This window comes from Nuphar pumila, chromosome 15 (assembly GCF_984573655.1).
Source record: "Nuphar pumila chromosome 15, dmNupPumi1.hap1.1, whole genome shotgun sequence".
Classification (NCBI taxonomy): domain Eukaryota; kingdom Viridiplantae; phylum Streptophyta; class Magnoliopsida; order Nymphaeales; family Nymphaeaceae; genus Nuphar; species Nuphar pumila.
In genome coordinates, this window is record NC_143263.1 from 26836789 (window position 1) to 26908877 (window position 72089).

General features: G+C 37.3%; 3 protein-coding genes across 6 annotated transcripts in view; 2 read left to right on the forward strand and 1 right to left on the reverse strand.

Annotated features, from left to right (window-relative positions):
• Window positions 1-23511: 23511 nt before the first annotated feature.
• Window positions 23512-29970, forward strand: LOC149814903 (uncharacterized). The gene is made up of 4 exons (XM_089989713.1): window positions 23512-23703; window positions 23874-23981; window positions 25419-25586; window positions 29742-29970. The coding sequence occupies exons 1-4, from the start codon at window positions 23602-23604 to the stop codon at window positions 29862-29864; spliced, it is 501 nt and encodes a 166-aa protein (XP_089845839.1). The 5' UTR covers window positions 23512-23601; the 3' UTR covers window positions 29865-29970.
• Window positions 29971-31537: 1567 nt separating this feature from the next.
• LOC149814904 (RNA methyltransferase family protein) lies at window positions 31538-57183 on the reverse strand. 3 transcript variants are annotated; one of them, XM_089988275.1, is made up of 11 exons: window positions 56846-57183; window positions 56501-56731; window positions 56194-56337; window positions 55740-55849; window positions 55450-55558; window positions 55017-55172; window positions 54443-54558; window positions 54175-54341; window positions 32894-33024; window positions 32575-32802; window positions 31538-31866 (listed from the first exon to the last, which is right to left on the reverse strand). In XM_089988275.1, the coding sequence occupies exons 1-10, from the start codon at window positions 57161-57163 to the stop codon at window positions 32695-32697; spliced, it is 1590 nt and encodes a 529-aa protein (XP_089844401.1). In that variant the 5' UTR covers window positions 57164-57183; the 3' UTR covers window positions 31538-31866; window positions 32575-32694. The 3 variants fall into 3 exon arrangements, with proteins under 3 accessions (XP_089844401.1, XP_089844402.1, XP_089844403.1); XM_089988276.1 differs by having other exon boundaries at window positions 31538-31871; XM_089988277.1 differs by lacking the exons at window positions 31538-31866; window positions 32575-32802; window positions 32894-33024 and adding an exon at window positions 50070-50472 and having other exon boundaries at window positions 56846-57182.
• A 12385-nt stretch (window positions 57184-69568) lies between these two features.
• LOC149814905 (uncharacterized) overlaps window positions 69569-72089 on the forward strand; it is a 7701-nt gene continuing 5180 nt past the window's right edge. For both annotated transcript variants that reach the window (XR_016428010.1, XM_089989714.1), the window contains exons 1-2: window positions 69569-70445; window positions 71735-71843. The gene's annotated coding sequence lies outside the window, so the exon portion shown is untranslated. The remainder of the gene's footprint in view (window positions 70446-71734; window positions 71844-72089) is intronic.

A 72089-nucleotide genomic window follows, 5' to 3' on the forward strand; every position in this document is an offset into this window, starting at 1 on the left:
CAGTTTCTAAAATCTTTAAATGCGTTTAGAATAGGAAAGGTCTCCTCCAACGTGTAAATTAAACACATATTTTGAAATTTTAAATGATTTTATTTGGAAGTTTCAATTTTGGACAAGACCTTAAACCCATATCATTTTCTAAAAAATTTATTTTGCCCCATATTTATTAAATATTAATTTATTTATTTTTAGCCGTTGTTTTCTGAAAAAAAGTGAGGTAAATAAAAAAATTCAAAATCTCACGAGAAAAATCTTGGCGATAACTTGCCGTTTTAAACTCTTGTCACTTGCCTCTCATGGCTTTACCTACATGTTTTTTTTTGGTGGACTAGGCATGCTTTCTGGGCTGTCTGCCCCTACCCACCAGGTTCAAGTGCCATTGGTTGGGTCAGGGCACCATATCTCTGCCTCGTTGTTGGCCAACACATCCAAAATATACAGACAACTTCATTTTGTGAATCTGCGATCTCCTCCTAAACAACCTTTCAGTACATTCACACTATCAAGAGAGCGATGAAGTGAAGTTTTCTTTTACAGGCAAGTTGGGGTTGGGCACACACCCACCAGTTATACATGGCACCATTGGGTTTTGAACTTGCAACATCTCAACACAAGTTGGCATGCACTAACAGATCCTACCAAACAAGCGGAGCCCCGTTGCTGAAGTGAAGGCTCAGCGGGACTGGCTTGTTCGTTAAACACATGGGTTGCTCTAAAGATCAATCAAACTATAGCTTTTTCATAAATGACATTTTACGTGTCAGAAATTACTCAATCTTGAGTAATTTATAAGTGCACCCACCACAATGATGTCTATTTTATATTCTATCTCGGTAAGTGTTTTGTGAAGGACTGCAAGACAGCAGCTCAATTTCTGTAGGGCCAAAGTAAGATTGAATTGTATTAACTCAATTCCTAGAGTCATGGTCAGACAGAGACTCGTGTTAGGAAGCGTACTACTATAAAAAAAAGTGGTATCAATGTTCGGGGCATCCTTCTTATATTGTTTGGTGGAGAAAACCCTAAATCGTTGTGGTCTTCTTTTTATAATAAAAATGGTAAATCCATAATTTACCTTTAAAATGCCAATATTAGTGTAAATCGACCTTTGAATTTGACCTTTGTGAATGTTTGGGACCTTGATCATATTTTATCTATTGTGTCCTGATACTATATGTTCATTTTGTCGATGCCTTGACTCCCTTCAGGTGGGTCAATATTATCTCCCACAGATATGATATGATATTAGTTTTTCAAGTTTTCGAAATGTAGGTTAAAAATTTATTTGGTAGAAAAACCAAATCTTTGCAAATAAACTAGGGAGAAGAGTATAAGAATGTAGGTTAAAATTGAGATTTATTGGCCCTTTGGAACTTTATTAAGAATGTAAATCAAATCTACAAATAAAGTGCATTTTAAAAGTTTGATTAAATAAGAAATATCAGCATTTGAAAAATGCTTTAATCAGAAAAGGAACATGTATGGAGCAAAGTCGGAGAGAGAGACAGGACGGAAAGAGATATTGATTGCGGGAGTGAGAGACCCAAGAAGTCAAACGTGGGCAAAGAAAAACAGTAACTTTAGTGAAGAGAAGAAAAGAGAAACTGCCCTAAAAAGAAAACCTTTAACAAGGAACTACTTTGCCAACCAGCCATTTAGTTGCTCCTCGACTGGGCGTACAAAGCATGTTCTCTTGCCAATTTTTTCTCTATATCAAAGCTGCCCTCTTCATCATGTTCCATTCTTTAGCCAAGAAAATGAGGATAGGCGGAAGGCATAGTTGAGATTAGTGGCTATGGACTAGAAGCCAACAACTAATGAATTGGGGAACTCTTTTCTTGAGAAATTTCAAGCTTAATTATCAAACTAATAGCACTCTCAAAGTTTTGTATCAGGGCTTTGCTCATTGGGTTATTGTTGTCTTAATTGCCTTGATGGAAGAGATAATACACTAATTTATCTCATTCATACTCTTCTATGGTAGTTCATGACATCTACAGGAAAGTCCTCTACAGACAAAAAAATATGGTGGATTTGCCAAAGCAGAAAGAATGTTTCTGCCCAAGTTACTGAGAAGTCAATAGACTTCACAGTGATGGTGATGGCACATGTTGTCATAACAGATGTCGATTCAAATATGGGCAATTTCTTGATGGAGCGAACAAGCACAATGTGGAGGCAAGAGCATAACTAAAAAACCAGAGTTAGAAGGCCTCGGACTTGCTATTAGTAGAAAGGGAATAGATCATATTCCTTTTGTCTGATCCTTTATTTAAAGTCTGCCCAAGTGTATCATTGGGGGATAACAATCCTTTATTTAAAGTCTGAAGGGGCTAGAACGATAGAAAAGTTTTATGAATTTACAATGTGATTTACAAGGTGTTTTAAAATATATTTGATTGGTTTTATATGTATCATACTTCAAAAAGTTAGTTTTCTTATTTAAAAGAAGTTTGAAAAAGTGATTTAAGATGTTCTATGTTGTCTTTTCAAAAGTGTCATGTTCAATTGTGTCTTTTTAAAAACCTCTTACACCTAATTATTAAAGTGGTAATTAGTTGCTTACTAGATATATGGTTCATTAAAATGTAATTATTGCTTCATAGTGAATTTTGATAGATACTCACATGATACTTCAATGAGGATATTGTTGAAGCACAATGGCTAAAATCTGGATTTTATAAGATCGAAATCTCAAACCTAGAGGCATGTTCTTAAGATAGTTATCTTTAAAACTTCAATCATCTAGTTTCAAGATTTTTGAGGATACGAGTATGGATTTGTGCATATGAGCCCTCAAAATACAACTTGGCTTGGACATCAAGAGAGTCACTACTTCGCAAGACTAGGTGTCATCTCCCACACACAAACTTGTAAGCCAAACAAGAGCAAAAAACTTGAGAATTAGAAAAATCTAATGAACAACATCGAGAATAAAGAATTTTTATAGATTTAAGATGACAAAATGATTTTAGGTAATAAATGAGTTTAAATAACCATAAATCTAATGTCTTAAAATCAAAATGAAAATGGCCCTGAATGGGCACTCATCTTTGACCAACACTTGAGGACCTCTAAAATCGCCCAACAATCACAAAGACTTTTAAAACCCTTAAAATGGTCTCAAACAGTCTAAATGCAGCTTTAAAACCGAGAGTGAAAGTTAGCTCGATCAAAATAATAAAGGTAGGCTAATTCAGTCAAAACAAACCTAGGTGCCTCTAAATGCACCTTGTGTTGCTGCAAGCGTGCATAAGTGCATAGTGTGTCACATTATGCCCAGCATTGTGCTCAAATGTCCTTACATACGCATATGCACTTAGAGCATGTCCATTCCTACGCAATGCGTAGCAATGTCCTCAAGCCAACCTAAAATACAAGGGTTTCCAAAGTATAAGTAAATAAACAATCTCTATTTAAGCCCTCAATACGGGACTAAATAGTTTTAAAGGAGATTTGGAAGGAATAAAGGCAAAGGAATTACCAACTAATTAAAATGCATGATATTAAGAACCTTTCCAACATAGAAAAGAGCTAATTTTGAAACTTTTTCTATTGACAAGAAAGTTAAACATCTTAACCTCAGAATTATTAGTTTGATATTTTAGAAGACATTGTAATCACTTCACAAATGCATTTGCTATATATCAAAGATTTTAATGAAATTTGAGTTATTAGATAGAGTTATATGAACACTTTATAAATGTTTGTATTTTTTATTTTTATGTAAATCTTTGTTGGGTCTATTTAAGACAATGATCCACCCAAGTCACATCCTAAGACTAGACCAATTATAGATCTATTTTAGGGTGTAACAAGTCTCCAACAATTTGATTTGTCTTATATATTGTTATTTTCATGGGTTGGCATATTCGATAACTTGATGTTCACAATGCATTTCTGCATAGTCATTTATACGAAGCAATCTATATGAGCCAACCACTAAGATTTCTTAATTCATAAATTCTCAAGTTATGTATGCCAACTTAAAAAGGCATTATGAAGGCTCAAACATGCCCCACAAGCATGGTTTCAACATCTAAGTCACTTCCTTGAGTAAATGAGATTTGTTGAATCTTAGACTCATCCATCCTTATTTATTTAGCTGTCATGCAGAGTTATAACTTATTTGCTAATACATGTGGATGACATCATTGCCACGAGAAACTCTTTTTCACAACCTGATTCAAGTTTTTGACAAAGAATTCACTTTGAAAGACCTTAAGCCTCTTAATTTCTTTCTTGGGATTGAAGTTTAATGCACTCCAATGAGTATCATTTTTAGTCAACACAAGTATATAATTGATCTTCTAATGCATGCAGACATGGATGTCATTGAACCTATTAATGAACTCATTTGCTTGGCTCTTTTCGTTTATCGCTTTAGGAATGTGATCGTCTAGATGATCCAACCCTCTATCAACAAATTGTGAAAGCTTTACAATATGTCACTCTTACCATACCTGAGCTTGCATTCTCCATCAACAAAGTATGATAATTTATGTACTAGCCTTCTTCTACCCCCTGAATGGTTATCAAAAGGATTTTATGTTATTTAAAGGGAACTTTCGATTAGACTTCAAATTACCAAATCTCATGATTTGTTTTGTTCTATTTTTTCAAATGATGACTATGTTGGGTTGTTGATAGAAAGACTAGAGGTAATTTATTTCAAATCAAATCTCATCTCACAGAATGCTTGTAAACAACATATAGTTTCTCACTCCAACACTAAAGTCGAGTATCGAGCCCTAGCTAATATCATTATTAAAATTTCTTAGCTGCAATGTTTTTTATCAGAAAACATATCTCAATCTCGACCTCCAATTTTTAGGTGTAACAACATTGATGGCACATATATGATTGAGTCTAATTATTCACAGCTTGAGCAAACATGTTAAAATCGAATCACTTTGTACGAGATCGTGTGTTGAAGAAGGTAGTTCAAGTTTGATATTTATCTTCAATAAAATCAAGTAGTTGACATTACAACCAAGCCATTATACACTAACATTTTCATTCGACTTAAGAACAAGCTCAATGTTCGCTCATGGCCCTTCAGTTGGAAGAGGTGTGATAAGGATGACAATGAAGTCGTCAAAACTCTGAAATCAAGGAAGTTACTAAGAAAGGCATTATAAATACCAAAGTCCAGAAGATTTGTAACTATGAAAACATTAATCAAAGGATTGATAACATTCTATGACTTGTATGCCTGGAGTATCTTTATCCCTTTGTATAACTTCATGCAGCCTTTTGAATATATATGTTATCTATAGAGAAGGGCCCATTTATCATGGACATTAGTTCATCAAGAATCAAATCACATTAAATCCTATTGTATTTTACTTGCTTCTTTATGCTTCTATGTGTGTATGATTCCTATTTAAAGACCAACTGTATGGTCTAAATCCAATCCAATCCAATATCATTAAAATCCAATGACTAATATGTTTCTTTTGAATTGGTCATCAAACTAGATTCCATTCATTCACACTCAAGTTGCTTTAATTAAGATCCATTAGTAATATCCCAGAATTAAAGTTGTTCCAAGTCTAAATATAAATCCAATCATCCAACTCTAAATATGGAAAAGTCCAATCATATAAGTATGAATTTTGTTCATATATCTTCTGAATTTTATCTTCAGACCCCTCGAATAATTTGCCCCTCTTGATTATGATATCAAACCAAATTTGATCAATTTGCATTTGAATTATTTGAAGATTTGTATAGTAATATGTCAGCTTTGAACTAGGTGTCCAACCAAATCAAATCCATTTGCGCACGACATATACCTTATTAACTTGCACCCATATTTCACTAGAAATCCCAATACTTGAATTCAATTATTTCTCACCATTTCACTATTGCTAGTAAACAAGCTGAGTGAGTTGAGCTTCAGGTGTTCATGCTTGTCGAGAGTTGAGCCAACTTTGTGCTCGTGATGGGCCCTAGTTTGTTTGATTACTAGAAAAGTCCAAAATTGGAAATAATTGGATCTTTTTTCCTTGAGGAATGGGGAAACCACCCTCGTGATTAGAGACCAAGTCATGTTGGCTAAGTCTACTTATAGTCATTGTCTCAATGGTTTATAAAGTTGTGGTGCACCCATTTCTTCTGGAGAGTTGTCAAGCTTCAGTTGAGGAAGGGCTTATCCCTTGCCCTCATTAGTGCAAAGGGTTGGCCCTTGTGGAAATGAAACCCTAACCACCCGTCTAGTGGCCAAGGCCCCCTCCATTGCATGTAACCTCTTGGGGTGGCAATATTAGGGTTTAAACTCTAGATTTATTGAGTTGAATATTTGAGTTGGTTCATTTAGGACAAAAAAAGAGAAAAACATTATCTCAAAGCTGAAAGGAACAAGTTTAAACTCTAAACTTATTTAGTGCAGGCATGCACCCAAGAAATTGGGATATGCAATGATATGTATTTAGTGTCACAAGCTCGCTCTATATTGCCACTATAGATGCATAGTGACAATCGCCTTAAGGAAGCAACATCTAATACATATAGCAATGAACATGCCAGCTACTAAAACCCTTGAATTTTCTTTAAACTAGGGATCTCAAGTGGGTCAGATATATGGCCAACCCAAATCCGTTTGCTTTGGTTCAGTACAAAAAAGAAATTGAAAAACGACCATACTATATGACAAAAATGATGTGTTTCTCAAAAAAACCTATAGTTTTTTTAAAAATCACCAATGTCCAAAACTTTAACTTTTCAGTTGTAAAAGGTCATTTTCACTCTTTGCACATATGAATTTCTTCTTATATATGAACTTCTCTCTCAAATATCCAAATATGTGAATTTTCTCTTATATTTGTGAATTTTCTTTTTGGATATATAACTCGAAGACACTTCACCTGACACGAAGACTTGGTCACACTGGCTCAGCTTGCCATATATGTGATCACCATGCCAATAGTGTAAGACATCGAAGCTAGAACTCCTACCTTCGGTCCCTATAATACACGTTAGCTTGACAGTCTGCCCCTTAAACAGCCAAGTCCCCACCCCACTACGCCAACCCTCTTGGGGCCTCATTCATGCTTCCACATTTGCGAGTGTCCTAACCTTTTCATGCAAATGTCCTCAGATTTTACGAATGTCCTCCTGCTTCCCTAATGCAATTTTTGGTAAAAGGAGTTTGTTGAATAAAATTGACACTTCAAAAACCCAATGGGCCTTTAGCGACACTTCAAAAGTGTCACCAAAGCCTTTAGCAATGCTTCAAAATTGCATATTTGGGGGTGAAATCACAAAATACAATATGACATTCACATATTTTAAGAGGAAAATTACATATTGATGCAAACGACTATGAAGGTCATTGGTAAACATGCTCTTAACATATGGTTTGAATGCGAAAGCGAATACGTGTTCTCTATCCTATTCGGTTGCCTATGGGACATGTGGTAGAGGGGGTCATTGGCAAGGGAATGGAGAAAGGGCATTCTTACCTGATCGGCAAGGGTGAAGGAGAAATATGTTCTCTCGGGAAATTGAAACTCACGAAGAAGAACGATGTTTAGATAAAGATCTCAATAAGCTTCATTAAAAAATATGTAGGCTATGTACACCTATTTATAGCTTTATAGAAGGGTAAAAACATAAAATACAATGGAGCATCCCAACCTAGATGATACTCTTGGCTGGTTGACCTTTACAATCCCTACCTCAAGGGACTCTTGTACAATCTCAGCCTAGATAGGACTGTAAGCTGGGCGGTTCTTCTAGATTGGATCCTAGAGTTGTCCCATGTTATTGCTCACTTTCTGAGTGCAAGGAAAAAAGTTCTAGCCTAGCTTGACAGTTGGGTTGACCAGGCCCAAGAGCTGGACAATTGGACACCGTCTCACATCCTTGATCCTGACTCGTGCACACGTCCCCAGCCCCACAATTGAGCTAGAACTGCACCCATCCAGTGTCATATATATGACCTAAGCTATGAAGCCGAGCAGGTCTAATGCTCACCTCTAACATTTTCCAAAGGTGCATTTGGATGGAGGGGAAAAGTGATTTACTCAGAAAAGATGTTCTCTTGAAATATAGAAAAATGTGAATTGAAAGATTTGATGGGGAGCAGAACTCTGAATATCTAAATTATCATCTCTGTAGATGGTAAAACGGGATCGTTTCCTGAAGGGCTATAAAAAGGTATCCACTTTTCAAGAATCTGACCAACTTGAGTGGTGTGCCTTCTGTCAGCGAGATTGGATCACACTTTAACTTGAGTTCCTCACAATATTCACTTGCACGTACCAACTATAATAAGGAGATGTTTCTCCAATCACTAAATGCAGATTGCCCTTTACTGAATTAGGATCCTATTTTATGAACTAATGTAAACCTAAACCATTGATGTCATTCACGTCTAGTAAGAAGTTATACCAACCACAATAACAACGGGTGTCAATAATTGAAACTATTTTCCCGACCATTAGGATCTTAATTATAAAGCATTGTAGATGTAAACCATTGAAGATCATGTCATTTAGCTACAGTAAGATGTTATTTTATGATTTAAAGTTCTTTTCACCACAACTTGGGGTGAAAATGGCTGCTAGCCTTCCTGGTGTATCCTTCAGTCTTACAACACGTTCAATATTTTAAAGTTAACTAAACCATGATCCTTGATATCTCCCCTGATATGATGACATGATAGGATTGAACATGCCTTGGAAAAAGAGTAGTTCAGATTTTTGTTCCAAGTGATTCTACTCCAACTATTTGTGCATTGTGAAGGATCCAATATCGTACATTAGAGCATTTTTCTTCTAGTCAACAACCTACTTCTACTCATTATTTATATGCTTATTCGCCCATAGATGATTACCTATTGTTGCACATTAAGGTTCATGAAAATTATTAGGTGATTAAGAGAGATACAGTTTAACCATTGCCCCAAAGGGGTGAACAAGTCGAGCTTGAAGTGTTCAAGCTTGGCTCATTCATGTCACTAGCCAAACCGCGTTCGAGCTCATAATGAGCTCGAGTTAAACGAACTAAGTTTGAGTTGGCGTGTTCATAGAAAAAATGAAATGTTTCAGAGCTGGAAGAAATAGGATTACAAAAAAATACATGTAAAATATATCTAAATTAATATATTTCTTACTATCTAACAAGTTTATATGAGTTCTGAGCCAAGTACCTATTTTTCGAGTTAGAACAAACTCTTTACCAGCCGGACATGAGGCAAGCCACAAGCAGATCGCTTGTTTCCCAGCCCTAAACATAATCATCCAGCTGCATCATTGAACTGGTATGCCCGTGATCAAAGGTAGTGATAGAAAAGTTGGTGAAAAGCCTGTGTATATTTTTGCATGTAGCATGAGTAACTTTTAATTCCGGGCCACCAGCCATGCTAAAGAATGAAACTTGATAGTAAGAGGAGGGTAATTGTGGATGATGAATGTAAAACAGCCAATGATAGATACGGAGTATTATTTTAAATAAACTTGAAACACATATCGATTATCTACTAATATTGTATGAGCTTCATATATAAAGCACACTTTTTCATTCTAATTTGTAATAAACCATATTACTTGGCAAAATACCTCACCTCGAAACCTGCCAAAAATTCCACTGAGCACACTATGCAATTACCAACAAAAGCTGAACCTACACTTTGCATGTTCAATTCAATTTGGTTTCTAAGTGACAAACAGAAGCATATTAGAACCCTAAATACGATTCACTCCCAAGATTCACAAGGGGGGAAGATAGGGTTTCATCTTATTCTCCATTTTAATAACTACCATCAATGTGGGCACTTGTCTGCACTACTGCCAGGGCCACCGAAGTAGATGTGATGCTCCATATCCCCATTATTAAAGCTCTGCAAGTCATAACAACTACTGTTGGTTATTACTGGTACGGTGTCCTTAAGCCGCTTCAGGTCATTATCACCATTTACGTATAAGATTTTGGAGATGTAGGCTGCCTTGCCATAATCCTCCGATGGCCAATGCCCGTTGCCCATTTGAGTGGTGGTGTGAAACCCCTCAAACTTTTGATCTGTGATCTCCCCACCAAACTGTACGGAGCTTCCCCAATTTTTCAAGTTGGTAAACAATGAGCTGGGCCAATACCCCAGAGGTGTACCCTGGAAGTTCAACCACCAGTCCTGTGTTTTCGGGTCCTGTCGATAAACATAATGTGTAAGCCTTGTTGTAAATGAAAATTAAGATAAAACCATCTTTTTTTTCTTTTGATAGGCAATTAGTTGGGGTTAGACAGACCTCCGCCAGTTATACAACCATACCATTGGGATTTGAACCTGCAACGTCCCAACATATGGTGACGTGCACTAACTGCTCCTACCAGACAAACGGAGCTCCCAATAGGCAGTGGAGGTAAAGTATCTAGATTTAGAGTGTGTCCAATCCCGCTCGGATCTCAAACTCAAGGATCTGATATTCTACAGATGCACGAGTTTTTGGCATAGACTGACCCTACTGCAGTAGGTCGTATTTGTGTACGTGCATGAACACGTGTGTGTGTGTGTGTGTTAAAAGATTCAGCATTTGATTGCTTCAGATCTTACTGAAGGCCTGACGGCAAAATAGATCCTTGGATCAAATAAATTGGAGAAATCATGAAGTTTTACATCAAGGGGTACCAAAACAAGGCACAGTGAACGTTGCACCTCTTGGCGGTCAAAAATATTCATTAGAAAAAGGAATTTCATCGAACTCCGTGTAAATATCTTAAATTGAAAACCATGTTAACGTTATTCCCTTTTGCATCCTAACTCTTTCATAAACACTAGATTTTGTAGGTAGAAATGGATAGTTCTTAATTACCTTGAATATTAGAATATCGATGCCATATTGTTGACCACCATATGTTGAAACAGGGTTGATTTTCGCACCAAGACCGACTTTGCGGTTTACTTGCACAAAACCTGGGCATTTAGAGTTGTAACACTGCCCGTTAGTCCCCTGCAATTCAGTTGCAATTAGTTGAAATAAGTTGTTTGGGAGCCAATAACCTCACACACACACACAATTGAACGTGTGTTTGGTTGATCTTTATCCTACCTCTATCTATAATCCATTTGACATAATCCAAAGTTCACAGAGTTATTTTCATGTGAAATATTCATGCTAAAAGTTCATGTCCATGAAGTTTTAGCCGCTGGGATAATGATCATATGTTCGGCAAGCTAAGACCAGTACCTGCAGGCCTCTAAATCTGGGTGAAGTTTCTCCATGTAAGAGAGAGAGAGAGAGACTTACTTTCCAGAAAGCAAATAACCTTGTGCTGTCATCCCCGAACAAGGTGTTATAGACCTGAAAATTGGTGACAATTAGAGTCATGCCAAACTACATAAACAAATCTGTTCTACATAATGTCCTAGTGATGCTTTCTAAGCTCACTTGTCTTTGGAAGGCTTTGCTTTGTAGTAGATTTTCCTATAGATGGTACATCATCACTAACCAAACTGTCTATTAATCTACATCACATGGCTACAGCTGCCCATATGGAGATACAGCCATTTTTACTAAGTTTTCAATGTGACTAGTATAGAAGGGACACAATAAGCGGGTCAAAATGGACTAGCCATGTGACAAACCTACTAATATTCTCTATAATTCTATAAGAGGTTTTTCTTGAATCTACCAATTATAATTTCAGTAGTAAGAAAACAAGAAGCTATAGAGTTCATTGGACTTTACTATCCATCCAGCAGAAATATATTCAGTTGAGCCACCAATGACGGATATGCTGCTGCTGCTAAATTCACCATCACGCGTAAGAGGATTCCAAACATTTAATCTTCCGGCTGCGCCAAAAAATCCATAATCTGGAGGGTAATTGCTCATCAGCCAGGCGAACTGTTTCACAAATAAACATTAGAAAGTCATCAGTATGGTATCAAATGTATTTGTAATCTATCAAGCTTAATTTTTTGATGGACAGAATGGATTATTACGATGGTAGGATAAATGCAATTCCAAGAGTGTTCAACATATCATACAAAGCTCAATATTTATGTTAGCAAAGCAATTCCAAGAATGACCAGGAATTTTAAAAAATTGGTTATCTTAAGCTCAATACAATGCTTGACCATCATCAAAACCCAAGTTTATAAAGACCTTGAGAGCAGTGTCTACTCCTGATTGGTGTGTCATGCTATACAACAATGAATCTCCAAATGGTAGCAGAAAAAATATGGGTTGGTAACGTAAATTCTTGAATTGAATTGTTATGAACCATAATCACAAATATTATGCCCTTATTGAATTGAATTGTCGTGATTTTCAAAAACTATTACAATCCCAAAAAAAATTTGTGATTTTCAAAATATTGCAGGTTTTGAAAATATTGCATTTTTTTGGACAAAAAGTATGCCCTTATTAATGCAATGTTTATATTTTTGTATTATTAATGTTTTTGTTATACTTTGATACATTTTAATATTTAAACATTCCAAGATTTAACCGATAAAAACAAATTTGTTTGGTTTATCACAAGAATTTCCTTCGCTGAGAACATCTGTGACTGTTTTGAACCGGTTCAAACAATTGATGCTTGAATGTAGACAGAAATGTGATCAAACACAGATGAACAATGGGGCGCCACACCAAATCCAGGTTGGGATGCCCTATCTGATTTCAAATTTATAAGGGTCTAAAAATTTTGACCATACCATACTAAGAATTTAAAATGTAATTATGAGATCAAGATCGGGTTGCTCAATCTGTTCTATCCAAATCTCCAAGTCGTGTTATCAAGATCCAAACTCAAAATCCATTTAGGAGATATAAAAAATTTCAAGTCTGGACACAACTTGCATCCAACTTGTTTGCAGAACCTAAGGTCGTTCAAGCAACTAATGTGTTCATGAGATTTACCTCGTGTTTATATCTGCCTGAGAGACCAGCACCATCCACACCAAAAGAATCTTTGTTTGCTGTTATATGTGAAATGGACTCCTGGTTGTAGGTCGCATTATTCCTAACAACGGGGACAGTCCATTCTGGACACTCCCCACTTTTGCCCCATTGCTGATGGACTTCTGTTGGCGAGGCAGTAGCATTCATGATTCCATTTGGATATGAACTTGGTTGTAGCTGTAGTCAACAAAAAACATGAAAAAAAAAATTATCATGCTCAAATATAAAAGAGCGCGGATCAGGTGCAATCACATTACAAACTTTGAGTGTGCTGCTGCAGCCTACCCTTCCATCTCTAAGATACAGCCTGTCAGCTGTGGGGCTCAACGAAAGATGGAGGGTGGATCGGGTCAAGGATTGCACCTGATCTGCCATCAAAATAAAGGCACTAACCAGATCGTGACACAAGTTTAGATCAAAATTTTCAAAATTAGGATACTAGCAGATTTTTTTAGTTTATTAAATAAAACTATTTTTGTTGCTTTAATATATAAAAATGTTTTTTTATTAAAACTATTTAAAATATAAAATGATTTCTCTAGATAGCATGTCAAAGCGTGTCCGACTGATGTCACCAAGAAAACTCTAGCACCACAATGGCGTGTCCTGGTGACATGTGCCTGCGTGTGCCAGAGAGAGAGAGAGAGACGAAAAAGAAGATCAACATTACCACTCATGAAGATCGAGAGAGAGAGAGAGAGAGAGTAATTCATACTTTAACCACATGATCTTTAAGTAGAGGATGTTGTAAAGTAGGTTGGCTGTAAATGCGAATACAATCGATCACATCTCCATCTCCAGTCTGCAAAACAAAGCAATTAACACTAATAATCAGATGATAGATTCAGTATTTTTTTAAGAAAAACAAAACAGACGGAAGCTAACTCAAGGGAAACAAGGTTACAACCGTAATCGCAAATCTCATTTTCAAGAAAATCTACACCAAGGAAAATCTCGTGAAATTCTAAAGTTTTTTGGTTTTTCTTTAAAAAAACTTGGAAAAATAGCTGAATATTTTGAAAATGTTCAGTACACATTATATACATGCATTTAAACGTGGTAATTTCAAAAGAGGTGATATTTTTATTTTTAGTTTGAAAATCGCATATTACTTAAGCAATATTCCGAGCTATTAGAATGTTATGATAAAATCACGATATTTTCAAAATATTGGCAATATGTCATGATTATGGTTACAACAATGTTAGGGTATGAAGGATAAGAATTGATGATGATGATGAGGGAGATGTGGTGGGTAACTTACATGAATGGTCTTGACTGGAGTGCTGCTAGGCATCTTGGAAGGTCTCTGCAATTCAAGAAGACCTCTCATAGTATCTCTGCCATATGCTTCATGACATAAAACTAATGAGATCAACAAAACAATGGCCATGTTCATGTTTGAAGCCATGGTGCTTACATCTAACAGGATTTCAAATTATAAGCCACAAGATGTCCAATTTATATGCTTAATATTTACTATTGAAAGAAGCTAAATTGGTATGTGTATCTTTCTGTTTGACTATAATTGGAAATGCTAGGATTACAACATGGCCAAAATCTAACAAATTTCTAAAATTCAGGTGAAACTTGATTTAGTATTTGGAAAACAAACCTAGCGTACCCGTGACTAAGGGCAATACATGTAAATATCAAATCAGGTCAGGTTTGCTCCTTTCGATCGTAATCCAATAAAATCTTGGGTTATTTGTAAATACCATACTCCATTTTCTTTTTTTAATTCAATTTCTTTCCCAAGAAATCAAACTTTTTTTTTCTTTCTAATAAAAGGAGATTTTACTGCACCTCTCATCCCTTTAGCTACATTTTTTTTTTGGACTAGTCATGCTCTCTGGGCTGTTACAAATATTGCACCTAGGGGTGTCAAAGGGTCCGGTTTGGTTCGGATCCAGGTGGTACCAGACTTGGACCTGGTTTTCGAGTATAGTATTGGGTCAGGACTCGGGTCTAATCAGGTTCACTACAAGAAAAATTTTTCCCAGATCCGATAAGAACTACATGAACCAGACCCGGACCATACCAGGTAAAACCATATTTTTTTATCATTTTTACATTGAAAAAGTGTGGGTCTTAACCGGAACTCTGCTGGTCAAGTCCGGATCTGGTATAAAATTTGACAAACTATAACCGGGTCCATGTATTAATCGAACCTTTGGGTCTGGACTCGGGTCATATTATTTATCACCATACCCGGTCCCTATAGGGTTTGGTTCAGGTCAGATCCGGAAAAACCAGGCCCGTTGACACCCTTAATTTCACCTACCCACCAAGCTCAAGTGCTATTGGTTGCGTCATGGTGCCATACAAAATATGTCACCTAGTAATCTGGGTCTCGTTGTGGATCAACACTTCCGAAGTAAACAGACGACTTCATTCTGTGACTCCGTGATCGCCTCATTTGGCTGGACAAGCTTGTGAACATCACCAAAGGCTAGGACACCACGATTTCGATATCCATATTAGCTTGTTATATGGTCAGGGCAACTTTAATCCCAACTTGTTATCTAAAAAAAAGGAAAAAGTTAGATAAATATTACCAATATTTTGAAGATATCTATATTTCAAAGTTCAGTATAACGTAGGAAAGTGTAAATCTCAGTATTTTTGTGCTATTTTTTATTATTTAGATTTATTGCTGCTTTATATATATTATATATTTTTTAGGGAAAAGTCTATTTAGAGGGCCAATCTTTTGCTCCTGATTTCAAATACGAGCATCACATTTTTGAATTCCAAATATAGCCAAACATTTCATGTAAACTGCCAAACAATGGCTTGCTTTTAATACTGTTATTTAACTTAGGTTATATCGCAAGGCAAATTACAACAATGAATAAGAGTGTAAACTGTGACAAATATCGGCGATAATTTAAAAATATCGCCCAAAAATGAGAGGAGCCCCCGGACCCCCCTTCATGCAAGGGAAAAAACTGTGAATCAGGCTCCACAACGCATCAATCTCCCACTTGGAGACTGATACAAAGAAGAATTATCCATTTGTCTTGCCTTCCCAAACTCTTCTCTGCATCTTTGGAACGGCAGTTCTCCCTCATGCTCAATGAAGGAGTCCAACTGAGGCAATGCACAGCCTCAGTTTCTCAGTGGTCACACCCTTTGTCAACATATTTGCTGGATTCTCGGCACCAAGGATCTTCTCTAATGACAATGTCCCATCATTTATCTTCTCTCAAATGTAATGATACTTTAATTGAATGTGCTTTGTCCTTGAATGAAATACTGGATTCTTTGCAAGGCACAAAGCATTCTGACTGTCACTAAAGAGAACACTTTTGTCCTATTTATTGTCAATCATCTTTAGAAAATTTTTCAACCACACCATCTCCTTTCCTACCTCAGAAATAGCAATATATTCAGCTTCTGTGGTTGAGAGGGCAACACATTTTTGAAGTCTTGACATCCAACTGATCGCGGTGTTACCAAATGTAAACACATATCCAAAAGTGCTCTTCTGTCCGTCCACGTCTCCACCAAGGTCTGCATCTACAATACCTTGCATGTTTGCACTTCTCTCACTAAAACAAAGTGTCATACCTGATGTCTCCTTTCGATATCTCAATATCCACTTCACAGCTTCCCAATGCTCTGGTCCGAGATCCGCCATATAACGGCTCACAACTCTCACTGCATAAGCAATGTCCAGTCTGGTGCATACCATGGCATACATGAGACTGCCAACGGCTGAGGCATATGGGACCTTTGCCATTTTCTCTCGTTTCTTGTCTGTCTTTGGTGACTGCTCCTTCGAGAGTTTGAAGTGACTTCTCAGCGGGGTGCTCCTAGGCTTTGCATCTTGAACTCTAAATCTTTTCAACACTTTTTCAATATATTTTTCTTGTGATAGGTTTAGAGTTTCCTTCTCTCTATCCTGAGTGATCTGCATACCAAGAATCTGGTTTGTTGGGCCTAAGTCTTTCATCTCAAACTCTTTTGATAATTGTCGCTTAAGTATGTTTATTTCCTACATGCTAGAACCTGCAACAAGCATGTCATCTACATACAAAAGCAAAATAATGTAAGTCTCACCAAAGTTCTTATAGTAACAATAATGGTCCAACTTGGATTGCCTTGGGGCTTGCTTTAGGCCATATAGGTTTTTTTGCAGTTTAAACACTAAGTCTTATTTACCCTCGCTTTTGAATCCTTCAAGTTGCACCATATAAATCTCCTCCTCCAAATCTGCATGAAGAAAAGCAGTTTTCACATCCAACTGCTCTAGGTACAAGTTTTCTGCAGCTACAATACTGAGAATCATTCTGATGGTGGTCAATTTTACCACGGGGGAGAATATTTCAGTGTAGTCAATCCTTTCTTTTTGCAAGAATCTCTTGACCACCAATTTTGCCTTGTACCTCTTGTTGCCATCGGGCTCATCTTTCACTCTGTAAACTCATTTATTCAGCAATGCTTTCTTTCCCTTCGGTAATTTGGTTAGCACCCAAGTCTCATTTTTTTGCAAAAACTTGATTTCATCTTGCATTGCTAACTCTCACTTAACTGAGTCTTTCACCTGCATTGCCTCAGAAAAATGTTCTGGCTCTCAAGAGTCAGTCAACAGTAAATAGTGTAAAGACGGGGAATACCGAGTTAAAGGTTTAGGTACTCTAACAAATCTTCTCAACTCAGGTATAGGAGTGACTGGCTCTGTGTTACAGTCTACCTCGGTTGTCTCAAAATTCTCAACAGAGGTATTTGTTGAGATTTCCTCCAAATCAATCTCTCTCGTCATCTCTCCCTATTTCCATGTACCCTTTGATTCTATATCGGGCCTATCCTTGTAGAATATATTCCCATTGAATGTTACAGCATTAGTTCTTATTACTTTCCGGTTTTGTTCATCCCAGAAATGATAACCAAAGTAATTTGAACCATATCTAATAAAATAACATTTTAGGGCCTTAGCATCTAGCTTATCCCTTTTCTTATAGTCAATGTGTACATAGGAAATACAACCGAAAATTCTTAAATAAGAGAGATTTACCTTCTTTTCCGTCCATTCTTCTTCTGACAGCTTTAGATCGAGTGGGACTGACGAACCTCGGTTGATAAGATAAGTTGCGGTATTAGTTGCATCAGCCCAAAATGCCTTTGGCAAACTCGCATGCAGTCTCATGCTCCTTGCATGCTCATTGAGATTTTGGTTCATCCTCTCAGCAACTCTATTTTGTTGTGGTCGATTTGGAACAGTCTGAGTCATTTTAATTCTGTTTTCTGCACAAAATGCTTTGAACTCTACACTGTCATACTCGCCCCCATTGTCAGACCGTAAGCCCTTGACTTTCAACTCAGTTTCATTCTCCACCTCTATTTTCCACTTCTTAAAAGTGACAAACACATCAGATTTATTTTTCAAAAAATAAACCCACACCTTCCTGGTGAAGTCATCAATGAAGGTCACATAGTATTGTGAACCTCCAAGAAAACATACAGGGGCTGGCCCCCAAACATCAGTGTGCACCAACTCCAGTTTCTCTACCTTCGGTTCTCTTCCAATCTTAGAGAAACTGACTCATTTCTGTTTGCCTAGTACGCAATCCTCATAGAAACCAGCATGTACAGACTTCAGATCTGGCAGTAACCCCTTTGATGCTAACACTTTCATCCATTTCTCGCTCATGTGGCCAAGTCTACAGTGTCATAGCTTAGCATCTGCTCTCGAACTCAAGGATGCAATAATGTCTTTATTGGTATCAGTCATGTAAAGGGTCCCCAATTTTCTTCCCTGTGCAACAACTAGGATCCCTTTCACAATTTTCCAAGAGTCATTACAAAATACCATTCTATATCCGGCACTATCCAACTGACCTATTGATATCATATTTCTCTTTAAACTGGGTATATAACGAATATTATGCAATGTCCATTTGGACCCACAAGAAGTCCTAATATGCACATCACCCCTCCCCATAATATCTAACTACTCATCATCAGCTAAATAAACCTTACCGAGCTTTTCGGCCATGAAGTTATGTATAAACTCTTTGCACGGAGTGGAGTGAAATGAGGTGCTTGAGTCTAGAATCCATGACTCGATCAGACTGTACACGCTCAAGATCAGAGTGTCCTCAAATGTCGTTTCTTCAACCACCGCATTTATGGACTGATCAGTCTCCTGGTTCTGGTTTCGTTTCTTTCTTGGGGATTTGCAATCTCGTTTTAGGTGACCCTTCTTATCACAGTTTCAACACACAAGGTCACCACGAGGTCTCAACTTACTCCTTCCCTTTGACCTTGACTTACCACGGTTTGAACTCTGGCCCTGTTGGAAGTTCCTCCATTTGCCTTCGAAACTCAAGGCAGCGCCTGAGAATTCTCGTGATTCCTTTCTCCGAATATCCTCACTGAGAATCATATCTAGGATTTCTAAGAGTTTTAACTTCTTCTGGCCAGACGAACTGCTCACCGTAGCTACCGTCGCACCCCAACTCTCGGGTAAAGAGGAGAGTAGAATGAGGGCTTTTACCTCATTATCGAAATCGATGCTCGTGATGGTGTTGAACTCATTGATATGGTTTGTCACAGAGGCACCCTCAACTATTTTTAGATTGAACAGTTGTCGTATCAGATACACTTTGTTAGAGGCGGATGGCTTCTCGTACATGTTTGACAATGCCTCCATCAAATCTGTCATCGTCTTCTTATTTGGAATGTTAAATGCAACATTGCGAGACAGGGTGAGACGAATCACACCTAAGGCTTGCTGATCCAACAATAGCCATTGTTCTTCCCCCATCATCTCTGGTTTCTTTTTCGATAGAGGCTGATATAGTTTTTTTGGATACAACAGATCCTCGATCTGCATTTTTCAGAAACTGAAATCGTTGTTGTCGAACTGATTGATCTTTATATTTCCCTCTTTCATTCTTGCTTTGACGAACCTTGCTCTGATACCAGTTGTTAGGAAAACCGCGAGCAAGAAACAACCAAAAGCAAACAAAGAACAAGAATGATCAAACAAAACACAGGAAGAACACACAGATTTACGTGAAAAAAACTCTCCTCAAATCTGAGATAAAGTAAAAAACCACGGCCGCCCAGAGAGAAATCTTATTGCTTTTTTTCGACTGTTATAAGAGGGAGAAAGAAAAGAGAGAATATATACAAGGCAAGGGCGACAACCCTAACCCTAACCAAATCGGGTCTGATCCATAAGAAACTAGGTCTCAAACATAAGTTCAAAAAAAAATTCTTCTGGGGGGGGGGCGCTGCCCCCTATAACCCCCCCTGGACCATCGCTCGCTGACCGCGCAGCGGGACCTGCACCGGGGGAGCCCCCAGACCCTCCTTCCTGTAAGGGCAAAAACTATGAATCAGGCTTCACAACTGATCAGTAACTCCTGCCTACTAACCCCATTATGCGACCCACTAATGGTGTTAGGTTGGACCCAAACCCATTATGTCCAACATGGTCTTGACTTTAGTGTTTTTAAGCATCTCGGAAGGTCTATGTAATTCAATAAGACCTCTCACTGTATCTTTGCCGTATGCTTCATGGCATAAAACTAATGAAATAAACAAGACAATAGCCATGCTCATGTTTGAAGATGTTATGTTAAACATCAGTATATAACAGGATTTCAATTTATAAGCCACAGGACATCCAATTTATATGCTTAATATTTGCAACTGTAGTCCAAAACCATTTATAAAAAGAAGCCAAATTGGTATGTGTAACTTTCTGTTTGACTGTAAGTGGAAATGTTAACGGCTCAACAAAAATGACCAAAATCTAACAGGTTTCTAAAATTCAGATGAACTTGTATTGTTTGGAAAACCAACCTAGCGTACCCGTGATTAAGAGCAATAATGTTGTAAAAATCAGGTCTGGTTCATTTTGAGTGATCCAATAAAATCTTGGGTTATTTGTAAAAACCATACTTCATTTTCTTTTCTATTTCAATTTCGTACACAAGAAATCCAACTCTTTTTTTTGTTCTTTCTTAAACAAAACGCTTTTACTTTTACCTTTTTTTATGATAGGCTTGTTCTGGATTGTCACAAATATTGCTGACACCCACCAGGATCCGCTCATCTGGTTGGAGAAGCTTGTGAACGTACGTCACTAAAGGCCTAGCTAGGAGATCGAGATTTCGATACCCATGGGTGTATAGCTTGTTATGTGGTAGGGCCCTGCTTAATTCCAACTTGCTGATCTAAAAATAAATAAATAAATGTTACCAGTATTTTGAAAATACTTACATGTTCAAAGGCCAATATAACACAGAAAAATGTGATGTTTATAGAATTTTAATTTTTTTTTAGAAAGTCAAGCTGGGGTTAGGCAGACCTCCTACAGTTATTATTCAACGTACGACTTGGGGTTTGAACCTGCAACGTCCCACCACAATGAGACATGCACTGACAGCTCCTTGTTTTATCGTGATATTGACATGATAAAAACAACTTTTTGTGCTATTTTTTATTATTTACATTTTTTGTGCTTTTATGTATCTTTTTTTATATTTTGTATTTTAATATAAAACCGATATTTTATCAAGATTTTCACAAGAAAACCCAAAAAATGTAAACTTTCATAAGGACTTTGCTTGCCAAGATTTTTTCAAAAATGAGGTGTGAAATTGGCTAAGGAATAACTTCTATGAGTTTATAACCCAAGACCTATGGTGTGACCTTATTCATGATTGCACCCACCCAGGATGCACGAGTGGTAGCAGGTCTGGGGAGAAGATGCTGACCATTTGTTTCAGGTTTGACTTCCTTCGGGTGTGCAGGTGTGCTCCCTAAGGACGTGGGTGTTGATCATGACCCCACTGGAAGAATACCTGCTACAAAGAAACTATAGTTCATGATTAATCATTTTAAAAAATAACTCATTTTACCCTCATCAACCATTTATCTCAAAAGTAATTTACAAAAAAGAATATGTAACTTACTATAAGGCCAGTCTAGACTCCTAGCTAGCCCTGGACAACGGGCAGGCTGGGTTGGCCCAGCTCTCATAGTGGATGTGCTTTGACTGAGCTTTTGACGGGTCAGGCATGGTTAAGCCTGGCCCATTGACCAACCAGGCCGGGCCTACCCAGTTTGGGTCAGTCCTAGTTCTAATACAAAACCCATGGCCTGCCCATTTGATCCATGGGCCTAATTCGGGTCAGGCCAGGCTGGGTTATAAGTCATATAAGTGATCATATTATATTCACAATATCTCTCATTTATTTCTTTGAATATATAGGTTTTTCTAATAAAAAATGAAAATACAAAAAAAAAGTTAAATGGGATCCAAGATGGATCCATTTTTTAATCACATACTTGACCTAATATATATATATATATAGGGCCACGGGCTGGCCTGACCCGATCCGAGATTTTGTATAAGATTAATTTAACAAAAAAATATATCACATTTTATACATCAGACGGCTATTTGATTTGCATTAACACAAACTAGTTAGTTAAACAAAAATAAACCATGCGTCTCTCTCTCTCTCATTTATACTTCTCTTTATGACTTTATGTTTTTTTCTCTCATTCTCGCTCTCATATTTATACTTCTCTCTATTACTTTATGTTTTGTTTAAAATTATTAAAATGGGTCAAGGAGAATAAAGAGGCTAATGTTGAACATGATTCAAATCTTTTCTGGTATATGTCCAGTAACTGGACCTGATATTAAAGTATGTACGCAAATGCCCAACTAAACCAAAACTAATCCAACTAGGGATGTAATCAGTTTGGATTTGGATCGGATGTGGCTAATACCAGATTCGACTAATCGAGAGTGAAAAGCTAATATCATATCCAATTTCTTACATGTCATTGGATTCGGATATCCATCAAATCCTGATCTTTATTAGGTTTTATAGCAAAAAATCAAAACCATATCTGCATCCGTATAATCGGATATTGTTTTAGCTTACCAAATCATACTAAATTGAGATAGATTTAATCCGGTAGAATCTGATCCATTGACATCCTTAAATCTGACCCACTTACATCTGCCCTTAATTCCAGACTTCTTGTGAGCCCCAAACTTGACTGGAAGTACTGATGTCAGTGGTTCAGATGTGGGTTAGATATCAGTTGATCTGAATTTGTCTGGTCGGATTCAGTAAGGCATACGACATCTTTTACATAATTAGAATCAGAGGTGATTTTAGAGTTTACATCTGTATCCAAATATGAGTCCAAGTCCAATCCCGAATGTGAATCACATCTAAATAATTGGGTAATATTTGGTCATGGCCATAGTGACAAACGTTTTTATCGGCAATTTCTCGTTTTACAAAAAAACTCGCAAGAAACTGAAAATTTTTCATAAATCTCGCATTTTTTTAGGCAAAATCTCGGCAATAAAAAAATAAATTAAAAATATATAATTTATTTTTTTATGAGAAACAGGAAAACCACTCATGAGATCAGAGACCGGGCGCCGCTGGCTAAGCCTGTCGCACTTACCGTCGCTGACCCGATGTTGTAAACCCGTGGTGAACCCTTAGTAATTCGGTTAATGTCTACGTTCGAACCGAATTCGACCCGGTTACATCTGGTGGGCCCGCCCACTGGTTAAAAGCACTGCCAGAACCATTATAAAGCTAGCGTTTGGGAGGGTCGCGTTTTTCACGATCAGGCAGGATCTGGAGAAGGCTGCTCGCGATTCTTCATCATCATCCTTTGCTGTTTCTCCACCGCCATGGTGAATTTCATGCTGGAGATTAAAGGGGATCTTGGAAACCTCACCAATCTTCAACCACAAGGGGGATGCGACGATCCCAATTTCCCTTTCTATTTCAAAGTTCTGCTCTCTCTCTCTCTCTCTCTCTCTCTCTCTCTCTCTCTCTCTCTCTCTCTCTCTCTCTCTCTCTCTCTCTCTCTCTCTCTTCTGGTGTTCGATTCTTATGTTATATCGATAAACTTGTGCAGTTTTTTAACGAATTATTCTTTTGTTGGTGTTTGAATCCTTAGCTGAAATGCGGCAATTGTGGGGAGTTGAGCCAGAAGGAGACGTGTGTGACGCTATCCGAAGTAGTTCAACTGCCCAAAGGAAAAGGCACGACCAATCTCTCTCAAAGGGTATCCTTCTCTCCTTTTTCGTTCTCCCCTTCTAAGATTTGCCTTTTGTTTGAAACTCGTCGATGGGTTGTTGATGTCGTTGCAGAAAAAAAAATGTGGTTGGTATTGAGTGACAATTAATTGTTGAAATTAAATGCTCAATTTTCGCCAATCTTGTATACCAATCTGCCTCTCTTTCTCTTTATGCGCTTATGTGTGATGTCAAGGACATAGAATGAATACGACCCCACCTTATGCAAAAGAATATAAATCTGTTATATCTGATAGAACTGATAGATGACGCTTTGGTCAGTTGTCTAAGATTGTCTGCATTTTAGTTGTCCAAGGCAATGAAGTTTGAGATTGAGAGTGTTTCCATTCATCCTGTCCTCAATGTTTTGATTATTCGGAGGAATTGATTGAATAAGGTGATGTTTTGCAAGCAGAATATGCTGATGGTGTTACTGTTGAAGCCTGTATCAAATAGAACACTGAAGTGTAGTGTCATACTCCTTTTAGTTCGAGTGAAGTTGCTGAATAATTTATACCGGTTTTTTCTTGGATCACATTGCTGTTGTCATTTAATCTGCCAACTGCAACCTGATCGAACCTCACCCATGGCATTTATGTCATTGATGGGTTTACTCTTTTGGACCTTGTAAGTATCCGTCCTTATACTGTCTGTTTCATCCATGAAACTTGTTGCTCATGAAATTTTTATTGGGCAAATGTCTCTGTAATCTGTAGCTCTGTTTGCCTATCCTCCTCCCATCGTCCTTATGAATAGTGAAATGTAATAAGAGGCTTATTGTTATCAAATCGAGCACTGAAGCAAAATAATATATCTACATCATTGTTAGCAACAATTGTTATCGATTTTCACAATTGTTTACCAAAACTTGTATGCACTTTCTTTTATTGTTAATCTTTTGGTTTGATTAGGCCCTGATTGGGCTTAGAAAATATTAACCTGAGGAATGTTGCTTGATTTTCACTAAGGTGTCAGATTGTTTATATGTAATGGGATGGTGTGACTGCAGGTTCATAACAGAAACAAATAACTGCTTAGCAATGAAAGATGGGCAAGCATTACAAATTTTATTTAAATCTGGAAAGTTTTGTTGGCCAATTTATTTACAAGAGAAAAACTATCAAATATTTGACAAAATCTTAAGCATATTTGAAACTATGACATATTTGACAAAATCGTATGCATATTTGAGTTTATGGATGAAGGAAAAGAAAACTGTCCTATGAATGATATTTCAATTAAACTAAAGTTACTTCACAGTTCATTCATATTTCACATCATTGCTGGTCATAAATCATTCAACTTGCATTAGGCACTTGCACTCAATTTGCTTGCTACAATGAAAGAAAGAAAAAAGGTATTAATCTTGTTTGATTTGAAAGTGACCTGTCATGTTTAATGAAAATATTCTGCCAATTTATTCTCAGTGTAAATTCTGTGGACGGGATGGAAGTGTCTTGATGATCCCAGGAAGAGGCCGCTCAATGACCAATGAAGACAGTGAATCTGGAAATTTTGTTCCAGTTATGATGTTTGACTGCAGAGGCTTTGAGCCGACAGGTTTTTCTTTCAGAGATGGCTGGATGGCTGAATCTGTGAGTTATACTTCTCTGAAATGCTTTTTTTTGTATTTCCTAGTAATGCTGTAATCTATGTCACATGGGTGCGGGGGTGCGGCACTTTCAAAAAACTTGGGTGCAGGGGTTCGCAAATATATATATATATATATATATATATATATATATATATATATATATATATATATATATAGATATAGATAGATAGATAGATAGATAGATAGATAGATAGATAGATAATTTGTGCAGGGGAGGGGTCGAGCCCCCTCACTATGCCCTCTTTGTGCAGAGGAGGGGTCGAGACCCCTCCCTGCTCCTCCTTGTTGGCAGGGGAGGGGCCGATCCCCTCCCTGCGCTCTCTGTGTGCAGGAGCCCCTCTCCCTATCCTCCCTCTTTGTGCAAGGGAGGGGCCGAGCCCCCTCCCTGCACCCTCTTTGTGCAAGGGAGGGGTCGAAGAGGAGAGCAGAGGGAATCGGAGAGGAGAGAGCATACCTGAGGAGGAGAGGTCCAGCGGAGCGGTGGCGTCGAGGTTCCGCGGAGCGGTCGACGGCGGCGTCAGGGTCTGGCGGAGGTTGATCGGCGTCGGCTTCAAGAGGAGAGTAAGGGAGGAGAGGAAGGGAGGATTAGGGGGGAAAATTGCCCTAATCCTCCCCTCCGCAGCATATTTTATCGGGCAGAAAAAAAATTAAATATAAAAATTGGACACAAATGACCCTGCGTTGGGGTTCGACGGAGGTCGATCGGCGTCGGCTTCAAGAGGATAGGAAGGGAGGATTAGGGCAAAAAAAAATTGCCCTAATCCTCCCCTCCGCAGCATATTTTATCGGGCAGGAAAAAAAATTAAATATAAAAATTGGACATAAATGACCCTGGGTGCGGTCAACGCACCCATGGTCGGGTTGACCGCGCCGGGTGCTGCACGCGCACCCACATCGCGTCGACGTGGGTGCGGCACCCGGTTTGCCGAGTCCCTGTGACATAGGCTGTAATTGATATTTCTTATGCTTATAGTTGTTAATTTTCTCCTGTAAATGGTAGGTAGACGGTATCTGTTGTGGTTTGCTAATAATCCCCCATTTTGGGCTTTGGAATTCTGCACTAATGGTAGAGCAGGGAATCTTTACTTCTTCTGCACCCTAGACAATTGGTCAATTTTTTCATCTTGTTTTTTTTTCTTGTCTTATATTCCTAGTGTGCATTTGTTTCTTGATTGGTTAGTTTATGTGAATCACTTTTTACAAAAACTCTCTTATCTAAACATATTCTTTTCTTAATTATTTCTGTTTTTTTCCTACATCCTTTAAAGTTTCTAAGTGCCAACATTTTCCCGAGATTTGCCTGCAAGACGGATATTCATGACTATGATGTGGATGAAATGGCTTTCTCAATTATAATGTCTGAACAATCTGCAGCCTTTATCTTCCGTAAACAAATGTATGCAGATCTGCAATACATAAGCTTTGGTTCTTTCCATTTGAAATGTTTTCAACTATTTTCCATATAAATCCAGTCATTCTTGCAACTGAAAAAAATTCAGTCTCTGATTTTTAAGGGCCGGTATTACATTGTATTTTTGTGGTTAGCGTCTAGCATGACAAAATCTTCAGGTATCAAATAGTCTAATTAACAGGTATTAGTCTCTGAAAATATTGATTCAGCACTGGTAATTTTTTTCTTCAAAGCTTAATTTTCATTGATGTGCATAAAATGTATTCACAATGGGGATTGAATCTAAGTGAATGAAATTGCTACAAGTTATAGATTTTGTAGGTGAACTGGCGTTAAGAACGGCATATCTTGAGATGAATTTAGCCTGACTGCTTCATACTATTGAAATGTGAAGACAATTTCCTGTACAATTTTTCCACAGGCACGTTATAACAAGCAGCGTGAATCTAACTGATGCCAGTGAAGCAATTTATCTCTTAAAATAAGTTCAGAGTTCCTAATTATCCAATTCTTGTTGCAACTGCAGTTTGGCACCTAAACCTGTTTCTAGATGCCAAATTGTGTCTTCACGTAATCTTAAAATTTAGGCTCTACCTTTCTTGTTCTTGTTTTCCTTCTTTTGCCATTGATTGTCACCACTGATTTTATGCAATATATAGTTCTTACATGGACTCTGTACCGAGTTTTCTTCATATAATTATACTCAAAATGTAAATGTTTAAATTTCAGTAAGAGCTTTATTCCAGCACAATGTAATTAGCTTAGTGGCTGTAGTAGGCAAACCGTGCTGATTCTGAGTGATGCACGCATCTTGAAATCTCTGTGGTCCTGACCTATTCAATTGTCCCGTGTGGGTTCTTCTTTGTGAATTTGGACCCGCGCATAAACTTGCAAGACAGATACCCGTCTTAATTAATCTGTGTTGTTTTATTTTTCTAAAGTATGGTGCCTCACTGTTTCTCTTATGTAGAAAATGCAAATTATCAGAAAGCCCTCTTGATCTCTTGCCAACAACAACTAAGCTTAAAAACTCTGTGCATGTAATCTGCCTTGGATCCATTTGAAGAAGCCTTCCATGAACTACAAGACCTTTTTTCAATTTTCACTCTGACACTTTTGCTCTGGCAGAAACTCTAAATCTTGACAACTTGGATAAAGTCGCATGCACCAAATGGGAAGCATGACCTCCAGGAATCTCTAGCAATTGTGCTTCAGAAGCACAAATCTTGGTGATTACTGAAGAGTGGGTACTGCATTTGAATTGCACCAACTATTCTTTGGAAATATGATTTTCCTCTATGACGAGTAATCCCAAAATTAAGAACCGTGCGTCCCTTGTTTTGACGTGTGATTCCCAAGCATAGGAAGTGCACATCCTGCGGCTTATCTTCCATGGATTTCTTTGTATAGGATCATGCTGCCTAAATACTTTCCAACTTGCCTGGTTTGCTTCCCAAAAGCTTCCTACTTGTTTCTCATGCAACTTGAAGATCCTTGCTTCCTACTACAATTGCTTCATCATTCCCAGTTCCTCTTCCCTTTATGTTAACTATATGGCATCCCTCCAATTTCTCTATGAAGATGCATATTTGCATGCACTGTAGGCCCGACAGAAGTTCACAACAATAATGTAGAAAAATGAAAGAAATGCATCCATAATTAACTAATGAATATACAATATATATGACATATTTGGGAACTCATTGACTTAAAGAGATGCCCAGGGATAGTGATCCCAATTATCTTCCTAGATTTCAAAACCTATCAGTTGTGTAGCATGCTGGACTCAATATAGTGATTGGGATATGCTCTTGAGAAGAGCTCCATGGGATTATGAACTAAACTGTGGCTATATCTCACGCAGCATGCTCTTGAAACGAATTTCATGGGATAATGTGCTAAACTATGTAGCTATGTGTCACACAGCCCTTGAGGGATCGAAGCACGGCTGAATGGGTGGTTTATGGTATAGATGTTATGGGGAAGGGAATTTTTCACTTGAATCATATTGAGGCATCAATCGTACATGGTGCTATGCATTATCTGTGGAGTTATCTATGATTGGGGTCCCTCACCTGATGCAATTACATTTGGCTGGTTTTGTCTCTTTGGAGGACCCCTCAATGTAGTCAAACATGAAAGACAGTTTCCATATAGGTAGCTGTTTGTTGTGCCAGAATAGAGGGGACCGCTGAGCACCTCTTTCAGATCTTGTTCATTCTTCCACCAGCTTCTGCAACTGGCATGGTAGTAGGATCAGCACTGGTCCATCCATAAGGACATCAGTCTGAGGCCTTTTGGCATGGCCCACTAGGCCATGAGCTTGAGAAAAAACCCGGTATGCAATTTAGCAGCACTGGCAACTTGACGGTTGGTCAAATTTGTGGCTAGTGCAACTCGGAAGTCTGTACAACAGTTTCTGCAGATAAGCATCACACCCCTGATTATCCAAGGAGAAATGGTGCAACTTGATTCCTTTTTTTTATGGAAGATTGAACCGACATCCGGTTACCAGGAACCAGCATTTGTTGGAAGCATGATGATAAAAACTTTGCAATGGAATCTTGCTTGTTCTTTCCTGGTGCTTTTATTAATAAATACCTTTCCTTTTATCAAAAGAAAAAGAAAAAAATATGTTGATGTTCAAGTTTTCACTTTTCTCTCTGTAGATGAATGTTTGGCTTCCCCTCTAACTTTCTAACGGCTAGTTTCATTGTTCGGCAGCTTTCTGGCACCAACTTTGAGGAGATTGATCTCTCAGATGGTGATTTCGTAGAATATGATGAGAAGGGACAATGCCCCGTTGAGATTTCCAATCTTGAGGAGAGATTTGTCGTCGTCAAGTAGTTTGGAGAACTTTCAGAGAAAAGGGTTGGATGTTGAACTCATAATTGTCTAATGGTGTAATCATCTTATCGACCTAAAGATACATTATGTTGCTCTCTCTCTCTCTCTCTCTCTCTCTCTCTCTCTCTCTCTCTCTCAAAAGAAACATAAGATTTCTTTCCCATAATCATCCCTACCTTAGGGTATGTTTGATGGTGCATCCTGCATCGCATGGGACGCTGCTGCCATCAAACCTTGGATGCGGAGGACACTAGGAATGTGTCCGCGCATCCTATTTTGAGCATGATTTTTGCTCCAACCCCACCCCACCCCCCACGGTTACGGGGATGCAGGGGTGTTCAAAAAATAAACACAGGAGATGGGTTGTACCTCCAACCCACTCTCATTCTCCTGTTTCTCTCCCTCTCTCTCTCTCTCTCACACCCACATACTTGCGCAGGCTGTGCATGGCCACCAGTGACCTGCCATGGTTCTCTCCCCCTCCTCCCACCCCTCCCGTTTTTTTTTCTTTTTTCTCATTCTTCATTCCACTCTCCCTCTCCCCCTTCTTCTTTGTTTTTCTTTTCTTGGTTTCTTTGATTTCCATTATTTAGATTTTTTTCATTGATTAGAGTTTTTTAATTTTCTTTGTAGTTAATTTGATTTTGATTTTTTTATTCTCATTCATGGGAGCTTAATCAAAAAATTTAAATTAACATTTTTGTAGTTAATTTGATTAAGGTTTTTTCTTTAATTTTCATTGATTAGAGCTTTGAATCAATTTTTTTAATTAAGACTTTTTATAGTTAATTTGATTAAAGCTTTTCTTGGATTTGATTCTGAATTTTTTTTTCTTTGGTTAGGGATTGAATTAGGGTTTTTTATTTAATTTTATGATTTTTTTCTTATAATTTGGGGTTTTTGGTTTATTTATGATTTATTTTATTATATTTTAAGGTCTTATGATTTAATAGGGTTTGATAATTTGATTTTTATAGTTAATTTGCTTTTAAGGTTTAATATTTTTATGATAAACTTTCATAATTACATGTGATATGATATTGATTAAATTATTTATATAAAAAAATATTAATTCTTATTTGTTCTCAAATTACTCAAATTATAAACATTTTTTAGTTTTTAAATCCAATGAGATCTATATCAGAGATTAAAACCTATGGTAAACATGTTAAAACACTCATATGATATCGAGCTATATGATCCAAAACAAAGTTATCCAACCCACTATCCATGTGTGCATGCTGTCACTACACAAGCACAGCTTCTTGTGCAGTCGAAACAAACATCAAACTTGGTACTGTTGTTCCAGGACAAGTGTTGTCCATTTTGTTCATTCATTTCATCCAGTCCTGAACAATCCATCAAACAAGCCCTTATGGACGATACCAAAAAGCATTCCCACCTTATTTGATTTTTCAAAATCACCCTTACATTTAAAAATGTGAGGACAAATGCACTTTTCTATCATACATGGTTTTGCCATCCTCGCAAAACGGGAGGGATGATTGTGGAAAATGGTATAAAGGAAAGATGATTCTGGGTTTGCCTTATATGGGATGATTATGGAAAAAACTCTGAACATAAGTATCATGTGACTGGCCGACCATGCCAATTTTTTCTCTCTGACGAAAACATCAGAACCCATTTCATATCTTCATTGCTTAGAATGTGCATTTGGAAATCAAAACATTCAGACCATGGCTTGTGTCTGATGTTCAGTATCTGAATTAAAGCATTTTAACAAGGGGTCTTTCCTCTAAAGGATCTTGGAATGATTATCTCATTTTTGTCAATTTAACAACTACAACAATTAAATAGAAAATAATTAAGTAATAGAAAGCAAAATGGGAATCAACTTTCTGGAACCATTCTCTTCATGTCAGCATCATTCACATCCAGTGAAAATAAACTTAATTTACTCGGTAAGGCTCTGTTGCAACATCTGTCAAGCAGCTCAGAGCTCTGTTGTAGCCAAGATTTGTTACTTTTGGCATTATACGATCTGCTCTGCACAATTGTTGCAACACCATAAGCTTGGACTAAACAGAGGTGGCCATACCAAAACATTAGAATTGAGAAGTATTGGGATACATTCTAAGCCTTCATAATATGATGCAGAACTATCCAACCACTTATTAGTCCAAAGGAGAAACCACTTAGTACCACGCACATAACAGGGTCTTCAATGTTGGCAAGTTCATCCCTAGCTGAAAAAGTATTGCATGAAGTAGCTATTGGGATCCCATTTGAATGGCCAGATCCATCAGAAACGTGCATACAACAGGTTGACAACTATACCCAAGGATCTATTAGGCATTTCCATCACTAGTTGACTTTCCTACATTGGGATCCCATTTGAATAGTCAGATCCATCAGAAACGTGCATACAACAGGTTAACTATACCCAAGGATCTAATAGGCATTCCCATCACTAGATGACTTTTTTCATTGGAAAGTAAACATAGCTAGAGAGTAAGGTAGAGAGACAAAACTGCAAAATTAGTTTCTGCCAACCTATGTGCATTCTCATATACACTGTTGAAGCAGTTCCTACCATTTTCTGTTCTTAAAGTTATAAAGATACAAAGAATGGGAATGGACACCAGTAGGGAGTCGCAACCACAAAGAAAAGCAAAATAATCTAATCAAGATCATAATTTAAGCACTCAGTAATGAATACCATCTACAGAAAGAGTGCTCTGACACTTACCGGATGACCTCTCCTGCGGTTGGCCCTTCCATCTACTGTGGAGAGTTTCCTCATCTTGAACCATCCTCCACAACATCAACTGATCTCATTGATCTCTTAAGGAAGGTCTTAATTGTAGAGTCACGAAAGTTCCAGCAAGCAAACACACTCAATATGTGGTGTATGAGGAAACATGTCCACTGGCTGTACACTTTTCAGCTGGTAGCAACCTTCAAGGTTCTGTTCCACCTGCAGAGGCCAACATTATAACTGAAGCAACTGACTTAAGTATCATTCATCCAATGTATTACAGAATGAGTTATGAGGTATCCATACATACCACACCATGACATAGATAATCAAGATCACGAGCACATGTGGCAGGATTACATGAAATGTAAACAATGCGTGGGGCCCTTAGTTTAAGTAGAAATTTTATGAGCTTCAAGTGCATCCCAGGACGATTTGGGTCTGCAATCAGAATCACATGAAAGTGGTGTCATAACCTCACTGCATAAATGGTGGACATGACAAATAAATGAAGTCATTACAACCATAACCTGGAAAAACATTCCTAACATCCGATGGTATAATAAAGTTTCATACAAATAAAATATCAGATTGCATCCGCCATATTGAAAAGAAGGTGCAGAAACACCATATAGCAGAAATTTCCCCATGATTTTCAGCATCAGAGCATCAGATAATCTTTAAAATGTCCAATATATACACACACATTGTCTCATGGATTTTCTTGGGGAAACCTGGTGATCCAAGGGAAAAAGGGACAAACAATAATCAGTGAGAAACTTTCTAATGCCAAATACTTCTTTCATTTTTCACAGGAAAAAATATCACATTGTCACTTAGCACAAATGGCTGAATGATTTTTTCATGAAAAAATAAATTCATTCAACCTTTTTGTGATTTACACTAGTCTAATTTCCAAAATACAACATCCTTGTTTATGTTAAAAAATGAATAAACAGAAATCCGTTATTGGTAGAACTCAGAGATGAAAAGAAGTCATTATTGGGTCTTGGACCCAAGTCGGGTCTATGCAGGACCTGACCCGACTTCTGTACCGGATCGGATCAGGATCCATATATACAAATGTTGTAATTGTGTTTTTTATTAGAGGGTATTTTCATACCCTAAAATTATGTATTATCTTAATACATATAACCTAACACAATGAAACATGCTGATCTAATTTCAGACGTGATTTCCTGCAGCCCCTTTTTCCATATTGTTCTTCTTCTTCCTTGCGCAGGTGAATGTGGAGATCACATTTTAACATGGTATCAGAGCGGTGTTAAAACTGGGCCTAAGATTGTTTTTCCAAAAAGAATGTCCAAGGAGATGATCTGAGTTTTCAAGTCAAGAAAATATGTCTTCCTTCAAACCCCGATTTCTGCGTCTTTTCCCTTTTTCCTGATTCTTGTTCTGGTAAGGACGTCAACATCCCTTCTTATTTTCTTCTTCAGATCTAATCCTTTCCTTTAGGATCGTATTTCTTTCCTTCGCTCTAAAAGTTCAGAATCGATTGGTCGATTCTGAAAAAGGTTGTCGTTAATCTAAACCCGTTTTTTGTTAATCTAAAAAGGCTCTTGTTTTTCTTTGGGTTTCTCGACGTGAAGAGACGTCGATCAGTCCTCTACTGTTGATCTGAATATTCTGCTCTCTAAAAATAATATTTGTGATGTTTCAAACTACAAAACCCTTTGTCTCGAAATATTCATATTCAAGTTTCACGTCATTTTCTCTGTTCAATAACTTGACTTAATCTGGAACCAATTCTGTGTTGATATTCAGTTTTGATCAGATCTTTAATGTTTTCTGATCACACACGAATATAATATATCTGTCAGATTTTCCTGCAAAAAAAAAAAACAAAACATTCGAGTGACTAATTTCTTCGTGAACTAAATTTTGGTCGAGAAAATTTCTTTTCGTAGCTATAATCCTTTTGAATGGATTCATCTTTTCCGCAGTCAGGCCTTTCCTCTAATTTCCTTAGCCAATTAGTCTCTGAAAAGCTAAATAATTCCAATTTCTTGACCTAGAAAAGCAGGATTGTTCATTTTATAAGGAGCCACGATCTCTCTGGTCATCTGGATGAATCAATCTCACCCCTTCCAGAGTTCATTTCACAGGAAAAGAAGGACGAAAAAGGAGCGTCATCTATTGTTCTTTTAAGAACTCTAAATTATGTTGCTTGGGTGAAAAGAGATCAAGCATTAGTGGCATACATTACCTCTACACTCTCACAAGAAGTTCTTGTGGCTCTTCCTGATGATTGTTCAGGCAAAGAGTTGTGGGACAAGCTAATTCAGACATATTTGCAGATCTCCGAGGCGAGAGTCGTGTTTCTCAAGCGAGAATTTCAAATGTTGAAGAAAGATTTGATGTCCATTATGAAGTACTTGAATAAAATTAAATGCATCACAGATCAGTTGGGTATTGTGGGATGTCTCGTCAGTGATAAAGATAAAGTACAACAGACCTTAAGTAGATTGGGGCCGAATTATCATGTTCTGGCAACGTCCTTGTTGTGTCTCCTAGAACTTCCAAAATTCGAAGATCTTCGTGCAAAGCTATTGTAGTATGAGATGACCCTGAAGGAGTTTTCAGAGGATACCTATGTGCAATCAGTGACTCAAGATGTGTTGGCCACGAGCATAGTTATCAAAAATGCGCCTTGAGGCGCAAAAGGCGCGCCTCGCCTTGAGGAGCGGCCCTCTGTGCCTCAAGGCGCAAGCCTGAGGCACAATTTTTTTTTTTTTACTTTCCAACAAGATTTCTGAGACATAATCAGCAAAGTTTTTGTAGGTTAATCTCATATATTTTCCAGTTATTTCAGTTATGTAATAAATTTCTTAATATATTACTATATTTTAACTTTTGTTGGTTAATCTCGTATATTTTTCAGTTATTTCAGTCATGTAATTAGTTTCTTAATATATTTTAGCTTTTGTTGGTTAATCTCATATTTTTCAGCTATGTAATCAGTTTTTTAGTTACTTTTATATGTTAATCTCATATTTTTTAGAATAATCTCATATATTTTAACTTTTGTAGGTTAATCTCATATATTTTCCAGTTATGTAAACAGTTTTTAACTTTTGTTGGTTAATCTCATATATTTTCCAGTTATGTAATCAGTTTTTAGTTACTTTTATATGTTAATCTCATGTTTTTTAGAATAATCTCATATATTTTAACTTTTGTAGGTTAATCTCATATATTTTTCAGTTTTTTCAGTTATGTAATCAGTTTCTTAGTATATTTTAACTTTTGTTGGTTAATCTCATATATTTTCCAGTTATGTAATCAGTTTTTAGTTACTTTTTTTTTAGAATAATCTCATATATTTTAACTTTTGTAGGTTAATCTCATATATTTTCCAGTTATTTCAGTTATGTAATCAGTTTCTTAGTATATTTTAACTTTTTGGGTTAATCTCATATATTTTTCAGTTATGTAATCAGTTTTTTAGTTACTTTTATATGTTAATCTCATATTTTTTAGAATAATCTCATATATTTTAACTTTTGTAGGTTAATCTCATATATTTTCCAGTTATGTAATCGGTTTCTTAGTATATTATATCTTTTGTTGGTTAATCTCGTATATTTTCCAGTTATGTAATCATTTTTTTAGTTACTGTTATATGTTAATCTCATATTTTTTAGAATAATCTCATATATTTTAACTTTTGTAGGTTAATCTCATATATTTTCCAGTTATTTCAGTTACGTAATTTGTTTCTTAGTATATTTTAACTGTTTTTGGTTAATTTCATATATTTTTCAGTTATGTAATCAGTTTTTTAGTTACTTTTATATGTTAATCTCATATTTTTTAGTACTTATTTGAGATTTTCTATTTCTTATTGGTTGTTATTTCATCAATAAAGCATTTCTTTATTTATTTGTATTTTTATATATATTTTTATAATTTTTTTAAAGTTTTCAAAAAAAAATTAAGGCTTACGCTTTACGCCTCGAGGCTTACGCCTTGCCTCGGTTTTTGGTGGAGCGCCTCGCTACACCTCAACGCTTTTCACAACACTGGCCACGGGGCTGACTTATGGTAGAGGAAGAGGAGGAAGTTCCTTTCGAGGAAGGGGAGGACAAGGGAGAAATGCTTTGGGGGATCGTATGCTGCTTCCAACGCCCAATATACAGGGCCAAAAGCCCATCCCTACCTGCTTCCTATGCAATAAAATAGGGCATATTAAAGCAAATTGTTGGTTTAATCCTCAAAATAAAGGGAAATTTTCATATACAGGGGCTAAGAGGGATGAAGGAGAAATAAAGGAGCTGCTATTGGCAGTCGTGGCAGGACTGAATATGAAGCAAAATGATAAAGTCATTTGGTACGTCGACTCCGAAGCAGCGACCCACGTCTCGGGTGATGCAGGTAAGCTCTTGAATCTTACTCCTTATGTTGGTAAAAATAACAAAGTTACAGGAGATGGTTCTCATCACTCCATCTCACATATTGGAAATGTCATTATACCCATGTCCAAGTCTCCTCTTAATCTTTCAAATGTCCATGCTCCTAATATTCACAAGAACATTGTTTTGGTCTCAAAACTTGTTGATGATGTTAATGCCTCAATTGAATTTACACCTGTTTATGTCAAGGATCTTCACGCGATGGAGACATTCGCTGAGAGAAAGAGACGAGGCAACATGTAAATCTTCCAATAAGATCTCTCATCTATTCATTCTGCTTGTTCATCCTTGAAGCCTCATTAGTATCCATCATTGGTCTCTTCCGAATGTGTGTTTACTGTTTCTGAATGTAATAAGTCAACTCTTTGGCACAATCGTTTGGGTCATTATGGCCATCATTTTATTGAAAAACTTGTCTTGAATAATTTCATTCTTAAGTCCAGACTAAGTTCAGAAGCAACTGATATAAAGTGTCCTAGTTGTCATTTATGTAAGAGTCGTATTTTGCCTTTCAATTCAATTAATAAGAGAGCTTCAAGGCCTTTTGAGGTCATATGTTCTGATGTCTGGGGCCCTACTCCAATTGCTTCTGTTTCTAGTAGTAGATATTACCTTATTTTCATTGATAGTTATTCACGTTATACTTGGATATTTTTCATGAAACACAAATCAGAAGCTTTTAGATTGTTTCAAAAAATTCATTCCTTTGTCAAAAACCATTTCTCTACAAACATTCTCAATTTCCAATGCAATGGAGGAGGAGAATTCTCTTCTAGTGATTTTGTTAATTTTCTTCAACATAATAAAATAAAGAGAAGAGTGTCTTGCCCACATCCACATCAATAAAATGGGATTGTTGAGAGGAAGCATCGACATATTGTTGAGAGTGCAATAAGCATGATGTACGATAGTAATCTCCCTATCACCTTATGGTCAGAAGCTTTTCATTTCACAGTACATGTGATAAATCGGCTGCCTATGACCAGTTTAGAAAACAGGTCACCATATTTCTCTCTCTTTGGTGTGTATAGGTGCTATGATCCATTGAGCAAACGCGTCAAAATTTTGAGAAATGTTTTTGATGAGATAATTTTTTATAACCAGCCTGCTAATCCAAGTCCTAATGTTGAGGTGTATTATCCATGGTTAAATTCAGAACTCTTCTCCAACACTAGTGATGGTTATCCTACAGATTGCAATAAAAAAGGGACATGTGAGGAACCAGCAGATGCACCCCAACCAAAAGAGGTTGCTACACAAAATTTGGAGCCAGGAAGGTATAAGGGTGTTACCTACACCCGGCGAGAGAAGGAGCCTCCATCCATCCCTTATCCAGATATCGGTCCTCCTACCACTTCTCCACAAACGTTGGACATTAGAAGATCCACTCAGACCCGACATCCACTAGACAGGTGGGTGAGCTATAAAAAAATTTCTTTTGATTTTCAACGGTTCCTAACGTCCATAAATAAAGAGGATGAGCCTCTCACGTTTTATCAAGCTGCAAGTTCTAGAAAATTGATTGAAGGGATGAAAGAGGAGATGGAAGTCTTACATGAATATGGTACATGAAAAGTTATACCTAGACCACTAAATAGAAATGTGGTTGGGTCGAAGTGGGTGTACAAGATAAAATATAAACCAGATGGGAGCATTGAAAGGTATAAGGCTAGACTTATAGCCAAAGGCTTCACATAAGAACAAGGACAGGACTTTGATGAAACTTTCAGCCCAATTGTTAAGATGGGGATCATTCGTATTGTATTGAGTCTAGCTATTGAACATTGATGGACACTAAGCCAGCTAGATGTCAAAAACGCCTTTTTGCATGGGGACCTAAAAGAGGAACTTTATATGAAACAACCCATTGGATATGCAGAGCAAGATGCCAATCGGTATGTATGCAAGTTGAAAAGAGCACTCTATGGATTGAAGCAGGCTTCTTGGTCTTGGTTCGAGAGTTTTTTACTGAAAATACAGAAGCATGGTTTCTCTCGGTCTCTTCTAGATCACTCATTATTCATCTACAAAGAACAAAATGTCACCACTCTTATATTGATATACGTAGATGATATTATTATCACGGGAAACTGCAGATGTCACCACTCGGCCTACCTATGGGATTCTTTATAGAGGTCGACACCTCCAAATCAGTTCTTGGGGTTGTTCTCACTCAAAAGGAACAACTCGTGGCATGTTTAAGAAAGGCCTTGCCTCCAAGAAAGAAGGATGTCTCCATTTATGATCTTGGAGTGTTGGTCATAGAGTTTGAGGTTGGCAATTTAGAGAAGCTTAAAATAATTTTGATGATATCACTCCCCGAGGTAGCAAGCCACCTATGGGAGCAACTGAGAGAGTACCAAGAACAGTGGGGTGAGCTCCAAAAGCTCAAGAACCAGTTGATGATAGATCCAGCCACCCACCCACCCACATTCTACGGCTATTGATAGAGTTGTTCTCCACAAAAACCAAGGGGGCATGCCTAATGGGAACAACCATAGTTACCGGAAGTGCCTAGCCTAGTGGGGAAGCGTGCTTCCCTAAAGCGCGTTTCGGAAGTGCAAAACACCGCACTTCCGAAATGTGCTGGGAAGCGCCGATTTTTTTTGGGAAGCGTATTTCCCTTTTATGGGAAACGTGTTTTCTATTTATGGGAAACACGCTTCCTATTTATGGGAAACACGCTTCCTATTTATGGAAAGTGTGCTTTCCCCTTTTTTCATTTTTTTGTATTTTTATTTTTATTTTTATTTTTTATTTTTGCTTCCTCCTCGCTTCCTAGGTCGCTTCCGGTTCACTTCCTAGGTCGCTTTTGAGACGATTCTTGATTCACTTTTAAGTCGTCCCATGCTTCCCGCTTCCTAAAATTTTGAAAGTGACACGCTTCCCGCTCCCGCTTCCTCGATTGGCAACCATGGGAACAACTTAGCATGGAAATTGTTCACACACTTCTCTATTCACAATAGTACAGACTATGAGGGGACTGTGAGAACCTACCAAAGGATCAACCACCTCTTGTATGTGGAAGGAAATGAAGGGGCACATCAAAGGAATTGTGGAAGAATACCCCAAGCACCAACCAATCAAGTATGAAGGTTTTAAGCCACCGAATTTTCATGACTGGAGACTTAAGACACCTCATGAAGACCCTCCTTGCTATAAACTAACCCTTCCAGATGACGATGATATTAGCCCATTCCCAACCAAGGTATTGGAGGTGAGAAGGAAGAAACAAAAGGGGAATATCATTCAAGAGTTGTTTGTTGGGTGGGATCATGCGGGACCTGCCTCTGCCACATGGATAGGAGAGAAGGAGCTGATGAAGTACCCCTCATTATCAGGTTGGGGGCAAGGTGGATTTCAAGGAGAGGAGAATTGATGGAAGCACGTATGCAGCCCCAAGCACATGCACGCCCCAAAAGCATTGCAATGAGAACAAGAACAAGAGGGTGCCTCTTATGGGCTTACAAGAGCACAATATTCAAATCACAATGATCGCTTATGGGTCAATCATATAAGCACATACACATGGGTCACTTATGGGCAAAGAGCACAAATGAAATATAAAAATATATTGCTAAAATGTTTGAGAAAGCATTAGATTACATGGAGGGGGAACACCCCCCTTTATACAGACAAGAGTCATAGAGCCCTTGGGATTCTCCCCAACAGCTAGAAATAGTCATTGGGGGAGGTCCCAATGACTCTATGTGACTTTGTCTATTATGCCCCCAACTACAAACTAAAGCCCTAGTTTGTACATAAAATAAATAAAAGACTATTGTGCCACTAATGGGCACAACCTATTACATGGCTAGTGAAAAGCTGAAAATACCCCTAGTGGGTATTTATCTATTACAATTAATAAAATAAAATAATATATATATGATATATGTATATCACATATATGTACAAATAGATATGCATATATGCATATCTTAACATCCCCTCAAACTCAATAGACAGTTTACTAAGGAGAAAATCTTAGTGATGGAAGTACTTTGGTGAAGAAGTTTGTCAACTGATGCTCGGATGGTACATATGGAAAAGAAATGTTCTTCAAAAATTCTTCTCTGACATAATGACAACCTATTTCGATGTGTTTAGACCGCTCATGAAAAGTGTAATCGCCGATGATGTAAACTGCACTTTTGTTGTCACAATATAATCTCGAGAGTTCTGCTACATGAACACCTAAGTCTTCTAGTAATTGCTTCAGCCAAACCAACTCAAAGGTTGTGGTAGTCATAGCTCAGTACTCTACTGTTGTATAGGACAAAGACACATTTTGTTGTTTCTTGCATTTTCATGAAATCAATGAATGCCCTATAAAAACACAAAAAACTGTAGTTGAGTGACAATCATTCACATCTCTCTCCAATTAGAGTCTGAATATGCAATAACTTCTAACGAGGAAGAAGATAATAAAAATAAACCATAACTAATAGTATTTTTGATATATCTAATAATCCTCATTACAACACTCATATGTCCTGTAATAGGAGCATGCTGAAATTGACTAGCAGAGTGAATAACATGTGCAATATCAGGACGAGTAATAGAAAGATAAGATAAAGCTTAAATCATTTGTCTGTAAGGAGTTTCATCATCCTTCTTCATCTTTGCATTGATAACCTCTGGAATATCAACTCGTTTTTCATCTGAAGGTCTTGATTGTTGTATAATCTTTGTTGCACACTTGGTTTGTGACAACAAATAACCACGAGGTGAGTAAGTTGTCCACATGGATCTAGCTGGTCAGGGGGAACTTATCAGCAGCCCACATCACCCATTTATCCACCATGGCCAACTTCTTCGGATCAGTCCACTTGGGCAGCCACCACCTCTACTCTGACTCCGTCGTGAGAAGCATGGTTCTTAGATTCAAGTATTGTCCACCATGTCACAGGTGGTGTAGGTAAACTCACACATCTTGTTCCCTATTATGGTATTAGAAAAATAGTCACTGCTGATGAAAAGGCACATTTCATTACCTATATTGGAATTGCCATCATCAATACTCCCTATGGTCCTTTGTATCTCCGAAATACTTTTCTTGTTCCCAATATTAAATGTAATCTTGTCTTAATTTCTCAACTTTCATATCAATCTAACTCCTGTATTTTTTTCTCTTCTTTTTCTGTCTCTATGAAGGACTTTCACACGAAGCAAAACCTCACTGAAGGTAAGAGATGTGGAGGTTTGTTCGTCCTCAACGAAGCTTCAATCAATCGCCCACAAATTCTAGTTTCATATGCAATCATAGTCAATAATAATATCTTATTATGGCACAAGCGATTGAGTCCGTGTAACTCGTCTTTTCTTGAAGTTTTATATAATAAAGGGCTTATTCCTTTAAAGAATAAGTCCATGATTCGTCCCTTGTCATGTGTTCAGTGTCAAATTTGTAAGAGCCATGAGCTCTCCTTTAGTATTTCTAATAAAAGATCTTGATTTCCCTTTAATTTAATTTATTTTCATGTTTGGGGCCCTGCCCCCATGATGTCCTTGTCTAGATCTCGTTTCTATGTCATATTTGTTGATGGTTTTTCTCGTGATACTTGGATATATTTCTTGAAAACCAAAGATCAAGTTATTTCTATCTTTCAAAAATTCAAGTCTCTTGTCGAAAATCATTTTGTTGGCAAAATATTGTGTTCCCGTAGTGACGGTGGTGGTGAATACGTGTTTGTGGCCTTTTTAAATTACCTAGATGCACATGGAATTAATCATGAGTTATCTTGCCCCCGAACCTCTAAGCAAAATGGGGTAGCTGAGCAAAAACATAGAAACATTTCAAAAACTTACTCTTATGGAAGAGTCGACTGAAGCATTTCATACAGCAGCTTTTGTTATTAACAGCATGCCTTTTACTTCACTTGGAGGGTAGTCTCCTTATTTTATGCTTCATGGATAGCAGCCAGATTACTCTCCTTTATGTACTTTTTGGAGTAGATGTTTTGTGCACATCCATAGTTCATTAAGTGATAAGTTTTTACCTAAGGCACAGGTATGCATATTTGTTGGATATGACGATGTGTACAAGGGGTATCGTTGCTTTAACTCTGTCACTGACAAGCTAATCATTTCAAGACATTTACTAACAATGACAGCAACCATCACATGTTTGTCTAGCCATCATGTGTTCCTCAAAATCAAGACCAATCAGTTGTACAATCAACTATGCCTGAACAGCCTAATAATGCTATGATGAATGCTTCATGTATTGATCATAATGCTGCACAATCTCCCCTGATGATGCAAATCAGCTTAAATCGTCTGATCCATTCAGTTTTTGTCCAAAAAGATATCATAGATGCAATCAGGGTGGTCCAAATGAAAGTGTTGCTCATCCTTTACACTGGACAGATTGCTTCCTCAGCTTCTTACCTAGCTTGCCAGATTCAGTCTCTTCTTCTGCGGCTGAATGTGTAGATGCAACTCAGTTGAATCAGCCCAGACGATCTACATGGATTAGACATCCACTGCAACAATGGGTGAGTTATGATGACCTTTGTTGAGTTTTAGATTTTTTCTACATCCATTGATTTTAGTCAAGAGCCTAAATTTTATCACGAAGCTTGTCATAATCCTAAATGGATTGAGGCCATGAATGAGTAGATTTCAGCCCTACCTGAGTGTAATACTTGGAAGGTAGTGCCTAGACCTTCTAGTAAAAATGTTGTTGGATTTGGTTGGGTCTACAAAATTAAATATTGGGTTGATGGCAGCATTGAAAGATATAAAGTACGTTTGGTAGTGAAATAATATACTCCAGAACATAGACTTGATTTTGATGAAACATTGAGTCTTGTTGTTCGAATAGGCAATATTCGTGTAGTGCTATTTCGTGCTACTACGTACTGCTTGTCTCTTAGTCAGATGGATGTGAAGAATGGTTTTATTCAGGGCACATTACATGGAGCATCCTCCTGGACACCCCAAGGTAGATACTGGTTCTACAGTCCTTCACTAAGCAATTTTGAAGCCTCATTGAAGCTCTTCAGTATCTTACATTCACGAGGCCTGACTTGGTATATGCAAATAACCAAGTCTCCAAATTTATGCAATCACCTCGTATTAGCCACATGTAAGCAACTAAAAGAATTTTACGTTATGTCAAGGACACTATATGTGATGGGCTGGTTTATAAACAGCCCTCTTCTAGGCCTCTTGATAGTTTATCTCTTATCATCCTTGCGTATTTCGATGTGGATTGGGCAAGCGATCCTTCCTTCAGGTGATTTGTCATAGGCTATGTAGTCTTCCTTGGACAACATCCTGTTTTGTGGTCCAGTCATCGGCAGAAAACACTTGCACGGTCCAGTACTGAGGCAAAATATCGTGCTATGACAGTCGCTACTGCCGAGATTCTATGGACTAGACATCTACTAGTCAACTTGCACCAAAAAACCTCTCAATCTCTTCTGTTTTGTGATAATAGAAGTGTTGTTGCTATTGCTACCAATCTTTTGCAATATGGCAAAATGAAACATGTTGAAATTGATCAACATTTTGTCCGTGAAAAAGTAGAGAGTAAAGAGATTCTTCCAATGTTCTTATGGGGTGAAGACCATGTAGTCGATCTTTTCACAAAATCGCTCTCCTCATTACATCATTGGTTTCTTGAGAGCAAACTATACATGGTCATCCAAATCCATGCGCAGTTTGAGGGGGGCTCTTAGAATTAGTATTCTTTTATTCATTTGTATAGCAAAGGACATTTTTGACCCATCTGTAAGTTGTGTTCATTATCACATCAAGGGGCATTAATGTAATTTGCCCCAATCTAATATAAAAGAAAGAGGGATGTCCCACATAGGGTTAGGACCTCCTATTCTATCTTCAATCTCTTCATTTCTCTTTTATTTTCTTTGTGCAACAGGTGATGCTAACAAGGGAATGGTTGAAGTTTCAGAGTTTCAACAGGACAGATCAATGAATTTCAGGTGCCTGGTGCTTAGGGTTGCAAATAGGTCAGATTCAGGAAGCCAAATTTGCAAATTTTGGTTGTCTTGGATCCAAACCAATCCAACTTCCCAATGTATTTTGGGATCCTAGATTCACGTCAAAGTTTTGGGGGCAACTTCAGAAAGCTTTGAGGACAAAACTTAAGTTTAGCACAGCTTTTCACCCCCAAACGGATGGTCAGTCAGAGAGGACTATTCAGACACTCGAGGATATGTTGCGATCGTGTGCATTGGAGTGGAAAGGTGACTGGAGTAAGCACTTAAAGTTAGTTGAGTTTGCCTATAATAATAGTTATCATTCGAGTATCGGCATGGCCCCATATGAGGCATTGTACAGGCGACCCTATAGGTCCCCTGTTTGTTGGAGCGAGGTTGGTGATCGAGCTGTCGAATCGCCTATAGTTTTGCAGCATTATACGGATCAAGTACAGTTGATTCGTAAGAGGCTTTTGACAGCGCAGAGCCGTGAGAAGAGTTATGCAGATCCAAAGAGGCGAGAGGTTTCTTTTGAGGTTGGTAATCATATGTTTGTCAGGGTATCGCCAACGAAGAGTGTTTTTCGGTTCGGCAAGAAAGGAAAATTGAGTCCGAAGTATGTAGGACTGTTCCTCATCCTCGAGAGGATAGGAGGCACCGCGTATAGATTGGCACTTCCCCTTCAGTTCTCCAACATCCATGATGTTTTTCACGTGTCGATGTTGAGAAAGTATGTGCCAGATCCCACTCATGTTATTCAGTATGACAAGGTCGAGGTTCAGAGAGATCTCACGTTTGAGGAACGACCGATAGAGATAGTAGATCGACGAGAACAAGTGTTGCGACATAAGTCAATTCCACTTGTTAAAGTACGATGGCAGCACCACGGGCTTGAAGAGTGTTCTTGGGAGCCCGAGGCCGATATGAGAGCTAAATATCCACACTTGTTCGGTACGTAATGTTAACCAAATTTCGAGGACGAAATTTTCTTAAGGGGGGTTGGATGTAATATCCGAAAATTTCTAAGTTCTTTTTCTATAATATTGTGAAATTCTTGAATTTTGTGCCAATATAGAATCCTAATTTCTTTAAAATTGAATGTTTGAGTATATTTATAAGGCTTAAGGGGTTTAATTACGTTAAGATGTAGTAAATATAAACCCTACATGTTTTGGATATTAGAGGAAATTCTAAGTAATGTCTAATTGAAAACGTTTCTCTTAAAAAGAAAATGTTGAATTTTCTTTAAGTAAATCTATTTAAATAATGTGAATTAACAAAAGTAGATTGTGAAGATATACATATTAATATGCTTAATAAGTTGGGATTAGTTGATACTTAATGTCTTTACATTTTTACATGATGTGTGGTTATATAAAACAAAAACAAAATTTTATGGTTATCTAATTATAGTTTAATAAAATAGATTTTTTGTTATAAATTAAACCCATTTTATTAATTTAGTAGGAGCCCATAGGTGGGTCGTCTCATCCTATGTGGCATTTTACTTCAAATTTTATTTTGAAAATAAAGGTATGGTGTTTTTCAAGTTTATTTAAAGCTTGAATAGTCAAAGTGGAGATCAAGGGCTCCAAATGACTTTCATTATAGTGATCAAGGGCTGGAATTAATTCCAACCCATAACCTAACTCATGAGGGGTTATAAAACCCTCTCATAGCCCACACCCCCCTCATTTGGGCTGGAAAAAAATTCTGGAGCTTCTCTCTCCCCAAAAAAACTCTCTTCTCTCTCTCCTCTCTCTACTCTCTCTCCCTTCTCTTTTTCCCTTTTCTTTAGGGTTTCTTTAGCTTATTGAGTGCAAGATCCAGACTTCAAGGGGTGTGGGGAGGTGATCTAAGGTCCCCACCTTGCTGGAAGAAGGAGCTGATCGGTGGGATCGAGCAAAAAGATCCGTTCATCCATAAAGAAACACGTTTTTTCAACAAAAGGTAGGGTTTCTATGCTTTTCTTGCAAGAACGGAGTTCTTGGCATGGATTTTGATGTTTTTTCATGAGTTTAGATCATGATCAAACCCTCCTAACCGTGAGTTTGACTCAGATCTAATGATCCATGGCAAAAACACGTTTTCCCCTAAAGAAAACCCCTTTTGAAATCGGGTTTTTCATAAAAATCGATTTCTCGGGAAGTAGATTTGTAAAAATAGCTAGTATTCGGTTTATGCCATGATTTTTTATGCAAATGTTGGTTTGGGTTGATAGAATATGATTTGTTCCATCTACTGTGAATATTTTAGATTTTTCTGAATTTTTATTTCATGTATTTTGCCTATTTCTTTTGATTATTTCGAGATTCGGGTGACTCGGTTTGGCTCACCCGAATGCAAATCTCGGAATTTCCAGGTTTTCAACTTGACCTCTGTTCAGTAAAACGGTTGTTTCTCCCTCGTTCGGAGGAGTTTTGACGAACGGATTATTGCGTTGGAAAGCTAACGCAATTTCGCATCTACTGTAAAAATTTGGGCTCTGTTCATGGACCGAGCACGTCCATGTGACAGTCGAAACGAAAACTAATAGGTCTGTAGTAAAACATTCATAACTCCCTCATACGGAAAAATTTTTACAAACGGTTTGCGGCTATGAATAGCTAACAAAATTTCCTATATACTGTAGAAATTTCAGCTCTGTTCATGGAGCCAAAAATTTTCTATGTGCTCTGTATCAGTCGAACAGAGTTAAGGATTCGGTAAATTCAAGGCCGGTCATTAGCCCGAGGTTCAAGAGATGCATAGTTTATATGTTTTTATGCAAATTTCTTCGTTTAATTAGCATGTATTATGTGAATGATTATGCATGTATGATTTTTCGCAAAGTTTATGGGATTATGACATGAAATGTTAATAAAAACATATACATTAAAGATTTAGAATCAAAAGGTCCAATGAATACAAGTTTATGTTTTAAATTCTAAAAATGTGTTGACTGCATATATGTTCATGATATCGTGATGATATGATTGTTTCATTGATATGGATGTTCATATATATTCTCTTTGTTGCATTGGCCATGTACATGCATATGCCTTATGATGTGTGAAAATGAATAAGATATTTATGCTACGCATGTGCTCAAGTGTCTGTTACAAGTTTAATTAAGTGATTTTGTCCAATACTTTATAAGAATGCATCCATGACCATAAAGTGGTTTAAGTTTGATGTTGCATAAAAAGTAAGACTGAAATAAGTAATCATGTGACATTAAAACTCAAGGTACTTGCTGGGAGAGTAACAAGTGATACACAACTTCATATGCAAGTCTGTTACAGGCACGAAAGGTTGCTCCTCCCCTCCAACGACTTTAGGGAGAAAACCTCTGCATTAGACTGCAGCGTAGAGGTTATAGTACTCATGAGGAAAAACTGATGCATCGGGTTGAAAGCTGTTGGGAATCTCTCTCGTATTAACGTCACTCACCCCGTCTTAGTGAATGGACCTGGCCAGGCTAAAGCCACCCCTATATGGTTTAATATTTTTCAGGTGAAGAGTAGGTAACATGCGAAGGCGGAAGGTTATGACGGGGACTGAGCCTATCTTTCCTCTGCTTCATGGATTCTGAACTCTGATTTTAATTTAATTCAATTCAAGGACAAATGTGATTAATTTTGGGTATTGTGGAACTTTGATTTTATTTCATGCATAGTTAATTAGTTGTTAAATTTTAAATTCCACAATTATATGTTTGCAAACGTTCATATGTAGTAGCATGCCAAGTTTTGTACCCAATGTGTTTTTCCGATGTTAACTGCTAAAAGATTTAAATGTATTTCAAAAAAAAAAATCCACCATTTTTCGGGTTACAAAAATTGGGGTGTTACAGCTACTGTTGAGGTTGTTGTGGTCCTCTAGGAACAGGAGCAATTTCCTCCTGAGCTGGCCTCATAGGGCAGTCTTTGATGAAGTGACCCTGCTTTCCACATCCGAGACATGCACCTGAAACTCTGTAGCAGACTCCAGGATGCCTCTTGTTGCAGTGCTTACATACTGCATAAGACTGTGGCGCTTGTGTGCCACCCTGTTGTCCCTTGGCCTTCTTTGCGGGTCGTGCCTTATTACTCACTGCAATTGGTCGAGGGGCCTTATTCACACTGTCCTTCGACTTGTCGAAACAGCTAGGCTGAGTCTTTTTAGAAGACTCTCAATCATCCTGCGTCACACAGACATCGTTACGATCTATCGAGATTGTTTTTTTTTTTTGAAAACCAAAAAGTTGGTTCTAGTTTTCCCCACCTGAAGTATTGTGGTCATCTCGATGGCCTGGTTGAGGTTTTGAGGACGGCTGGTCAGCACCCTCGTCCTCAGGCCATCACGTAAACCCTGCACATACTTCTTAGCTCGCGCCTTGTCTGTGGTATAAGTATGCGGGCAGTACTTCTCTAAGTGTCGGAAGCGTGTAGTGTACTCTGCCACCTTCATGGACCCCTGTCGAAGATCCAAAAACTCTTGTTTCTTGCGATCGCGTGCGTACTGGGGAAAGTAGGTGTCCATGAATACCGCTGTAAACTCCTCCCATGTGAGGGCACGTCGTTCATCAGGCGTATAGCGTACCTCGCATGTCGTCTCCCACCAGCTCTTGGCATCACCTTGGAGCCGATAGGTGGCAAAAGAAACCTGCCTCTCAGCGGGAACCTCAAGAATCTCAAAAATCTCCCCTATGGCGCGAACTCATTCCTCCGCTGCGTTCGGATCCTCCTTACCAGTGAAAGCAGGAGGGCTCAATTCCATGAAGCGCTTGTACGACGCCCCATTGGTTGTGACAACCGGTGCCGCTACGTGTCCCTCATGCTGATGGCCTACGCCATTGCCATTAGCCTCGTTGCCAGCATGGTTCTGACAATAGGCTGTCAGATTCGCGAGGGCTTCAAAAATGAAGTCCCTCTGAGCAGTCCAACCTGGGGGTTGTCTTCCGGCCATCTACAAACACACACATGGATTCAGATTACTTATAAGTTGGGCATAAAAAAAAATCTTATTCATGTGACCCTATCAGATCTGCGTTCTGATTCTTGCTGCATTTATCAACAAAAATAATTACAGACATACAATTTTCATAATAAATCATCAAAACGAATAAAAATTGAAACATACTTACAGCGATGGTGGTCGGTTGGACGAGCTTTGCGCCATACTTTCCTTATGCTTTGATACCATGTTTGTAACACCCCAATTTTTATAACCCGAAATTGGTGGGAAAAAAAATTGAAATACATTTAAATCTTTTAGCAGTTAACAACGGAAAAACACATTGGGCATAAAGCTTGGCGTGCTACTTCAAATAAATGCTTGTAAACATGTAATTATAGAAATTTAAACTTTAACAACTAATTAACCATGCATGAAATAACATCAAGTTCCACAATATCCATAATTAATCCCATTTGTCCTTGAATTTAATTAAAGTCAAAATCAGAGTTCAGAATCCATGAAGCAGAGGAAAGGTAGGCTCAGTTCCCGTCGCAACCTTCCACCTTCGCACGTAAGTACCTACTCGTTACCTGAAAATATTAAACATATAGGATCAGACAACATGTCTCAGTAGAGTAAAATATGCTAAACTTGTAAGACAGAATTACAAGACAAATATTTCAATAGAGACTTACCATATGAAGAAACCCTTCAATGCATGCATATTTTCTTATCTTTGATTATATTTTCTTAATTAGATGATGCACGTGATGCCAAATTAATGCACACACCATTTAAGTTATCACTTCTTAGCCTTGCTGATACGACACATGCAAACATTCTCAGATCAAGACCATGACACAGGACGTGTCTTACATACAGGGGTGGCTTTAGCCTGGCCAAGTCCATTCACTAAGACGGGGTGAGGGACGTTAATACGAGAGAGATTTTCAACACCTTTCAACCCGATGTATTAGTTTTTTCCTCACGAGTATTAGAACCTCTACGCTGCAGTCTAATGCAGAGAATTCTCCCATAAAATCGTGGGAGGGGAGGAGCAACCTTCTGTGCCCATAACAGACTTGCCCCACGAAGTTTTGTATCATTTGCTACTCTCCCAGCAAGTATTTTGGGTTTTAATGTCACATGATTACTTGATTACAGTCTTACTTTTCATGCAACATTAACTTGAACTACTTTATGATCATGGATGCATTTTTATAAGGCATTGAAAAGATTTGCTTAATTAACTTGTAACAGAAGCTTGAGTACATGCGAGGTAAGAATATCTTACCCATTTTTATACACCATATGGCACATGTGCAAAGCAAATACAATAAGAAACATGTATATGAACTTTATACACCATATGGTACATGTAGAGAGCAAATACAATAAGAAACATGTATATGAACATCCACATCAATAAAGCAATCATATCATCATGATAAGTAAGCATGCATGTAGCCCACATATTTTTAGAATCAAAACATAAACTTGCATTCATTGGATCCTTAGACCCTTGACCTTAACTGTGTAGACTTTTATTAACAATCTTTGTCATAATCATATAAAATTTGCATAAGATCAAACTTGCATAATTATTCACTATTGCATATTAATTCAATGAAGAAATCACATAAAACATATAAAGTATGCATCTTTTGAACCTTGGTCTATAAATTTGCCCTAAATTTATCGATTTCTTAACTCTACCCGACTGGTACAGAGCTCACAGAAAATTTTTGGCTCCATGAACAGAGCTGAAATTTTTACAAAATATAGGAAATTTTGTTAGCTATCCATAGCCACAAACCGTTCGTAAAAATTCCTCTGTATGAGGGAGTTATGACTATTTTACTACAGACCTATCAGTTTTTGTTTCGACTGTCACAGGGATGTGCTCGGTTCATAAACCGAGCCCAAATTTTTATAGTAGATGAAAAATTGTGTTAGCTTTCCAACGCAACAATCCGTTCGTCAAAACTCCTCCGGACGAGGGAGAAACAACCATTTTACTGAACGAAGGTCAAGTCGGAAACCTGAAAATTTCGAGATTTGCATTCGGGTGCATCAAACTGAGTCACCCAAATCCCAAGAAAATTCAAAAGAAATAGGCAATATGCGTGAAATAAAATTCAGAAAAATCTACAATATTCACAGTAGATGGAACAATTCATATTCTATCAACCCAAACCAACATTTGCATAAAAATCATGACATAAATCGAATACTAACTATTTTTACAAATCTATTTTCTGAGAAACCAATTTTTATGAAAAACCCGATTTCAAAAAGGGTTTTCTTTAGGGGAAAACGTGTTTTTGCCATGGATCATTAGATCTGAGTCAAACCCACGGTTAGAAGGGTTTGATCATGATCAATACTCATGAAAAACCATAGAAATCCATGCCAAGAACTTCGTTCTTACAAGAAAAGCATAGAAACCCTATCTTTTGTTTAAAAAACGTGTTTCTTGATGGATGAACGAATCTTTTTGCTCGATCCCACCGATCAGCTCCTTCTTCCAGCAAGGTGGGGACCTTAGATCACCTTCCCACACCCCTTGAAGTCTGGATCTTGCACTCAAGAATCAAAAGAAACCCTAAAGAAAAAGGGAATAGGGAAGGAAAAGATAGGGGAAAGAGAAGAGGGTTTTGGGGGGAGAGAGAAAGAGCTCTAAAATTTTTCAGCCCAAAATGAGGGGGGCGTGAGCTATGAGAGGGTTTTATAACCCCTCTTGAGTTAGGTCATGGGCTGCAATTAATTTCAGCCCTTGATCAACATAAGGAAAGTCATTTGGAGCCCTTGATCTCCACTTTGACTATTCAAGCTTTAAATAAGCTTGAATTTCTCTCTACCTTTATTTTCAAAATAAAACTTGAAGTAGGATGCCACATAGGATGGGATGGCCCACCTATGGGCCCCTACTAAACTATAAAATATGTTTAATTTATGAAAAATCTATTATATTAAATTCCAATTAAAATCGTTTTTGTTTTGTATAACCACAAACCATGTGAAAATGTAAAGGCATTAAGTATAAACTAATTCCAACTTATTAAGCATGTTAATATATATATTTTTTACAATCTACTTTTGTTAATTTACTTCATTTAAATAGATTTCCTTAAAAGAAATCATTTTTTTCCTTTTTAAGAGAAACATTTTCCTATGGTCATCACTTAGGATTTTCTCTAATATCCAAACCGTGTAGGGTTTATATTTACTACCTTTTTACATAATTAAACCCCCTCTAAGCCTTACGAATATACTCAAACATTCATTTTTTAAGAACTCAGGATTTTATATTGGCACAAAATTCAAGAAATTTCACCATACTATAGAAAAAGAACTTAGAAATTTTCGGATATTACAATAGCAAAGTCGGTGTTGTATTGTTATAATATAGCTATTTCCACTAATCCTGTGAAGCATGGGAAAATGAAGCATGTGGAGTTTGCCCGCATTTATCACTAGTGAGAAACAAGTTGCATATTTATTCACCAAGTCACTTTCAGTTTATATGCATTGGTTCTTGAAAGCCGAACTGTCCATGATCCAAAACCAGTTTGAGGGAGTGTTAAGAATAGTCACACGGGTGTATATATCATTATAAGGGCATTTTAGTCATTCAAGTTATATCGGGATATGTTTGTATAGGTCATGTATCTCAAGGGAATTTTTGTAATAAGTAAAATATTATAATATATAAGGACATGAACCCTAATCAGAAGGGACGTCCACTCTTTCTTGACTGCCAATATGTCTTCTTCTTGTCCTTTCTTACATCCATCATACACGTCCAGCGCAAACCCCAATGCATCACGTTAATTCCTAGGCAAACAACTTCTGGAGTTTCCTACGTGCTCGAGGAATCGCCATAGTCGCCTGCGCTGCCCTGCCACAGCCTGTGATCAGAAGGCTGTCTTTGAAGCTCTCTTCCCATTTGGGTTGTGCTTCGGTGGATTGCTTCTCCCTCATTGCCCTTTATTAAATCATCCCAAGCACCACAAGGAAACCCGGCCTTGTTTGGTAGAAACAGAGCTCTCAAGTTGACCCTGGCAACTGTGTATATACTCTGCCTTGGCTTGCCGCAGCCAAGGCCTGCCTCTATGAGCACCATGTGCACGGTGACCTTGCTGCGGCCCCGCACACTACCATCTCTCCAAGGAGCCATAGGAGATTCCAAGGGCTGCAACACTACGTGTGCACATGCATTTGGGTGCATACACAAGCATGCTTCTACAGAAGTAATGAAACTCAATATCTAATGGGTTCAAGAAATGAACCTGAAATTACAATATTAGGATGAGGAAATTCATCACCAAAATTATCACCAATCTTGTTTAGATCCCCTTGGATGAACGTAGCATTGTGGATGTCATTTAATTCTGCATTCCGGCGAGCATCAGAGACAGCTTGAGCCACCACTTCATAGCCATAAACATGCTTCACTCTAGTAAGGGAAAAAATGGATGATGTGTCATAACACAACATTCTAAAGGAAGAATTCGCACCAAGTACTTTTTTAAATCAAACAAAGGTAGAGATACCTACTTTTTGGCCATAGTAAGACCAATTGTTCCTGTTCCACAGAACAGGTCAAGAACTGTTTCTGAGCCGTCACCTCTAAGACCAGCACATTCTTCTATCAGCTTATAGAGAACCTCGGCCTGGAAAAGTAGGAACAACTCCAAAATTGTTTTAGAAATGTGTTCATAATTGGAAAAAAGGCTAAACAAAAAGTAAACACTGTCAGGTACAAGCCACCTAACTCACCCAAACATCAAGAACACATATTTGAGTATTTGCGTTCGCATCTGTCTGTGTGTGACATGCATGAATGTACGTGCATCATATATAGGGATCTGGATCTGGATTTATATCCACCCTTTCTATATGGTATATGGATCATCTGAGGCACAGAGCATCTAGAAAAACACTGACACTATTCGGATCACACTCTGATATCCACCTTATTTTCACCAATACATGAAATATAACAAATCATTTTCCATTTTAACACAGTTTAGAACAGAATCCAAAGCCCTTCTATGGAAGGACAACTTTAAAAGCCTCACAATAGGAACAACCACACATGCGCAGAAGCAAATGTGAATTGATGGCATACCTGATGAGTATTTGTCTGGAAGAAAGAATTTGCTGATATTTGAAAGGTATGTCCTCTTAATGTCTCTGTGATGGTGGGTTTTCCATACAAAGTGTATTCTTCTTCCCCAACAGAGGTGTTACCAACAGACGTATTCACATTGTTTACAATACTTACCTATTATTCAACATGGCAAAAAAAATATCTTACTGGGAGGAAATTCCAGAATACCTTCAATAAAAAGACATCAAGAGGTAGGAACATAGCCACAGTAGAACTCATTATTCTAAAGCAGCGATATCATAAAGTTTAACCATTCATAACAAAGTCATGTGCTCATGTTATCAAACAGTTTGAACACATTACTTCAACAAAAATTAAAAGCACTAAAACTTGGCTTTCCTTTTATTGCATTCCTTCCATGTAATTATAAACCCAAAAGAAATAGACGAACCACTTCAGGAATAGTTGAGATTTTGCAAACAAACGGCTCCAGTAGCTCTGGATTGTAAGATGAGGTTACAAAATTAACCATCAACTCAGGGAGTCCAGCATCAACATCCCTGAGAAAAGGAAGGACTTGATGACAACCATATCATATTAGTACAAAAAAGAAAAGATACATACGAGTAGTAGAAAATCAATATTCAGTTTCTCAAATAAAATTCTACTCACAAATATAAGCGCAAAAGAAATAGAAAAAACAAACTCAAGAAAAAAAATATAATTTAGCAGTGCAGATACCTGCCAGTTCGTAGCATAAGATGTTTAAGGAATCCCCTATGTGTGCGAACATCATATGGTGAAAGTCCCAACTGAGGATCCCTCCAACAACTCTGTACCATTGCCAGAACCTACAAATATGCAAAGCAACGCAAATGCTTGATCAGATACAGACCACTGTTTAAGCAACGAACAACTTACATTCATCACAAGAAACCTAAATTTACACGCAATCAGCATCCAGAGATGCTAAATCATGAAAATGGCAGGCATTGGAAAGGTCAATAAAATATCAGAAACAGATAGAACTGGAACTGCTTTCTAAATTCTAAGCACTATGTGTGACCAGGGTCCAGGGATAAGAACCAGATATTCAATCCACTAAAGGTAGATGGACCTCCTGGTTGAAACGCATAAATGAAATCCTTGTCTGTTCTCCTATAGATAAAACACTAAGAGTTTCCACACTCCATACCCGATTAGCAGACTCGCTCTGTAACAAGCATTTCTCAATGTGGAGGATCTTATCAAAGAACCCGGGCGCGTGAAGCCCCAGGGCGTGACCGTGCTCATCTTCATCCCTCGCAATGAATCTCTTAGTCCCGAAAGAGAATTCCATCTGGCAAAAGCAACCCCACAACCAAAAGGATAGTCAAATCACCAATTCCCTCAAACTCCGCACGTACACGCGCGCATACACACACAGTAGTAGCTCCATCTATAGAACCGTTTTAGTCGAGAATCGTTTTTCTCTCAAAGAAAGTAGAAATCAAATTGCACACCTTATTTCTGTAATGGAATTGGATGGAACAAGGGACAATGGGCTTGAGAGCGAGGGAGCCCCCGGGTAACCTCCCCACGCGAACGATCAAGTCTTGCACCTGCTGCTCCTTGGCCTCGAGCTGCGCCCGGTAGAGGAGGTTTTGCGTGCGGCAGCCGCCGCAGTGGGCGGCGTGCTCGCAGGGCGCGGGCACGGCGTCGTGGTGGGGCGAGATCGTGGTGATCTTCTTAACCTAATTGGAACCGAACCAGAGAAAGAACGCAATGAGTTCTCTCCAAGGAGGAAGAAAGCTAGAAATGGGAACGGTTGGATTGGAGTGTGGTGAAAAGGGAAGGGACGGACCGACCTCGGCGTAGGTGCCCTTCTTTCGGGAGACGCGGCCGAGGAAGCGCTCACCGGGGAGAGCGCTGTCACACATGACGACGAAGCCGGTGTCGGCGACCTTGCAGACGCCCTTGCCCTGGAAGGCCAGGCTCTCGCAGACGAGCTCCAGAGTCTGGTTCTTCTTCGGGAAGAAGGTCGACGGAGAAGGAGAAGCAACAGAGGGCGAGGGTGATGGCGAGGAGGAGCAGCAACGGACACCGCTCATTCGGTGGTGGTAGTGGTGGTGGCTCGGTGGCCACCACCACGGGATGCGACGGAAGGTGTGGGCTTGAGCAGCCATGCTGTGCTCCTCTCTCTCTCTCTCAAGGCGAGTCAGATATGGTTTTAGGTAGGGGTGTCAACGGGTTGGGTTTGGTTCGGATCGGGTAGAATCAGATTTGGATTAGATTTTCGGGTATGGTATAGGTTCGGACACGGGTTTAAATATGATGATGATGATACAAGTATTCATACAAAGTAATGACTATAATTACTAAAAGCATTTAAACTTATGAAAGAGCTGAGAGCGTGGACTCCCTAGTGATTTTGAACATAAGAGTGACATCTTCACCCTGTTACAATTCTGCATTCGTATATAATGGTCCATATATTGGTATCAAAGCAAGTTCGAGAGATTCCTGGCGGTGCCAGAAGCAGCCTGTGCCTGTAGACGTATTGACACAGAAATTGAACATCGGTGACGACAACGATTTATCGCCAAAAAAAGGTGCATAAAAAAATCAAAACAAGAGGTCAGTTCTTATTTTTTGATTTAGACAAATCGTTGAACCAAGCATTCTCGATTTACGTAAAATAAAAAAAAAATAGAAAGTGGGTTCGGTCATCTTTAGGTGTTGATTTTTTTTCAGGTAGAGAAAAAGAAAACCACCATCGGTGGTAGGCCAATCGTTCTGACCCTCTCTCTCTTAGTGTCAGAAAAAAGGAAGAGAAGAGGAAGAGGATTCGACTCTCTCTCTCTCTCTCTCTCTCTCTCTCTCTCTCTCTCTCTCTCTCTCTCTTGAGGGGCTCGAACAGAATGCAAAATGCCTAAAGAGTCATTGGCTGAAGTCGTTGAACAGAGAAAAAAAAGCAAAAATGAAAATTGAAAATAAAAAAAATGAAAAAGGAGGCCCAAAATCACTCACCTTTTCGATCAGAGGCTGGATTTGCCACCGGAGGTGCTGTCGGGTCGTCGTTGATAGGAGGTGCCACCAGACCGACCGCTGAATTTGTGCCTACAATGGCAGACAAAGGTCAGATTTTCTCCAACCTTTAACCCTCATCGATGGAGACCTCATTTTTTGAGGTCGTGCGACGACCGTCGGTTATCGTCGGGTGTGGCATGTTGTCGTCGAACCGGCCTTCTGATTTCTGCCTGCAACGGTAGACAGGCGAACAAAAAAAAAGGAAGAGGAAGAAGAACAGAAAAAGGGTTTTTTTGCTTACTTGGGCGTCGTCGGACAGACCGGAGGAGGTCACCGAAAGAACCCTTGCCAAAAAACCAACGTTGCTCTGACGGGTACCCCTCTTTCTAAGAACAAAAGGAAAAAGAAAAACGAAAAGAAGCGGGTTCTCCCTTTGTTTTAACACATAAGCCCTTTTACATTAAAAAAAATCAGTTTAAAACTTAAATTTCCAACAAATTCATAAAAAGGGTTGGTTTTCCTGAAAAACAGAAAACAGTACATCGACTTTTTTGAAACTACAGAAAAATGATTCATTTCTTTTCTATTAAACTTAGAAAATTTCATATATATATATATATAGTTTGCTGGATAATTACGAAAAGGTTTTCGAGATCCCAGGGGTTGCTTGTCTTTTTGAATTCGCTATGCATTGATTCTTTAATTGTCTATTTTTGAATATTTGCTTGAATGGTTTAATATTTAATGGGACTATTTTATATTTAAATTATTTTGTCTAATGGGTGATTGAATAACAATGTTTTTGAAATGTAATGTGTTCGTGAGGTTTAACAAAAACTACAACTTATTAAATTGATTTCAAATCAATATTTTTTATTATATTTGCTCATATAAATAATAACTTAAGAATTTTGTCATTTGGATGCTTTATTCTCGAACTTTGTTCTAAAGAATTATTCAACGTTGGTGCATGCTCAAGCTGACTTCTTAGAGCTTATTTCGGTTAAGATAATGTCAATAATGAAATACTTAAATTAATAATTTCTTCTATATAATGGTTCAATAGAATTTATTAACAGTGGTTTTGTACTGGATCTAGTACTAGGAGGCTAAGACAATCTTGTGCTTGTGCTCAGGCGAGCCCGTCTAGTACTTAGTACGATTAGAACAGGGTCATTAGAAAAGAAAAAGAAAATCAATAATATATTAACTTTGGAAAAAAAATTATAGCATTTTTGAGTTGAAATCTGTCGGGTCGTTACACTCATCATGCTCTCCTTTACTTTTTCATGTCGTCATTTTTATTCTTTATCATTTTTTTTTAATTCTTGTTGTTTGGTCAGCTTGGGCGACAAAAACTCTCTACTCTTAAGTGGGAGTAGTAGGTTGCTGTCAATGCATACAGACCACGCTCTACATGCATTGACCCAAGGTGAGATAAAGCTTCTTATTTTCTTTTAATGTTCGTTATTTTTTTTTTCTATTTTTTTGAATGGCTAGCATGGGCAGCAAGGGGGTTCTCTTGCAAACCAAACTCTGCATGCATTCGTCTCATGTGAAGTGCTTTTGAATATCTTTTTTCTCTCTTTCTCTTTTTTCAAATCACCCCACTCAAAGAAAAGTAATTAAAAAAACACCCTAGTCAAGGTCTGGTCAAGGTGCATGAGACCAACATGGGACATCACGCAGTTGACTTGGCTGGTAAACCCAGATTGGGACGACTATGTCCCTCGGGATAAAAAATACCCTTACAAGACCTTTAAATTGCCCCCAAAACTTGTCAAGGGTGTTATGAAGTCAATTCAAACTCGAATTTGATGAAATAAAAGTCAAAATTCATCAAATTTTTGTTGTGAATCCATTCTCAATCTCAAAAATAGGGTTTGGTGGCCCTAAATGTTTAAATTGCTTTTTAAAGGGAATTATACGAAAATCAAGGTTGTTACATTTAGGCCCAGGTCTGTTATGTATCGGACTGAAACCGAACCCGTTATATACGTAGGTTCGGCCTGAGCTGGCCCGATGGGCTAAAGTTATTTATTATTTTTTAATAATATAAAAATAAAAAATTTCAACTATTGCTTATTAATTTAAAAACTATTACTATTTACTTTAGTTATATTAATTTTATGAAAACTTAAAAGACAATTAATTGGGTGCATGGGAAGTTGGGAACTTGCTAATTATTACTATTTAAAAATAGAGTTGAGTCAGGTTAGGTCATATGTGACCCGCTTCACATTGGGTCAATGTGTAACACCCCAAAATTTTAACCCAAAAATATGAAGAAAAAAATTAAATACAAAATTTGATGTGAGGTCTCATCTATAGTATTGCTTGACTTGATTAAGCTCTAAGCAATGATCCTGCATAAGCATGAGTGTTTAATAGCTCATTAGGATCGAGTTTCAGTAAAGTCATCCATTTGACAAAACCCTTTATCCAATAATTTTAAAATCACAACAAAAATCATTTGTTTAAGATCAGTTAAACATTTTGGGTCAGTTACTGATCATACAATCATCATGATTGAATTAAAATATGAATAACATTCATCATTTAAAATTAATTTAGTCAAAATAAATTCATAATTAAATCAGAGAATCTTAAGTTCATAATACTATAAATATTTTTATAAAATTATCCCTAGAAAAGAAAATGATTGACTCTCGATACCACCACAATATATCATCATCACAAGGCTTCTTAATTAGTACCTACATCTAGTAATTGGGGTTAGACTTGTTAAGTCTCAATAGAGAATACTAAATCACAATACATGCGAATATAACTAAATGTACATGAGACATGCTTTCATTTAAATGTGAACAATTAACTAAGTAATTATTAGAATATGATCTAAATCTTGAAACACTTAAACAATTATTCATTCAGGACAAGATTTCAAGTATAAGTATATGCCACAAATTGATTCAGAAGCAAATATTAGAACTGTGCATGGGAAGTTAAATAATGCATGTACTTACCAATGCGAGTTGGATATCTTTTTCATGCATGAATAACTTTAACATCTTTTATTTATGTTTTATTTCTTAAGTGATGCATGCAATGCCTAAATAGATGTATAAACAATTATTGTTTCGATATTCAATATCTGTAGATATTAATATAGTTTCATACCTGAATCACAACAATGGCTTAGGAGGAGTATATTCAAATAATTTATGACTTAATTATAGATGTGCACCACTCACCTATCTTGGGTGAGGGACGACCATCATTGAGAGAGAGCTTCCAACACCTCTTTCTTGATATATCAAACTTCACCCATGAGTTACATACCCTACCACATTGCGGCTGTAGTGGAGGTCAATTCTTTTATCTTTATGGTGAAGAGAGAACCAACCTTTCGTGCTTTAAATAAACTCCCACAGAGTCATAAGTACCACTTACGCTCTCATTGTAAGTACTAATAGAATTAATGTGTATGTTTTATTTTTATTTCACTAATTCTATTGGCATTCATGCATTTACACAATCAACCAATTTCAAGGTTAAGTGCCTCCAATTTGGCTACAATCATGTATGATTTCAATGTCTTAATAACATGCATGTCAAATATACTTGAATATTATACACAAGCATCATTCATTCACATTCACATGCATATTTCAATTCAAGCATTGAATCATTCATATCATGCATTAACATGATTCAATAACATGCATCAACCGAATATAATAGCATGCATAAACATTCATATATCCCATTTATTTACAAGCATATATATCATTTATTTGCAAATGTCATGTCATCATATAATCATGTCATTTAGCATAGCATTCTCGAAGCATATGCATCAATCACCTAAACCGGCTAGTTTTTCCGTTACGAGTCCAGATAAGCAAAAAAAAATTATTGGTACAACAATCACCTATTAGCGTAGAAAGAGAGTTCAGGTCTCAAATTTTAATCAGAAGTACCCACACATGTTAGCTTTCAAACCCTACAAACCGTTCATCAAAATTCAATATAGTATGAAAATTACAAACAAAGTACTAAATTCTATTTTTTTGGTTCAAACTACACATGACAAAATTTGTTTTTTACGCAGGTCTGCGAGAAAGATTCAGTCAATGTAAATGTTTCAGACAACAGAAAAATCTCATTTTTTATCATGAATTTTTCAAGTTTTAGCTTTCAGATATCGAGAACCTTGTGTCGAATTTCGTTACCAATAAAACACAAAAATTATGAGATCAGACACTACTTTGAATTTTGATAGAATCTATTTTTTGGACAATACAATTTTTTGCAAATTTTCCATGAATTTCTGAGAATTACTGGTAAAAAGAAAAAAATAAAGATTTTTACCTCATGTCATACAGCATGTGATGTGACGTATAAAAATTTTGTCCCCAGATCACACATATTATAGGAATTAAAAATCAAACACCACTTGTCATGAACAACCCTGCAAACCGAGCAATTTTTTTATCTCATTTTGCAGTGAGCTTTTCTCTCAAACCGTGTCACCCTTGGGCTCCAATTTTGTTTTGGGACACCTTCTACATGCATATAAGACCCCCAAAAACTTTAACTGCCATCGGGTTTGCGGTTTGAGAGTTACAAGTACAACCTTAAAACTGGTCAAGTCCCAAATGTGAATCCAGTTTCGAATGTTTAATATTAATAATTGAAATTCATAGACAGAAAATAATAAAACACACATATAACATGATTACATAACTAAAGATGATACATTCATGATTGAACTATTGTTTAACATCACATGGTCATGCTTCAAGCAAGAATATAAAGTGCCTAGCTCATGTATTACCTGATTAACCCACTTTGCACATAATTAATTGTAAAAAAAATAATTTGATTTGCAAAAACATATCAAGCAACTAATAAATAAGGTTTTAAATATAACCATGTATTTAACATTCAATATACACCATACTAAGCATGCTGATATCAATAAAATAACAAATATAAAACTCATTGCTAACTTGAGTATTAACTAGATGCTTTATTATTATCTTTTTTTTTCTAAGGTCAGTTTCGCCTAACAACTCAAAACACTAAAATTCTGTCCAACACCCTAGGCATTTTGCACTTTCAAAAGCTGCAACCAATCTCATACCCAGTGGTCCCTAGACTGATCCATGCGTGAATCAGTTTCTAAAAGAAAATTAAATGAAACATAATCTTAACAACATCGGTTTTTGTTATTATTATTTTTTTTAAATCCATGACAGATCAACCATCATACTGACATGGATGTGTATACAAGCAGATCCAACGAGTTTTTTGACTGACAAAATTCTCTATAGTTGTTTAAAATAAAAACTTGATTAAAATACCTGATTTTTAGTCATAAACATTTTCAGGAGTTCCTTTATCTTTGAAATTCATATCTAATCAGTCATAATAAGTGTTATGATTGATATAGAGCTGAATTTCAGTAGTGTAAACCCTCTTAGTATAAACATGCATACTGATCCTAAGCTCACACGTACGAGCGAGAAAATCCCTATCTCAAAAATCAAAATTAATGTCTGGATCTGATTCACGCGGGTACATAAGTCGAGTGGGCTGAACGAATCAACTACTGGCCCTTCTACACCACCACCTTCACTTCAATGAGAGTCTCCACACGTGGGGGAGATAGGAAGAAGAAGAAGAGGAAGGGAGGGGACCAAAAATTGGGAAGGGAGAGTGTAGAGAGAGAAGATAGAGGAAAGAAAAAAAGAATAAAGGAAATAGAGGGGGGCATGTGAGCCCCTTTTTATAGGTGATTTGGACTTTCCAAATCCCTTATAGGAGTGTTTAATCTTCATTTTCTATAACTTTTGTTCTTTCCACTTAGAAAAATACAAAAATCTTGCAATTAAGAAATTTTAAAATTTTGACTTAAGATTTTATCTAAATTCTTGGTAAGTTTAAAATCCTCTTTGGCTTGCCTCAAAGTAGAGGATCTAGACAACAATAAGAGGGGTCCACTAGGGAGGAATGTCTCACCCTAGAGGCCCTCTTTACTTATTTTAATAATCATAAAAAATTGAAGTTCAATTCCATGTTATTTGACATAGGGTTTTGATTTAGGAAACTTGTAATTTTTTTTCTTTTGTTGACTTTTGTTTCAAGGTAGATAAAAATCTCTTAGAATTTCTAGAATTCTTAAAGTAAGGGGTTGCTAAGTAGGATGGGTCCACATAGGGGGAGGTCTCATCTTATTGGACTCCTACTTTTCATAAAACTCTATTTAACTCCATTTTTTTCATTCCACTAAATTTTCTATTTTAATTTTTTCATGGATTTCTAATCCAATTGAGATCCAAACCAAAATAGGTGAACCCACATCCAATCCATATCTACACTCAAATACCAAAATCTAAATCCAAATAAAAATCTAAATTCACATTAAATTAATTTCGAATTAAATCAAATTATAAGTGTAAATTCACTCTTAATTAACTTCAAATTCGAACTCTAATTTGATTATGATTCAATTTAACATGTAAATTTTAAATTCAAATTTGCACTAAATAAAATTCTAATTTTACCCAAATAAAGCATAAAATTCATATTTAATTATTTATTAATTTTTAAAAATACAAGTATTACATCTTTCCCTCCTTAAAGAAATTTCATCTACGAAATTTAGTTAGGGTTACTTTCCGAATAACTTCGGATATTTTGCTTTCAACTCATCCTCCAGCTTTCAAGTGCATTCCTTGATTCTATGGTGTTGCCATCATACTTTTACTAAGGGAGTAGTCTTTCTCTGTAATACTTACTCACGTCAGTCAAGAATCTCTATAGGATGCTCCTCTATTGTAAGATCTTTTTGTATCTCAAGATCCTTGTGTTGTATGACATATGTTGGGTCAAGCAAATACTTTCTCAACATAGAAACATGAAACACATTATTAATATTTGAATATTGAAAAAAAGTCCCACCCTATATGTTGCTCCGCTGATCTTCTCGAGAATCTCAAAAGGGCTTACGTATCATGGGCTCAATTTACCCTTCTTGCCGAATCAAAATACTTTTTTCATTGGTGAAACTCTAACAAATACATGTGAGTTGTTCAGGACACGTTGTGGTGTATGATTTTTAATTCTTATAATATATGTGATCTGAGGACAAAATGTTTACATGTGTCAGACCACATGTGGTATGACATGGTGTAAAAATCTTGGATTTTTCTCATTATTAGTAATTTCCAAAAATTCATGCAAATTTAGCAAAAAATTGTATTTTCTAGAAAACAGAATCTTTCAAAATTATGAGTGGTGTCTGATCATAGATTTTTTGTGATTTATTGGTAACGAATTTTGACATAAGAAGGGCTGCTCTTCAAGCCTAAGCCCATTAAAAATTGGGCCAAAACCTAGCCCATTAGTAAATAGGTCAGATCATCTTTGGGCCGAACCATAATTAAAGCCCTATGGGCTCAACTCTAAATGGGCCTAGGTCAACCCATTGCCCACACTTAGGCAGAGGAGGAGCAAAGATTTTCACTATGTCAAAAAGGGATTACAAAGGTAGATGGCGACTCTCTATCACAAAAAACATAAAGTTGCACAGAACACACAAAGCCATAAAAAGTTACGTAAGCAAGAAAACCCTAAAAGAGTATTTATAAGATCTTGTTACAAACATATCAGGCTATGGTCCCGAGCCTAACAGCCTGATCCTTAAACTACCATCACAGATTTAAAAAAAAAACAATATGGTTTTCTTCAAGTGACATGTCGGTGTTGTAACATGGAATTCAAAGCACATCTCAACAACTTGAAAGCCTTGAGCGACCTACCTAGCCAAGTATTTATAGTAATTGAGAAAAAGGTTTATATCAAGAACTTCATCACAAAAGTTCCATAAGAACAAGCCTGGGCATAGATGATAGTACCATGATATCCACACAGTGGGAGAATTATATTATAATTTCAGAAAATGGTCGTACTATACAGTAAAGATGACACATTTTTTGAAATTCCTGATAATTTTTGCTATTTTTTCTATGTTCAAAATCACAAATATCTGATTTAAAAAAATCCTTTTTACCCTTCACACGTGATTTCCTAAATATATGTGAATTTCCTCTTAAAAGTGTGATTGTTTTTTGTAAAACAGTTTTTATTCTCATGTCTGTATTTCTCTAATACGACTTCAAAAAAATTCACTTTTATAGTTGTTGAAAAGCTCAGACATAAGCCTATAACTTTTCTGTTTTGAGTTAGGGCCGAAAACCCATATAGAGTTCTCGTTTCTGCATTCTAAAACCAGAATAAAAGCAGCTCTGTAGTCTGGACTAGGCATGAATGTGCCTTTTCTGTCTAACAAAATTTAAAAAAGAACATAAATAGATCAGAATGTTAACTTTCCAACTCCACCAAGATCACCTTTATCTAATGAACAGTTGGGGAAAAACATCCTATGAAAGACAAATTGTTTAATCATTCTAGTATGTAGAGCAGGCTTATATTATAATTTTTGAGCTCAAAAATATGAACCTTAGAGGGGTTTTTGAATCTGACTCAAAACAAAAAAGTTATAGATCTATGTCTTATCTTTCCAACGATTATAAAAACATAGGTTTTTGATGTTGGAGCAAAGAAATACATACTTGAGAACATAGATTGTTCTGAAATATATATATATATATGGCTTTCACATATATTTTTTACATTTTTCTCTTAAACATATGTGGTGTTCCCTTTATATATGCGATCTTCTCCTAAATATATGTGATTTCCTCTTATATATGCAAATTTTCTCCTAAACATGTCATTTTCTCTTAAATATATGTGATTTTTCTCTTAAATATATATATTTTTTCTCTTTTATATGCGATTTTCACTCAAATATGTGATTTCATCCTAAATATATTTAATTTCCTCCTATATATGCTATTTTTCTCCTAAACATGTGATTTTTGCCTAAATATATGTAATTTTTCTCGTATATATATGGGTTTCCTTCTTTATATGTGATTTTCTCTCAAATATGTGGTTTTCTTCTTAAATATATATGATTTTCATAAATGAAAAATCACATATATAGGATAAACTCTATATATATTTAGGAGAAAATCATATATATTTAAGAGAAAATCATATATATAGGAGAAAAATCACATATATAGGAGGAACTCCATATATATTTAAGAAGGAATCACAGAAAATATATGCAAAAATCACATGTTTAGGATAAAAATCACATATATAGAAGGAACTCTGCATATATTTAAAAGAAAATCAAAGAAAATTGAAGAGAAATCACATATAAAGGAGAAAAACCACATATATTCAGGAGAAAATCATATATATTTAAGAGAAAATTGCATGTTTAGGAGAAAAATCAAATATATAGGAGGAACTCTAGATATATTTAAGAGGAAATCACAAAAAATATATGCAAAAATTGTACATATATTTTCTACAGAACAATATTTATTCTCAGGTCTATATCTCTACTCTAATGTCAAAAACTTGCCTTTTTATAGTCGTTGGAAAGTTGAGTCATACACCTATAACTTTCCTATTTTGAGTTAGAGACGAGAACTCCTCTAGGATTCTCGTTTTTGAGCTTTAAAACCAAAATAGAAGTATATTGTATAAACTGAAACAACCAAACAATCTATCTTCCAGAAGACATTTCTCCCAAACCACTTATCAAATCAAGACGATTTTGGTGGTATTAGAAAGCTATCGTCTTGATCTATCTCTATTCTTTTTTATATTTTTTTCAATTTTAAGTGCATATGGCTGAAAAATATCATAGAACATATAGAAAAGGTGCAATTGTGCCTATTCCAGTCTACATAGCATGTTTATGTTATGCTTTTAGACCTCAAAAACATGAATCCTTAAAGAGTTTTTAGTTCTAACTCAAAATAGAAAAGTTACAAATGTAGAAAAATGCAAGTTTTGAACATCGAAATAGAGAAATATAGATGTTAGAATTGAGAATGTTCTGCAAAAAATAATTACATATATGAAAGAAAATTCATATATATTTAAGAAATCACATGTTCAAAGGGTTAAAAGGTCTTTTTAAAACCTGTGATTTTGGACATGGAGAATTAGCGAAAATGAAATTGTAGGGCATTTCGAGAAACACATCATATTTTTCATATAGTATGATCATTTTTTGTTATAATTTTCTTGTATTAAGATGCTATGTTGAAAGGAAACACTTGAATGTCATATTCCTTTCCTTTTTTTGAGACCCCTCCCTTCGACCATCTCACCATCACCACCTTGGCGAGAATGGAAAGTTCGGCTTGACAATGTTGTAGATCCTCTTGGTGGTGTGGAGGGTCGTGCAAGTTGAGATGCTTGATTGCCTCCAGCTACTCCATTTTCATATCGTGTTACAAATCACATCCGTTGACCTTTCGAGCGACACATGGGCGAGGTTGCTATGAGCTGGTTCACCTCGACACATGGATGAGGGTTCTGGACATCGACAGAGGGCTCAGGATCAACTACGTCCAATGTGTGCAATGCCAACAAGATTCGACACATCGTGCAAATCCAACAAATGTTGAGGTAATGGCAGAGGAAGGCGCGACTCTCTAGGGTCCTAGGTGTTGCACGAGGCAGGGTTCAGACCAATGTTCTGACATAGTACTTGATTGTTTATAATGGAAAGAGTTGTTGGAGGTTTGTCGTCCGGGCGAGCTACCTCAACTTTTCATTTTATTTTTCTCATGCACACAAACAAGTGAAATTTTTTCATTTAGGACGCGTTTGAAAGTGTGAAAAATGTAGGGAAAATGACACAAGATAGAAATTTTGTACAATTTTTTTTTACCCTTTTAAACAACAAACTTTTCCTCTGAGAAAGTTTTTCTAAAAAGTACACATTTTGATAAAAAACATTCCTCAAGAGAGGGGGTGGAGGAATGTTTCCTACAAAAAGAAAATGCTACCACCACGTCCTACCATCACCATCATTCATTTCACTACCACCCACCATCACCCACCCAAAAATGGCTCAAGAAGCTCTACCAACTCCACCTCTCCCCTCTCACTCATTTTTTAAAGATTTTTTATTTTATTTTTTTCATGCTACCTAAACAAGTGAAATTTTTTTATTTTAAAAAAATTATCATATCCAAACTTCTCATAAACAAATTTTTTCCTGCAAGTTTTTAATTATATCAAAACTTCTCATAACAAAATTTTCTTTTCTTATGAGTTTTTAAACATATCAAAACTTCTTATAGCAAAATTTTATTTCCCTACTAGAAGTTTTCTTGCTTTCAAAAATGCCCTAAGTTGTTTTTTTTATGATGAAAGAACTGAAATACTTAACAGGCCCACGTCTCTCTGACGTAAAACTCTGAGTTGAGAACACGATCACCCAGCCTTATGTGCCTCAACAGTGTTAAAGCAACATCAGCTGTCATGTGCTAGTGGGATTCGATCCAGAGTCTTCAGCTTGACTAAGGAGCCGCTGACCACATGGGTGGTCCCAAAAGCGTAAGGGTTACTAACTCCCAATACCTCACCCACCAGCTCCACATTCCGAAAAGTACAAAACTCAACGACGTCGGGTTCGTCATTTCTCCAGGCGTAGCGCCCCTTCCTCTCTCTCTCTCTCTCGAGCGCTATCGATTCGCCCAGAGGGAAGAGGAAGAGGAAGAGGACCGCCGGCCGGACGATCGCAGCCTCCTGTCCATAGATACGGCGGCTGGAAACCGGACGGACGGAGGCAATCGACGGTCCGAACCTCTTCATCGTGAAAACCCTAGATGGACGGAGAGGGAAAGAGACGATCTAACGGTCGACGGCCTCCTTTCGAAGGGCCTCGTGGAAGGAGACACGAGTCCCCACGGCCGGCGGCTTTCGCGGATTGAGGGCATTTTTGTCATTTAATCTCTCTGGTGCTCGACCAGCGCCTGCCGGACGCTTTTACCGGTGACACGGTGACGGTGTGCGCCAGGTTTGGGGATGCTGAATGGCACGTGCGAGTGGGGGGAAAGAAACGCAATCTTTACCGTCTATTCTCCAATAAACGGTGGATATGTCTCGGAAGACAAGGACCCCGGTTGAACCGGTCATTAAAGCAAAAGACTGGGGGCAAAATGGAAAGGATGCGGTACGTGGCGTTTTTGTTTTGAGAGGGAAGAAGAATAAAAGGATGAAAAACAGGAAAAAGCAAGGAGGCGTTTCTCTCTCTCTGCCTTCTTCCCTCCTCATGGTTGCTCAGGGATTTCGCCGATTCAGAAATCCAAAACCGTCAGAAATCCTGATTTCGACGCTCGGCTCCTGCATTCTCAAGGCGGAGTCTGAGGTTTGTGGATTCTACGGTGGGTTTCTTTCCGTTTGTTCCTCTCCGAGATTTCGAGATTAGAACCGATTGGCGGAAACCCGGATACGTGCATCTGGTTCTTGATTTGGGTGGATTTTGGGGCTTCCTAGATTTTTTACGGGGAAATTGAGAAGAAAAAGGTAAGAATTCGAGCGGTCTCGTTCTGAATTTGGCCTACTCTGTAGAATCGTGTCGCGGAAGCTTCTTTCCTTCGCGACTCTTTTTCGAGTTCGCGTTCAGTGAAGATTTGAGTATTCTAAAAGTTTCCGGGGTCTTTTTCGGAGTCCTTGCTGCGAATCTGACCTAATCTTCAGGACCTGTTATCTATTTTGAAAAAACTTCAAAATCTGTTTTTTCTCCCGTTTGTGTTTGAGAGGACAAAATTTTGTCTGGTTATTTTTTGAGTCGGAAAGAAACCGACGGCCTGATCTTTGGAATCATATGAAAAGCATGATTTCATCCAATAAACATTGAAAATTTCGGGTATTTTTCTTTTACATTTTCATAGCTTCTTGAGATTTCAGAGTGCTATTCTATACAAAGTAACAAAGGAACCACGAAATCTGCTTTCTTATATTTAAATATGGCTCTCTCCTTTGAGAAGACATCTGTTCTCTGCACGAATCTTTGATTTTTCAATTTTTTTTGGCGATTTTGAGTTTTCGGTTGTGTTTCAGCAATTTTTGGGCTCCTTTAACAAAATGAATACTTTGTGTTAAACACAACCTGATATTTTAGAAAAAAAAGTTTTCTTGAAAATGATTTTTTTTTGACGATAAGTATTTGAGATTTCTGGCCTTAAAAGTATTTCAATGATTCAGTTATTTTTTGTCCCCGTTTTTTGGGTTTTTTGGGTTTTTTGAGTTTTCTGGGTGAATTGGAGATCTTAACGTGTTTTGCTTCTAAGTCGGAGGAAAGCAAAGTCCTGGTTTTAAATCGGGTTTGATCTTGAGAAGTCACATGGAGGACCATGTTTTCCTCCACTATTCGTTAAAAATTCAGGATCTTCCTTTTGCATTTCAAGCGAGTGATTCCATTGTGTGGTTGAAATCTGCATTTCTTGTTGTCAATTTTACCTAGTGATTCAAACGAGACGAGGTGATGTATTTCTGCATGGATCTTGATTTTTAGTTGTTTCTGAAAATTTTCATTGTGATTTTGGGAAATTTGGACGTTTTCCACGTGTTTTTGAAGGTTCTCCTAAGAGGGAAGAACTGCAATATTGTTCTATTAAGCCTGGCCTAATCTTTCAGTAATGTTTCTTCTTCACTTCTGTTTTTTTTGGGAGAGCAATACTTGAAACCGCTAGAATAACCTTGTGATTTTCTGGAGCTCTCTCTTTAAGAGAGTTTTTTAGACATTTCAGCGTTTTTAATATCTAAATTTCGCGTTTGTTTTTTAATCCAAGTTGTTTTCTTTTGCACGATAGGAATAGACGGCCTGCGATTTTGTGGATGCAATTGAAGAAAACACTCGCTTTTGGTGGGGATTGAAGGAGCGTTTGGAGGAAGGTGGGAGTTAAAAGGCCTGAGCCAGAGGTAAGCGTTCACCCTTCCTGCCGTTATTTTTCAAAGCCAAAGCATTTCCCACCAGCCCTCTTTTTCTCTTTTGAGGGGTATTTTTCTTCAGCTATTGAGTAACTAGTTTTGGCGCTCTCCCTCACTCCTGTAGGAAATCCAATGGCCCATTCCTTCCCAGCTGTCAGTAAGTCTGTCCTGTCCTTAATCCCTTTTCCACCTCTTTTATGTTCTTGTTGTGTTGCGAGTTACCACTCCTAACCACAG

Bases quoted from the DNA above. Each gene is read 5' to 3' on its own strand.
- LOC149814904 (XM_089988275.1), bottom strand. From the start codon at position 57,163: ATGGCTGCTCAAGCCCACACCTTCCGTCGCATCCCGTGGTGGTGGCCA. The intron at 56,338-56,500 runs GTGTGCAATTTG...TGCTTTTGCCAG, and splicing joins AATTCCATTACAGAAATAAG to ATGGAATTCTCTTTCGGGAC. The intron at 55,173-55,449 runs GTTCGTCTATTT...GTTGAATAATAG, and splicing joins TCTCAACTATTCCTGAAGTG to GTAAGTATTGTAAACAATGT.
- LOC149814903 (XM_089989713.1), top strand. From the start codon at position 23,602: ATGGTGAATTTCATGCTGGAGATTAAAGGGGATCTTGGAAACCTCACC. The intron at 23,704-23,873 runs GTTCTGCTCTCT...TTGAATCCTTAG, and splicing joins ATTTCCCTTTCTATTTCAAA to CTGAAATGCGGCAATTGTGG. The intron at 23,982-25,418 runs GTATCCTTCTCT...ATTTATTCTCAG, and splicing joins CGACCAATCTCTCTCAAAGG to TGTAAATTCTGTGGACGGGA.